Here is a 72089-nt window from a genome sequence, read left to right as displayed (position 1 = left end):
CATGAGCTGAAGTGTGAGCGCAGGTTTCTACTCTTTTCTACATATTTATTAACTATATGAATTCATCCGGTTAATAAAAATAAATATATCAAATGGATTATAATCGCAAATCACATTGTTCTAATTAATTTTACTGAACCTCATCAAAGGACAGTGATGACTTAACATCACACAAGACAGTCAACTTAGCCAGATATAAGCCTTACTGACATTAAGCTTTTTCCTAAAGTCACCCAAATTACATATTAATTCTCCTCACCACCTACAACACCTCAACACACTTAAATGAAAAGAAGAAGGGAAATGAATGTTTATTCATTTCTGAAAAATATTCAAATGAGTTCTAAAATGAAGAGCATCTATGCTTTCATAATTAAGAAAAAAATACTCATTATGGGGTTACATAGAGATACAAAGAAGAGAGAGAGAGAGAGAAACAGACAGACAGAGACACAGACAGAAAGACAGAGAGAGTCAGAGAGAGACAGAGACAGAAAGAGACAGAAGAGGTAATAGATATATATCCTCTCTTCAACCTCACCTGTGTCTGTGTAAGAGAAATGTTGTTACCTCTTGGCTCATCCAGATGTGTTGGCTTGGAGGATCTTGGATGCCTGTATGATCTCAAATAAGAATCTGACTGTGACTCTTTTTCTACTTCTTATAAAGAACCAGCCTCTATTCAAGCAGCAGATGATACATTTTTCAGGTGAAAATAATTATTACTGGAGGATCTCTGAAAAGACTTTCCTATTCCACAGATTAGAGGCTGAAACACTTAGGAAACTAGACAGGAAGAGAAATATAGGAACACAGAGTCCAGGGAAGGGAAGAAGACATGAAGTGTGCTAACAGGGATTAAGATTGAGGCAATGACCAGCATGAAAATTGTAAGACTGAATGGCTTTCTCCTAAGCAAACGGATACAGCATTGCAGTAACATTTCAAGACTATTTTTCACTTGATCCTCTAGGGCAGTGGTTGGCAAGCCGCGGCTTGCTAGCCACATACGGCTCTTTACACATTTTAATGCGGCTCTTCTGTGTGCCGGGCGCCCGCTCCCCTCCCTCCTCTCGGGCATTTCAAAACAAGCGCCCCTTTCCCTTTTTTCTTTTCGACCCACAATGATTAGGGAGGATCCTGAAGTCGGGCGGGGACGAGAAGCGAGGAGGCAGAAAAAGAAACAGAGGCTAAGGAGCTTCCCCCCGGCCCGCTCCCAGCAAAAATCTAACCGGGGAGCCGGGCGGGCAGTAGCAAATTAGCCGATCACATCGGCTAATTTGCTACTGCCCGCCTGGCTCCCCGGTTAGATTTTTACTGGGAGCGGGCGGGGGGGAGCTCCTTAGCCTCCGTTTCTTTTTCTGCCTCCTCACTTCTTGGGGCTCCACCAATGGGGGATCAAGGCCCGCCAGCACCAGGCTTTGGGCTAACACAGAGGTCTGCAAAGTTGGTTGTTTTAAGACTGGTGGACTTCAATTCTCAGAATTCTGGGAGTTGAAGTCCACCAGTCTTAAGAGCCAATTTTGCAGATCCCTGGGCTAATATGATTGATGCCCTTGGTGGACTTCAATTCTCAGAATTCTGGGAGTTGAAGTCCACAAGTCTTCAAGCTGTCAGGTTTGAAGACCCTGGGTTTTTTTTTTTCTAAAGGGTTGGGGGTGCGAGGGTCTTGCAACTTGACAGCTTTAAGACTTGCATGCTTCAATGCCAGAGTTCCTGAGCCAACATGACTGGAGGAGGAATTCTGGGAGTTGAAGTTCACAAGTCTTAAAGCTGTCAGGTTTGAAGACCCCTGGGGGTTTTTTTCCTAAAGGGTTAGGGATGCAAGGATCTTGTAACTTGACAGCTTTAAAACTTGCGTGCTTCAAATGGCAGAGTATATTGAAACTAAAAACAGTGTACCATCCTATGTATTTTCAGTTTTAAAAATGTGGCTCTCAAAATAAATTTCAATCGTGGTTTTGGCGAGATTTGGCTCAGTTGAAAAAAAAGGTTGCCCACCACTGCTCTAGGGAAATAAAGATAAAATCAAAGATTAATGCAGCTTTCTGTTTAAAAAATGGAGAGAAATTATAACGGAGAGAAAGAAATAAGAAAGAAAGGGAACCTTGCAGGTTGAGCATTTGGAGGGCTGAACAGGCAACATCAAAGCAGATGGGCAAAAGAGAAGCTGAAGTCTCCTTCCACCCAACTTCAGCCTCAACTCCATCTCTGATCAGCCCACCTTCTTCAGCCCAGCATCTTAGCTCTTCCAAGTCAGCAGCGCTCCAGAAGATTTAAGGATATCCTACAGGCACACAAGCAATAGGCAACCCGAGAAGGCAAAAATGGATCAGGACAGTAGATTTTATAAGCATTTTCAGTAAGGAGAAAGTGGAGAAATGAAGGCATATTCCTGCCTATTTGTCCCCCTGTGGTGAAAGTTGCTATAGAATAAAGTTGTCATAGATTCTCAGGGCACCAGGACTCAATATGAACAATTAGCACCAAACTAATCATTCCCCTCATGAGTTCAGTAGAGTCCTTGAAACAGTTTGCAAAGGTTCACCCAGGAAGGCTGGAGAGGGGGAGGAGAGGGGTCAGAAAAATGACAGGAGCAACGATTAAGCAGTGGGAGGAAAAGATCTGCAAACGTTTGGATCAGCAAACAAAGGAGTAAATATTAAATGGTGCCAGAAAATAGTATTTGCTATTGCAACTGTATGATGGAACAAATTTCTGTACAGCCTTTTGCAGCACAAGATGCCAGATTAAGGATGGTGGGCAACCCACACACACAAACCCTTCAATTGTTTGCTTCTCTTTTTATTAAAGCTGTACACACACATCTACACTCAATTCTGGATAAAACGTTTTAAATGTTTTTGGCCACCACACCCAACCTAGACCAAACCTGATGGGATTGGGGCATTTTTTGTCCCCTTATGGACTTTCCATCCAGTCTACATTCCATTACCACAAATTGTATTCCAAATATTGGCACTGTCATGTTCTGGCACCACAAATGTCAGCCCTGGGCCATCTGGTGGTCCCCACCCACAAGTCCCCACCCACCGGGATGGGAAGAGGCTCCTGCTTTGGGCCCCCTGTGTGGTTGCTGTTCTCACCGGACATAAAAGGCCACTGTGGCACACTGGGTGGCTCTTACCAAGAAGTGGGGGCACTTTGAGCTCCACTGTAACAGGATTGATAACCCATACAATTGGGGAGGGCCCTAGAAACTTCCTATTGGGTACTTTGAGCCTAAGCTATTTTGTGGATAGGTACGCTTGCTCCCCTATTTTAAATGGGACCTGGCCCTACATTTCTTATCAGCTTGAACTTTATAGGCTTCTGCCGAGTTTTACAAGGCCTCCTTGGTATTCTTCCACACCAGCCACATGCTTTCCATCCAGTCACTCAGGCCTTTGTCTGCAGGGACTTCTCAAGGACACTCAGGTATCAGGACCAATTCAGTTCCGGTCATGATTTGGAAGGGTGTAAACCCAGTACTGCTATGCATTGTGTTGTATTCCATCTCAATGGATTGTCCGTTGGTCTGCTGGTACTTAACATAGCAGCTGTCAGGCCTGCAACCAGGTTCCTTTTGGATCTTTGGCCTGCCTTCCTTATAAGAGCTCTCATATAATCTTGATGCCCTCTTTCTGTTTCCTTATTCAGCTTATCTTTGATTGTCAGCAGTGTTATCAATGTTTTTGCTAATAGAATTTCTCTCTTTCAATCTATAGATTCTTTGGTTTTTTCTTCTTCTGTATCTTGCTCTCTGGAATAAATTCCCTCTCCATTTAATTCCTCTTTCAGTGTTCCATTCTTTCCGTTTTCAGAGACAAACCAATCACCATAAATATCAGCAGGTTTAATCTCTTTATATTTATTTTCCACTTTGATTTTTTGAGTTTTAACCACCCCATTTTGCATTTGATAGACATCTTCAATTTCTTCATCATATTTTGCTGTTATATGCTCTAAATCTTCCACTTTCATCTCTATCCTTTCATATGTATTTGATAATTTCTGTATTTCTGAAAGTATCTTTTGCAAACTTGAGATTTCTGTTTTCTTTTGAAATTGTGTCATTCTAACAAACACAGCTGCTCTAGCTTGGAAAGTTAATAAAATTAAAACATAGATTGACAAAGAACGTTTGTTTTCACTTTTCTCTGATTAAAAATATACTTCAAAGGGGCATCTGTGTGCTTCCCTTCTTATCACTCTCTGTAGCCAAGCAGTGAAACCTTGTAGTGCCAAGTCAAAACAATCAGTGGGAAAAAAAGGTGTTCCATTTTCAATACATGAATTCCAATCCACAAACCCTCCCAGCCTCCAAGCAGCAGTAATACCGTTGCAAATCTAATTTCTTTTGTATCTTTTTTGTATTTCAAGTTAGAAAAAAGAGTCCAATCTTTAAATGAGTTAGAAAAATACCCACAGCAATGAAAGAGGAAAACTTTACTCCATAGGTTACAGAGAACAATAAAAGAAAAAATAGAAGAAGAAAACTTAATCCATCCATTTCAAAAGGCTTGCCTAAATTCCATCCATGAAGATAGCATTTAAAAAGTAAGATAACCACTGTCCAAAACCATTCCAAATTTAATTCTGCCACTTGATTCTTCTATTCTCCAATTTAAATTAATTTTAAGTTTTTATAGGCAGTCTCTTTTTAAAACAGTAAAAGTTCCTCACGAGCTGGAAACGCTTTCTCTTTCCGTATCCTTCCGTTTTGGAGCCGCCCCAACTTGGCTGGATTTTTTGTTGCCGGCTTGAAGGACTTCTCTTGCTTCTTTCAGGGACTTTGCAATGTCCCTGAGGTCAGAAAGATGTATTCTTCCTGTTCACCGTCTCTTCAGGACGGTTTAGGTCTGATTTGACCACCCAGCAGCAAAAGTATTGGCTGCAGTCTCGGAGCATCGAGACAGCACGTCCATATCGTGGCGATGTTGGCTCCTCCTCCTGGCTTGGCCTTCTTAATGGCCCATTGCGAAAGTGGGTGGAGGCAGGAAGCTGCAGGGAGCTATTCTCAATTTAAAACATGTTTCTTCCTTTTCACATCCGGGGAAATATAATATTCTGTCTTTTCAATATTTCCTAGGATATTTTATTTTTCTGGGAGAGGGCTGGGTGATAACTTTGCACATTAGGATTCCTGGAGCTGAGATCCTAATGTATCTGGAGAGTACCACCTTAGAGAAGGCTGCCTGAGAGGTTCTCTGAGGATTACGGTATCTCATTAAAACTTTTTCAGAACACTCCTTAGTTAGACACTGTTTGCAACTCATTTGGGATTCATCAAGAAACTTTCTGCCATTAAAAATTTGAAGATGTTTTTGTGGTTCTATAATTGTCAATAACTCTCAGTGTTAATATAAAATACGGCCCCCTTCAGGTACCGTTTCCCAGCAGAGAAAAACTAATGAGACCCATTGTGCCAGGATAAAACATTTAAAACAATGAGATATAATGATGACTGGGGATCAGACCCCCTTAGATAATACTCCTCTCCTTAGTCATTCAAATTTTCTATGAACACAAATTGCCAAAAAGAAAAAAGAAAAAAGAAACAGCTCAGGGGATTCAACATAGTGTATACCTGAATTTCAAATCTAGTCAACACAAATGGCTGCATATTTAACAGAAGAAACTTTATTTGAGGTGAGGTGAAGTTAGTTCTTCCTCCCTCTGCTGCTTTTTGGAGCTCTTCCTTGAAGTTGCTAGGAGTTTTTCCCACCTCACAGAGGGGTTAATCACAGCTTTAAGAGCTGGCAAATTGAGTAACATCATCCATCTAATTTCCTGAATCAAAATAAGGGGCCGTGTTTTATATTGATAGTTATTGACAATTATAGAACCACCAAAACATCTTCAAAGTTTTAATGGCAGAATGTTATATTTCCCTGGATGTGAAAAGGAAGAAACGTGTTTTTTTTTAATAATAATAATAATTTTATTTGATTAGCCGCAACCCTCTCCCGAAGGACTCGGGGCGGCGTACAATCAAAACAGATAAAATACAGATAAAGACAAACATACATACATAAAGAACAAAGACATATACATGTGCATGGAGGAGGTAGACTCATAAGTGAAAGACAATTAAAAAACACAATTTAAAATCCCATTAAATAAAATTACTGAATTAAAAAACCCATCAGGAGCGTTATGAAGTTATGATTGAGCCAGGCCGGCTATTTGGAATAGGTGGGTCTTGAGCTTTACACGGAAGGAGCGGAGGTCAGTAGTGGTCCTAATATCCGGGGGAGGTCATTCCATTTAAAAGAGAGAATAGCTCCCTGCAACTTCCTGCCCCCAGCCCACTTTGTCAATGGGCCATTAAGAAGGCCAAGCCTCTTTACATAATAAAGAGTTCTCCCCTTCAGCTCCAAGCGGATGGGATTAAGGCAGCATAATATTGGCCCTTTACCCAACTCACCACATGGCATCTGAGAACTCAACCGAACCTGGATTCAAAACACAGCCTAGAGAGTTGCCCCTGCATGGCCCCATGGGAGTCTGGCAACTAATCAGAATACAAGGTCAAGATCAAAGGCCAGAGAGGGCATAAAACCAGGGATTCAGCATCTCAGCCCTTCTTTCTCTTCTTCTCCACCAACATTGAAGCATGTGATCACCTTTTTCTGTTCAGGACTCAAGCCATGTGATCCTGTTCACCATTAAACCATCTTTCCAAGCAGCCGCCATGTCTCCAGTGTCTTTTTCCCCACTTGGAGACGAACCCAGAAGGACATTTCTTTCAACACTACAAAGTACACTAGCTTGGAATTCAATCTAGAGCAGGAGTCCATAACCCTCGGGCCATGGATGTGTACCAGTCCATGGCTTATTAGGAACTAGGCTGCACAGCTGGAGGTGAGTGGCAGGTGAGTGAGTGAAGCTTTATCTGTATTTGCAGCCACTCCACAGCAGTAACATCACCGCCTCAGCTTTACCTCAGATCATCAGGCATTAGAGTCTTGTAGGAGCATGAAACTGCAAATGCGAGGGATTTAGGTTGCACACTCTTCTTCCCCTTCCTTCCAACCCTGGTCCATTGGAAAATTGTCTTCCACGAAACTGGTCCCTGGTATAGAATAGGATAGGATAGAATAGAATAGAATTCTTTATTGGCCAAGTGTGATTGAACACACAAGAAATTTGTCTTCGGTGCATAAGCTCTCAGTGTACATAAAAGATACAAGTGATAAATCATGACCACAGTCTTCATAAATACATTCATTATGAATCATAAGATACTGCACTTAGTGATAGTCATAAGATACTATATAAGCAATCAAAATCATACTAGGAAACTAAATAAAACAATATAAACCATAAAGATACAAGCAACAAGGTTATAGTCATAAGTAGAAAAGGAGATAGATAATAGGAAGGATGAGAAGAAGAATAGTAATACAAAAGACTGGGGCCGCTGATCTAGAGCACCACATATCTGGAGAGCACCAGATTGGGGAATTCCATTCTGAGAATTACCACTCCACACATTTTCTAGCACGACTCCCGTGCAATGTATAGGCTTAAGATGGGCAGAAAATGAACTGGACAGCGAGGCAACGAAGAGGAGAAAACTCACCTAATAAACTGGATATCAATCATGCAATCCTAAAGGTATATAATCATGTGCAAAAGGAAGAAGCTTTGGATAATTCTATCCACCTCAACAATTCTTCAGAAGCTCACGAAGCTTTTGCAAATTTTATCTCCCAGAATTTTACGTAGACCTATGTTGAACTGAGTTTGACCAAACTGCGTTCGGTAGTGTTGACACTAAGAATGTCACTAAGAATCCAACAAAAATAATTATGGACCTGGTAACTTTACAAATAAGGGTTTATGCAGGGGTGAAATGTTACCGGTTTGGGCCAGTTTGCCCAAACTGGTAGTAGAAAATGCTACTAGTTCGCCCAAAACGGTAGTAAAAAAAATGCTTTAAAGAAGTTTTAAAAAAAGGTTCTGACACTCTGGCACAGCTGATTGTTGGAACCTTGTTTTACTTTTTAAAGCATTTTTTAACTAACGGTTTGGGCAAATAGATAGTTTTAAAAATGCTTTTAAACAGTTTTTTCAAAGTTCCAACGATCAGCTGTGCGACAATCAGTTGTGCTGCCCAATTTATATTTGCTAGAAAGCAGGAAATCCTGCTTTCTAGCTAATTTAAATCGTGTGACACAGCTGTTCTGTTCCCCCCCCCGCTGTTCTATTTACCTTTGCAGACTTAGAAAAGGCTTCTCAGCCACTGCTATCAGGGATGTGCAGTCAGGGGAGGCAGGGGAGGCAGAGCCTCACCGCTCTCATCATGAAAATAAAAAAGGGAAAAGGGAAAAGACGCTGAGGAGCCTTCTGCACACATGGTCCGGGAATGGGACCACGTGTGCAGGAGGCTCCTCTAGCCTCAGCCTCCCTCCTGCACACATGGTCCCATTTCCAGCTTCCTGAGTCAACATGAAGGGGACCACGGAGCATGAGCCACAGTCCCACGGAGTGCACTCCGTGGTCCCCTTCATGTTGACTCAGGAGTCAGGAAGGAGGGGAATGGGACCATGTGTGCAGGAGGCTGAGGCAGCTTCAGCCTCCTGCACACGTGGTCCCATTCCGGGCCTTCCTGAGTCAACATGAAGGGGACCACAACTCGCGCTGATGACATCACCAGCCTCACCAGCCATAAACCTCACCGCACGTCACTGACTGCTATTGTGGAAAAAATAGGAGGAGGAAGGTAAGTTAAGACTTTATAAAGAACAAGAGGAAAACTCCGGCTACGTTCAATGTAGGCAAAAAATTAAAATGATAAAAAAGAGAAACAAAATGGGGAGGTGCAAAAGAAGGAAGAATATCCCAAAGTGCCTTTTGTTAGAAAAACAAATTAAGTAAAGTTTTCAAGTCAAACTCGACTCTGGGCAGTTCTTGGACACATTCAAGCTATTTTCTTGGCAATGAGATGGAAGTAGTTTGCCATCACTTTATTTCAGAGGCTTTTCAGTTTCCCAGCCTAGTAGTCTCCAACTGGATTTCCCTACTTGCCTCCCAGGCAGGATCTAATTGAATGCACAAATTCTTTGGTGAGGCTCCAGAATGGATGAAAGGATGGTGCCAAAGACTTCACAGAAAGAGTGAATTCTGAAGAGGACTTGAAAGAAGTGAGAGGCAACATGCCTTTAGGTGGTGTGTTCCTGGCTTCAGCAGCATCAAGAGAAAAAGGCAGAGTCCATTCAGGAATGGTGAGACATAAACAGACATTGTAGGGTGGTGGAGCAGAATAAGCAAAGTATCTCATCCATCCTGGGGAAGGTTATCAAATGTCCAGCAAAAGAAGGACATGCCTGGGGGATTTCCCTGCTGGATGGGGAATTCTGGGAGTTGAGATCCCCACATCTGAAGGCTGTCCAAATTGAGAAAAAATGCACTACACCAAACTGGTGTCAGTGTCCCGACTAACTCATCTGCCAAAAGCAGAACTCCGAGGCAAGTAGATTCCTCAAAGAACATGTTGATTGGATACATCATATTGGCACAGCTGGTGAAAACGAACTCTAACGTTTCCCGTGGTTTTAGTCTAATTAAAAGAGCAAGTGTTTCCCTCCCCAGATGTCACAGGTCACATTGTCCAATTAAAGTAGTTCGTGGGCTTCTTGGTCACTCCTCTCCTCCTTGAACTGAAATCTGTTGGGATGACCTTGGTTCCCACAAGAAAGCTTTTTGTTTTGACTGCTAGCCAGTCTTACTTCTCCCTCCCTTCCCCCCTTCAGAGTTTGTGGCAACTATGAGGGAACAAAAGATGGCTTCAGCCAAGTTTGCTTCAGAGTTGACAACAGGTTTTTGTTCCCTCTCTCACTGTCTCTCTCATTCCCCCCTCCCATCGATCTGTCTCTCTCCCTCTTCTTCTTCCTCTCTCTCTGTCTCTCCCCTCTCTCTTTCATTCTCTTTCTCCATACCCTCTCTCTCCCTCAGAATCCCTATCTCTCTCTCCTCTCCTCTCACTTTCCTGTTTTCTTCCTTGCTGTCTCCCCCAAGTGCACATATAAGCAACAGCGCGCATGCAAAATGCCCTCTCAGCGAAGAAGTAGTAAACTGGTTAGGAACCCACCGCTGGCTTAACTCCTTATTCAGAATACTTAACTCTTTATACGTTTTAGAAAAACACCATTCTCCCAGACAGCAATGTTACTAATTTATGATAAATATTGCTTTGCTTTCTGACTCTAAGTGGATTCTCTAGGTCAGGGGTGTCAAACTCAAGGCCTGAGGGCTGGAACTGGCTTGCGGGGTGTTTAGATCTGGCATGTAGTGCCACCCTGGAAACAGAAAGGACCAGCCTGCGGTGCCTGTGCCAGCAAAAACATGTGTGCCCCACCTCCGAGCTCTGTTTTCCTTGGCAAAGGGTTGTAGGAGGCGGTTGCAGCTGATAATGAAGCTCAGGAACCCGTTATTGCTGGGAGAGCCCTCAGGCCACCACAGACGCCTCCAACACAAGTGACATCGAGCCGGCCATGCCCATCCTGGTCAAACACAACCCTCATGCAGCCCTCAATGAAGTTTGATACCCCTGCTCTAGATAAACAGAAGCCACGATAAATAATTTATGGAATTCCTTTCCCTGTCAGGCACGACTGGCACCAACATTAGCAACATGTTGGCATCAAGTAAAAGATTTTTTCCCCCAGGGTTTTCAATTGCATTCAGTTGTATTCTAATTATATATTAATTCACACTATATTCCAGCTTTGATGGCTGGTTTGTTGCTGCATAGTTTGTATGGCGTCTACATGCTGTATTTTACTTTAAGTCTCTGGCTTACAATCTTGGATTCAGATAAACTGCCAATTTGCTGGCATTTGCCCGACTTTAAGGAGCTTTTATTGGCAGCTTCTGCAACTGGATCCATTCCATAATGCAAACAGTGAGAACAGTTTTGACTTTTTAGTCACATGGCTTATTCAAATACATCTTAGTCGCACTGTACGCTCTCTCTCATAGCTGAGCATACAGCATGGTTTGTTTTCAAAGATGGCAAAACGGCATTCTGGTTAATGATTATTTTTATTTAAAGCATATGCTCGTCTATATTAAAAAAACACACACACAAATGTTTGAGAAAGAAAGGCAGAATATCAGAGTGGCTTTTTTTAAACATCAAATTCCAGAAATTCGAGTTCTTTTTCAATTTGATTTGTATCAGAAAATTCATTTGGCTTTTTCATGTTTGTTTTTTTTACCGACCAAGTAACGGCAAAAAGGTGCTCCCAACTAGGAAGTCAAAAGGAATGTGAGAAGAGCCATCCTAGGGAGTGGTGGGTTCAAATTTTTTTACTACCATTCTGTGGGCATGGCTTGGTGGGCATTACAGGGGAAGGGTACTGCAAAATCCCCATTCCCTCCCCACTCCAAGGGAAGGTTACTGCAAAATCCCCATTTCCTCCCGATCAGCTGGGACTTGGGAGGCAGAGAATAGATGGGGGCAGGCCAGTCAGAGTTGGTATTTACTGGTTCTCCCAACTACTCAAAATTTCTGCTACTGGTTCTCCAGAACTGATCGGTACCTGCTGAATACCACCTCTTATCCTAGGGCAATATTTGCCTGACTCAGCCGACCTTCCAGACCCCGGGGGTGGGACAACAAAGACATACTGGAGTGTTAGGGCCATACCATGCTTCTCTCACATCTTGCTTTACAAAGTCACTTCCTTTGTCTTTAGTTGCCTAATGTTACTATTAACTTTGAAAGGGTGGCAATGACTGAGGCAAGGCAGTGACTCGGATAACAAAGCTTTATTACAACAGCTAACACAACAGCAACTCTAGAACCAACAAGCTTGAACAGTTCCCACTTGACAGCAATTTATATGCAGGCTGTCCCTCGGGTAGCCAATCACTGCGCAGTAACTTTCCTGCTCTTGCCGCGCGCGCACCTCGACCAATGGTGAGACTCGGAGACAGAGCCACATCTCCGAGGCTAAAACGTAACAGTTACGTTTAGTCAATTTTCATGTGATGGAGAAATTGCGTTCACCTTAAGGGACACAACAACCTAATTTTTGACAGTGAAGACATCGAAGTGAGGGATAGCTTCTGCCTTTTAGGATCAATCATCAACAACAAAGGAACAAGCAATGAAGAAACAGACTAGCCACGATAGAACAGCCATGAAAGCTTTGGAAAAGATACCCTAATGTGTATATGGATAGTCCCGAGTGCAAAATTTCTGTTGTTAAGCAAGAGGGTTGTTAACTGAGTTTAGCCCCATTTTACGAGCTGTCTGACCACAGTTGTTAAGTGAATCATTGCAGTTGTTAAGTTAGTAACTCGGTTGTTAAATGAATCTGATTTCCCCGCTAACTTTGCTTGTCGGAAGGTCGCAGAGGTCACTAAAACTGTCGTAAATGCATGCCAGCTTCTAAACATTCACATTTTTTTCACATGACCGTGGGAATGCTCCCATGGTTGTACGTGTGAAAAACAGCCATAAGTCACTTTTCTCAGTGTTGTCCAGAGTGTGCTAAAGTAGTATATAAGTTTAAATGCTATTGCTATAACTTTGAACAGTCACTAAATGAATGGTTGTAAGTCGAGGACTACCTGTATGCCTTCAAAGCTCAGAACTGTGCAAGTGATGGTATTCCTTGGGGCAATGGAAATGAAAGGTAGATAGGCAATATTTACATTTTGAACCTTTGTGTTGTTGGGAAAAAAATCCAGGTCCGGTTACAAGCCAGGAATAAAATGAAGGCTGCTTAAGAAAGAAAGTTCTGTTTATTGGTGGTCAAAACTGACACACACACACACACAGCATAAAGTTCTGGGACAGCTGACCAAATGGAGTTGAGAGTGGGTGGGTTTTTATAACTTCTTGATTCCTATGGGGTCATGGAGGGGTCATTGCTGACTCTATAGGCAAAAGGGGAAATGCAAATCCTAGGTCTTTGCCTGAGCTAATTCTGTCAATCTTTGGCTTGCCTAATTGAGTGGCTCATCGGGAGTCTTTGTCTGACTCAGTCTTTCTGAATGGATTACTAAATCTGCATTTCTAAAAGTTGGCCTCCTCAGTTTCTGCTTGAGGCAGGGAGACTGCCTCCCTTAAGATGTCTCCCCATTTCTCCTTTAGGGGAAATAGTCTATCCTGCCTTTTTAATATTCCCCAAAATATTTCATTCTCTAGGATGGGTGGGTACTGACCAGTGGTGGGTTTCAAATTTTTTTAAAAACTCTTCTGTAGGTGTGGCCTGCTTTGTGGGAGTGGCTTGCCAGCCATGTGACTGGGTGGGCATGGCCAACTTGTAAAATGTGGTGAAACTCACTTAACAACGCTCTTGCTTAGCAACCAAAATGTTGGCTCAGAAACTCTGGCATTTGAAGCACGCAAGCTGTCAAGTTATAAGACCCTTGCACCCCTAAGCCTTTAGAAAAAAAAACCCCCAGGAGTGTTCAAACTTGACAGCTTTAAGACTTGTGAACTTCAACTCCCAGAATTCCTCCTCCAGTCATGTTGGCTTAGGGACTCTGGCATTGAAGCACGGAAGTCTTAAAGTGGTCAAGTTACAAGACCCTTGCACCCCTAAGCCTTTAGAAAAAAACCCCAGGGGTGTTCAAATTTGACAGCTTTAAGACTTGTGGACTTCAACTCCCAGAATTCCTCCTCTCGCTCTTCATCTTGATGATGTGGAGATGGGCAGGGGGAGGGAGCTGGAACTGGTTCTAAACGACACTCTAGATTTGTGGAACCTCTTCTATAGAAGAGGTTAGAACTGGCAGGAACCCACCCCTGATGCTGACTTTCTACAGTATTGGAGAAGAGTCCTCAGAATATCACAGACAGCCAAGAAAACAAGGTGTATGGCTCAATTACAGTGACGGTGGAGGCACCAATGAAAAATCTGAATGACAGCCCATTATGGAGAAAGCTATGTGACAGGTGTCTTCCAACTTTGAAAATTTAAGACCTGTGGACTTCAACTCCCAGAATTCCTTAAGCAGCCATGTTGGCTGAGGAATTCTGGGAGTTGAAGTCCACAAGTCTATAAGTGGCCAAGTTTACAGACTTCTGCTATGTGATCACTAAGAGTCAACAATGATTCGGATAAGTAATCAATCAATTAATTGGGGTATTTTTTTAGACTAGCGAGTTATAAACACTGGACTCATACTCGGTTTTTACTCTGCATTATTTTGAACTTTTGTAGAAGCCAAAAATGGCACCAACTACTTGCCCATTTCCACCTTCAGATAGATTTCGAGAAAGGCTGATCGTTTCCCATTTCTACCCGGGACCGAACGCGACTATTCTCAGCCGCTAGATGGCGCAAGAGACTCACAGACGCCACCGAAGAGCGCAAAATAGTTACAAAAGAGGGCGTGGCCTGAGGGAGACTGCCGGGCGAGGATTGGAGCGCTGGAAGCAGTGAGGCGCGGCTAACGAGCCTAACAGTATATGGCTTTTACGTCATTAGATAAACATTAGTGTTTAGAAATGACGGAGAGGCATCGCTATTAGGAAGGAGACGCTTTGTGGCGCCTACGAGCCCGGAGTGGGCGTGGCCGTTTCCCGTAAAGGAACGAGTTCATCTCCACCGTCCAATCAGAAGAAACAGGGGAGGAGGGAGAGGGTGTGGCTCCTGTGCGCGCACTACGTTCGAAGAAAGGGGCGTGGTTTCAGCGTGAGCAAGGGAGGGCGCGGGGAGGGGGCGCTGGGGTAGAACGGTTGGTTGCCATGGGTTCGCTTCCGGCGCTGCCAGGCGGAAGTGGCTGGAATTCTGGTGCTGCTTGGTGTCTGTCGCCGTCGCCGTCGGTCAGTGTAAGCTAGGCGGGGAGGGGGAAGGGTGAAGACGGAGCAGGCGGGAGCCCCGTTTTTTTCCCCTTGGCCGCTCGCAGGAGGGAGGGCAACAACGGCTCCCAGAAGGAGAGAGCGTGACCGAGGCAGTTTGAGAGAGGAACCTGGAGGGGGCGCGGGGCTCTTGGACCTCGGGAGGACGCCAGCTTTTCTCTCCAGATAACCACCGTCTTATTTCATAAAACCTGTGGCCAGGTGAAGGAAGACCCCCCCCCCCCCCAGCGTTGCTGAGGAGAAGAAGGCCGAGATAACGTTATATTTTCGAAGGGGAACCCATGAGGAAAACTCCTAAAAGATGGGTGCATAAAGCAACCGCGGCATTAATACCGTAAATAGGAGAACATGAGGAGCTGCCTAATATTGGGCCAGAGTATTGGTTTATCTAGGCTGGTATTGGCCTTTCTGATTGGCAGCTGAGATGTCAGTGGAGATCTCTCCCAGACTGGTTTTTGGCAGGGTATGAGGGGATGGGTAACTGGGTGTACACTATAGATACATGGGCATCCCCTATATGAGGAGATGGTGAGGGGGGCTGATTCTTTCTTGCCTTCACCCTGGAGGTGAGGTGGCCGAGCAATTCTGTGGCTTCCATTTTTGGGTCATGAGAAATGTCTTTGCTGAGCCTAACATATTAGATTTTGTTATGGAAAGTAAAAAAGAAAAAAGAAACCTGGATAAAGGGAAAACATTGAAGCCCAAAACTCTACTTCTGGATTTAGCAGTTACTGGTCAAAGCATGTGGCGGTAACTTATCCCAAGATCAGAAATGTTTTCTAATCTGGGTTTACATATTATGCAGGGCATGGTGGCCGAGGCTGGAACAACTGGAAGAAGACCCTGTATGGATAGTTTAAATTCAGAACAACTGTGCTTATTTGTTTTTGCCATTGAAGACTACTCCATGGACAAATTTAAGTTTGAAGACAAGATCTGAGAAGTCAGCCAGGATATGATAATGGGACATTGTGCCTTGTGCACTCAACAGTACACGTACTGTAGAATGGACATCGTACTGTAGAACGGACATCTACGTTATGAGATGGGAAATTCTTTAAGAACCTTAAAGACTTGAAGGGAATTACCTTGGGATCAGGAAACCAAGTCACAAACCCTGAAGTAGTAGCCAAGATTCCACAAATACTTTTTCATATTTCCGGCATAACATCTATCAAGGCAGTTAAAGAAATATCGCTCATTTTGCTTTACCTGTTTGCACTGATCCTTCAAGAAGCATCTTGGAAGGGGGAGGGGGTGCCAAGAGCCCCCCCTCCCCCAAGAGAGGGTTTTTGGCTCTCCATCCTACATCTATGGAACAAGGATGTTTACCAGGTGAGATTTAGTGGAATGGGATTGGGTATAATTCATTTCAGATACTCTATAATGTTGGAAGAGCGTGGTTGCATGTCTGTTCAAATCCATTTTTGGCATGTTTAATACAATTATTTTAAGTTTGTGGTCCCTGGAGCTGAATCTGTTAACAGCCAATTTCTTCTCTTTAGATTTATTTTTGTGTCTTATTTTCTTCTAGTATATAAGGTAAGGTAAGTTGATTGATGTTTGTTTGGCTTTCATTTATTTATTTTTGGGCAGTGTTTCAATTTAGCTTCACAGTTCTTTAAATATTTGAAGTTTCTTGTAAAAAGCAGTTTTTTAAAAAAATGTTGCCAGCACTTGAATATTTGCATATAGAACGTGGGCCTCCAAAAGATAGCAGTAATTAGTGCAAGAACAGGTTTATGGTCCTATGGCATTAGTTTTGTGAAGAAATGTACACCTTCCCACAGTTTCATAAAGGGACTTCAGGGGAATCCAGGAATTGGGGCTATATAGGGCAGACAAAGGCCATATATAAATTTTGCAGGACAAGCCAATAATATATAGGATAGCGCGCTTAACTACAGCATAACTGATGAATTAATATACTAAAGTAATTGATTTGAGTAATCAGACATATGCAGCCTCTGTGTTTAAATACACTATATGTATTGGATAGTACACACTCTACATGTTGACTAACAAATCAGTGATGCTGAATTTGCTTCCATGATAATTGATCAGGCTGGTCCCCCAAAGGAGGTTTTGGCCCACCTTTATCAGGTGCTTGCAGGAAATCCTTGACTTTCAACCATTCATTTAGCGACTGTTTGAAGTTACAGTGGTGCTGAAAAAAGTGACACACAACCAGTTCTTGCACATACAACCACTACAACATTCCCATGTAACTAGAATTCAGGTGCTTGTCAGCCAGTATGTATTTGCAATCCTGAGTCATGTGATTGCCATTTCCAGCCTTCCCAGCTTTGATAACTAAGTCAATTGAGGAAGCCGAATTCACTTCACAATGTGATGATTCATTTAACAACCCTGACAAAAAAGGTTGTCTTCTTTAGCAATGAAAATTCAAGGACTACCTGTATGGTGAATACAGGACTTCCCCTACCCATGACTCTGCTTCTAATTATATAATCAGAGTAAGAATTCTTAGTTATATTGTTCTTTTAAGTTGCTTTTAATATTGATTTTTTTTCACAGAGGGGTGTAAAAGAAATCATGTGATCTTTTAAATTTTTATTAGTATTTTTAAAAGAAACGAGCAAGTAAGCAAAAGGAGAAAAGAAAAAAAATCAGGGAAATATGTGAGTGTACAAATTAATGATTAAGATTGTACAGTTAGTGCTCAGTATATATTTGACTAGAAATCGACCACAAAAAACATTAAGTTGCATTTAAGTACATAACATAACAGAATACATAACAGAAGGAATTTTGATATCGAGTTAAGCCTAAAATCCACTATTTGTTCTTTAAGAATACAAAGAATACCTATTGAAAAAAGTATAGATAAAGCATCAGGTTTTAACTATCTGTCATACTTTGCTTAACATAAAATATTTGTAGACACTTAAAAAAGTTTATTGAAATCAGTTCTTTTTCCTCTTATAATACAATAATACAATAGCAGAGTTGGAAGGGACCTTGGAGGTCTTCTAGTCCAACCCCCTGCCTAGGCAGGAAACCCTATACCATTTCAGACAAATGGCTATCCAACATCTTCTTAAAGACTTCCAGTGTTGGGGCATTCACAACTTCTGGAGGCAAGCTGTTCCACTGATTAATTGTTCTAACTGTCAGGAAGTTTCTCCTAAGTTGCTTCTCTCCTTGATTAGTTTCCACCCATTCCTTCTTGTTCTACACTCAGGTGCCTTGGAAAACAGTTTGACTCCCTCTTCTTTGTGGCAACCCCTGAGATATTGGAACACTGCTATCATGTCTCCCCTAGTCCTTCTTTCTATTAAACTAGACATACTCAGTTCCTGCAACCGTTCTTCATATGTTTTAGTCTCCAGTCCCCTAATCATCTTTGTTGCTCTTCTCTGCACTCTTTCTAGAGTCTCCACATCTTTTCTACATCGTGGTGACCAAAACTGAATGCAGTATTCCAAGTGTGGCCTTACCAAGGCATTATAAAGTGGTATTAACACTTCACGTGATCTTGATTCTATCCCTCTGTTGATGCAGCCTAGAACTGTGATGGCTTTTTTGGCAGCTGCTGCACACTGCTGGCTCATATTTAAATTGTTGTCCACTAGGACTCCAAGATCCCTTTCACAGTTACTACTGTTGAGCAAGGTATCACCTATACTGTACCTGTGCATTTTGTTTTTGTTGCCTAAATGTAGAACCTTACTCTTTTCACCATTGAATTTCATTTTATTAGATAGTGCCCAATGTTCAAGTTTGTCAAGATCCTTCTGTATCTTTAGCCTATCTTCTGCCAGCTTGGTGTCATCTGCAAATTTGATGAGCTCCCCATTTATTCCCTCATCCAAATCATTGATGAAGATGTTGAAGAGTACTGGGCCTAAAACAGAGCCTTGGGTACTCCACTGCATCCCTCCCTCCATGTAGATGCAATTCCATTGAGGACTACACGCTGAGTGCGGTTGGTCAGCCAGTTACGAATCCATCTGGTGGTGATGCTGTCCAACCCACATTTTTCTACTTTATCTAGTAGTAGTTTATGGTCCACCTTATCAAATGCCTTACTGAAGTCCAAGTAAACTATATCGACGGCATTCCTCTGGTCCACTAATTTTGTCACTTTGACAAAGAATGGAATAAGATTAGTCAAGGCATGATCTGTTTTTGACAAACCCATGTTTGTCTTAAAAGATGTACTCTGGATACATATATTTTACTTATTGTGCAGTGCGCAATATGTAATATATATGGGCCCCATTCTTGCTTAAATTTAATTAAACTTCTGTTGTGAATATATGCTGTTACCTTTGCTATTACTGCATATTCTCACAAATTTAAGTTTCCAGTCTGATATTTTAGGTAACACATCTCTTTTTCAATGTTGGGCTAAATTTATCCTTGCTGACGTAAACAGTATCTTGGTGATTGTTTTTGTTAACATTTTGGAATTATGCCTAGTAAGAAGAATTGTGGTTAGATGTCAAATCTGATTTCCAGAATTCTCTGAATAATGCTGTGTGTTTCTTTCCAGTTCTTTGGGGGCTTTTACATGTCTACCACATCTGATAAAATGTTTTTTTCAGGTTGATGACATTTCCAATAATTACTACTCTATGATTTGTCAATGTTGGTAATTATTGACAGAGTTGTATACTATCTATAAAATGTTTTGTATTGGTTTCCTCATAACTTACAACCTAGACTAAATGTTCTATTCCATAATTCTTACCTTTATTGGTTTATGATTGTTTCTTTAAGGTTTAAAACATTTTATGATTCAGTTTTTTATTTATTTAGTTTTTATTTCTTGAGCTTATATATACTGTACATCCTAGTAAATGGCCTTGATTCTGTATGAACATTTCAAGTTCTGTCTTATTTCTTAGAAGCCCTCCCTCATTTTTAAGCCACTTTAATTCTTCCAGAATAAAATGAAGAATTCATGTGTGATCCTAAAGAGTCTCCCTCCACACACACACCCCTCCATGGTGGCTAGTCAATTCAGTATGAGGGTATATAACTACCTCCTTTGCATGAAATTGGGATTAACCATTTTGGCTCAGATAATGAGTCATATGTGGATGGATCCAGGAAAAGCTCATGTGTCAACAATGACTTGTGTTCAAGAAAATCTCTTTTACTGTCAGAGCTGCAGGGGGGAAAGGCTTCTTTGTTTTGCTCAGTCTGCTGAGTTATCCAGTTCTTCCATGGCTGCTAAATAATTATTTGTGTTTTTATAAGAGTGCCTATATTCTATAGCAAAACCACGGCTCCAGGAAGAAATCACTGTGTATTTTAAACAAATAAACAATGATTTAGTAAACTGCCAAAAAAAAAAGCTTAATGACCTTTACAAGAATGATATCAGCTCACTGGGTTGGCTAATGGCCTATTCTCAAACAGAGTCTAGGAAGCAATAGACAAAATATGAAGATATTTTCCCCTGATCAGCAAACGGTCAGTTACACTGCCTTCATATGCGATAACTTCCATTTAGTTATCAGACTAAATGGAAGTAATCACATATCATCTGATCTGTCACCTGATGTGATTTTTGTGGGGAAAATAGGAGGAAGGAGTATTAAGTATGTTTGTCACCTTGACTAATTTATAAAAATAAAAAGGGTGGGATGTAAATAAAATCTAAATTTATAAATTGACTTGACCTTTACTTTTGTGATGAGCCTTCAATTGCTGAGGTTTATTGAACAAGTTTGATATAATCTAGTGGGTGAATAATGACCATTATGTTCTTTGAAGCTCTGAAATTTAGAGTTCAGCATAGGCTAACACGAATTCAGTGTTCTAGGAATATGTACATGTTCTGGAGAAGAATTAATTTTATTGGCATTAAATATTGAAAGCCATTTCAGCGCAGTTGTGTGGCTTGGCAGAATGTATGAATAAACATTGCCAAGCTCAGAGATTTTTGCAAAGCTGAAATTTTTGACTGGTTATGCTCAGGTTTTATGCTCAGTGTTTGATTGCCAGTGTGCTAGATGGGGAATTTTGAAAGTTGAGGTCTACACTGCATAAATAATAATAATAATAATTTATTAGACTTCTAGACCGCCGCCTCCCCCCGAAGGGACTCGGGGCGGTGTATAGGTACAAATTCAAAACCATACAATCAATAATATACATAATTAAAATTGAATTAAATGTCCCCTGTACAAATTTATAAAAATTAAAAACTTAAAACCTTAAAACCGAACCATAAAAACCGAACCATAAAAATTTAAAAATACAAGCTGAGGTGGGAAAGCTGGAATTAGGCCAGGCCGGCTAGATGAAACAGGTGGGTTTTAAGTTTCTGGCGGAAGGAGCGGAGGTCCGTAGTCGTTCTAATTTCAGGGGGAAAGTCATTCCAGAGGGTCGGGCCCATCACAGAGAAGGCCCTTCCCCTGGGCGTCGCCCACTGGCACAGCCTAGTGGACGGCACCCAGAGGAGTCCCTCTCTGTGTGAGCGAATCGGCCGAAGGGATGTATGGGGCAGGATACGATCCCGCAAATAGCTAGGTCCTGTGCCATGGAGCGCTTTGAAGATGATAATCAACACCTTGAAACGCACCCAAAAAGCCACAGGCAGCCAGTGTAGCCCGCGTAGGAGAGGTGTTACGTGGGAGTATCTAAAGACTCCCGAAACTGCCCGCGCGGCCACATTCTGAACCAACTGCAGCCTTCGGGTGCATCTCAAGGGGAGCCCCATGTAGAGAGCGTTGCAGTAGTCTAGCCGGGACGTCACAAGCGCATGAGTGACTGTGCGAAGGGTGCTCCGGTCCAATAGGGGACGCAATTGGCGCACCAGGCGAACCTGGTGAAACGCCCCCCTGGCCACGGCTGTCACATGGTCGTCCATTGACAGCCGGGCATCTAGAAGGACGCCCAAATTGCGTACCCAATCCACGGGGGCCAGATGTTCGCCCCCAATGGCCAGTGATGGAGTAACCTGGTTGAACCGGGGCGCCAGTAGCCACAGCCACTCAGTCTTGGACGGGTTGAGCTTGAGTTTGTTACTTCCCATCCAGATCCGTACGGCTTCCAGACACCGGGACATCACTTCGATGGCATCGTTGGGGTGGTTTGGGGTAGAGATGTACAGCTGAGTGTCATCCACGTACAGATGGTAATCTACCCCAAACCCACGAATGATCTCGCCCAGCGGCTTCATATATGCATTGAACAGGAGAGGTGAGAGGACCGACCCTTGTGGCACCCCACAAGTGAGCGGCTTCGAGGTCGACCTCTGCCCCCCTGCCAATACAAATTGCGCTCAGCCAGAGAGGTAGGAGGAGAACCACCGCAAAACGGTGCCCCTCACCCCTAGCCCCTCCAGTCGACGCAATAAGATACCATGGTCGATGGTATCAAAAGCCGCCGAGAGGTCTAATAGGACCAGGATGGAGGAGCAGCCCCCATCTCTGGCTCTCCAGAGATCATCCACCAACGCAACCAATGCCGTCTCCGTGCTGTGGCCGGGTCGGAAACCGGACTGGCGCGGGTCCAGATAATCAGTTTCCTCCAAGTGGCGTGGAAACTGTTGTGCCACCACACACTCTACAACCTTCGCCAGAAAGCAAAGGTTGGAGACGGGACGGTAGTTGGCTAACAAAGCTGGGTCCAGGGAAGGCTTCTTGAGGAGGGGCCTCACCACCGCCTCTTTCAGGAGGGCCGGCAGGAACCCCTCACTCAAAGAAGCGTTGACTAACTCCTGGAGCCAGCCTCGTGTGACCTCCCAGGATGCCAGTACAAGCCAGGAGGGACACGGGTCCAGTAAACATGTGGTGGCTCGCAGTCGCCTACGCACCCTGTCCATATCGTCGGAAGTAACAGAGTCAAACTCCTCCCAGAATGGAACGTCAAGACCCGCCTCTGACGTCCCCTCCAGACCACTAGCAGGGACCAACTCGCTTCGAATCTGAGCGATTTTGTCCTGTAGATACTCCCCAAATTCCTCTGCTCTACCCTGCTAAGGGGGCTTCCCGTGGCCTCTGTTGAAGGAGGGACCGGGTTACCCCAAACAGGGCGGCAGGGCGGTTATCTGCGGACGCAATAAGTGTGGCACAATACTGACGCTTGGCCACTCTTAACACCACAAGGTAAGTCCGTAAATGGGCTCTCACCTGTGTTCCGTCAGATTCAGAGCGTGACGATCTCCATCTGCTCTCTAGGCGTCTCTTGTGGCGCTTCATCACCCTCAGCTCCTCGGTGAACCAAGGAGCCTGGGTGGTTCGCTGCCGCAAGAGAGGCCGCAAAGGCGCAACCCGGTCCAAGGCCCCAGTGGCCGCACTGTTCCATGCAGCCACTAGGTCCTCCATCCGGGTGCGGGTCGGCTACAGGAAATGGCCCGAGCTCCGTCTGGAACCTATCAGGTTCCATCAGGCGCCTGGGGCGGAACCATCTTGGACATTCCAGTTCCGCCTCCCCGCGGTGGGGAGTAGCGGCTGGAAAGTCGAGCCGGAGAAGTGAGTGATCTGACCATGACAGGGGTATGATGGCTAAATCCCGTACTCCCAGATCACTCCTCCACCGGCCAGAGACAAAGATAAGATCCAGTGTGTGTCCTCCCTCATGTGTGGGGCCCTGAATTATTTGGGTCAGGTCCATGGCTGTCATGGAGGCCATGAACTCCCGAGCTACCTCGGATGTCTCCCCTACCGATGGCAAGTTAAAGTCACCCATGACCAACAGTCTGGGGGTTTCAACTGCCATCTCGGTGATCACCTCGAGGAGCTCGGGCAGGGCTGCTGATGCATAGCGAGGAGCCAGGTATACAATCAGCAAGCCCAGCTGCCTCCCTGGGCCCCACTTCACGCACAGGGACTCACAACCGGTTATCTGTGGCACAGTGATCTCTCTCGTCTCAAGACCTTCCCTCACAATAAAGTTGCCAAGTTGGAAAAACACTTATATAAATGTTTAAACAACTGTGATGCTGTGTAATACAGCTTCAGATTTTGGTTCAGCCAAAACTTTTTTCTAGCTAGTCTCAATGCAAACAGTTTCCCTCAACATGACAAACAGAATTGTAATAAGTAAGGTGGTCCTCAATTTATGATCTCAGTTGGGACCAGTCTTTCTGTTGTTAAGTGAGCCACGCCCAATTTTACAACCTTTTGCCACAGTTGTTAAGTGAATCATTCAGTCAAGTAAATCCAGTTTCACCCATTGACATAGCTCATCAGAAGTTGGCTGGGAAGGTAGCAAATGGTGATCACATGACCCCAGAACACTGCAATAGTCATGAATAAATGCTGCTTGCCAAGTGTCCAAATTTTGTTCATGTTTCGGTGGGAATGCTGCAACAGTTGCAAGTGCGAGTACCGGTTATAAGTCACTTTCTTCATTGTAAAATGGTTGTAAGTCGAGGACTACCTACATAGGAAGAGGAAAAGTCTCTTTTGGGGTGCCTGAAGTTCAGGAGTAATCATAAATAAAAAGTAAATCATAAATACAAAGCCTGCTCCTTACCATAACCTCATTGGCCTATGGTAGCCCTGAGTACTAGGACAGAGTTTTTCAGTCTTAGCAATTTTAAGGTATTTGAACTTCATCTCGGAATTGAAGTCCAAATACATTTTAAAATGCCAAGGTTGAGAAACACTGATCCAGGGCAATGACTTGTGTTAATTTTTCACTTTGAAACGATTGCACAGTATTGGTGACACCAAGAAGATGCAAACTTCCCTTCTCCACTTCTCAAAAGGGATTTTTAAAAAAATAATAAGAAAGTGCAGCATTATGCATACTGAAAAGTGTTTAGTAGGCAGTGATCTGTTTCGCTCTGCCTCCTTAAAACAACAGTAGACATGCAATCTAAAAAAAATTGTGGCACTTTAGCAACTAAGAAATACATTATCTTGGATGCCATGTTTATATGATAATGGCCTGTGTTTTAATCTTTACAGGCTGCCCGGAGTTACTGATGTGAGAAAGGTGGCCACGTAAACAATTTAAATAAAATAAAAGTGAAGATGAGTTACACAAATGTGGAATGTATCCGTTTCATTGGATAGATTGAATTTTAGATTTATTGGGACATAATATACCTCCTATATCTTCTGAGCTAGGGAGTAAATTGAAAACAATTGAGAAATGCAAAAGATGCCGCCCTTACGGATACCTTCTTTATCGCGGTTGACGTTGCACGTAGACACAATAAAAATATCTGCCTGGCCAGCTGGCTTTGCCTCACCACCTCCCTATTGACATTCAACCAGTTTAATAACATTCTGTCTGGTTGGCTTGCTGAAGCTGCACTGCTCTGCTTGGTTGTATATTTTTGCACACTTTGTTCCTAAGACTCTGTTCTTGTCTCTGCTTTGAGTTGCCCGTAGGAAAAGCTAGGTCATATAGCTTAATTGGGGAAAGCAGAAGAAACTTTGAAGAGAGTGGTGTTGGCAATTGGTGACAGGTCTTTCAAAAAGTAGGTCAGAATGAAAGAGTTTTATAGGATGAATGCTGGCTATTCTGTGGTTGAGCCGAGGATAGATCTTGCCATTCTGTGGCCAGTGCTAATAAATGATCCAATCCAGAAAGAATGGCCAATGGGCATATTATATGGAATATTTAACAAAATTTGGAAGATCACAATCAGCAGTGCTAGAAAAGTGGAATCTGGTGAATATTAGCAACTTTGGAAGGTTGTATTTTTTAAGTATCACATCTCTGTGGAAAACGTTTTATGGTCTTCTAATATTCACAAGAAAGGCATAGCAAGTCATTTGTAGTTATAAGTCCTGACTTGTTTTCAACAGTTACAACTGCCTAGAAACTTTTGTAAATGAACTGAAACAGATTTTAAGTACTTTGACATTGTCATTTTTATATGCTTTCATTCTGGATGACATAAACTTTTCTCTGGGGAAAAATAACTCAACTATGTAGCTAGGAAATACTGCTCACAGTTGTGAGCAGACATATGCAAGATGTTGTCCAGCAGTCTTAGAACGGCTGTGTACAAAAATATACAGGTAGTCCTTGGGTTAGAGTGATATTTGGGACCAGGATTGCTGTCGCTAACCAATGAAGTCATAAAGTACAACATTAGTGATGGCAATCCCAGTCCTAATTGCCATTATAACCCAAGGCTACCTGTATACCTATTGTCCATAATCATCCTAAGTTGAATAACACCATTCTTGGTAATGCAATGCTTTACCTTTTAATCATATTTTGGCCCAGAGACCCTTTCAGTCTTACTTTATTCTCCCATTTTGATATGGATCTATTTTTTGCTTCCATTGTTTATATAGGTACTCCTCATTTAATGTCCACTTGTCCAGAGTTATGATGGTACTGAACAAGGTATCCTTGCAACAGGCTCTTGTAATTGTGGCTGTCACAGTGTCTCAGTCATGTGGTCACCATTTACGACTTTCAGCGGTGACTTTCAACAACATGGAGGCAAATTAGCAATCACAAATGGCAATCCTGTGATTACAGGTCACTGCAAAGGCATGGGGTTTGCCTAGCGGCAGCTGGGACTACCAAGAATGTCATAAATCAGTATGATTGCATGACACTGTACCTTATGACAGCATACACTTAATGGCAGAGTTTCCAATCTCAATAACTTTCAGTAAGCAAGGACTCCTTGCATGTCCTAGGAAATAGTCATGTGATGACTTGATTAACGTTAGCCTGCTGTGCTCTCCCTCCTGTAAGCAAAAGTGGAGGAAGAAGATAAATATATGTTCATATTAGTAATTTCCTTTGAATTTGCAGTCATCTTATCACAGCGATGGTGAACCTTTTTTGGCTCGTGTGCCATAAGTGGGGGGGAGCACAGCTGGGTCGTGTGCAGGTGTGCCGCACCCATAATGCAATGTGCAACCCCCGTGCGCATGCGTGCACTACAGGCGCAACTCCCCCATTTTTGCATGCTTTTTTCACCCTCCCCAAGCTCCAGAGGCTTTATAGGAGCATGGGGAGGGTGAAAACAGCCTCCCCCGCCCGCCGGGAAGCCCTTCGGAGGCTTCAGGGACCTTCAGGAGGCTTCCCTGAAGCCTCTGAAGCAGTCAAAACAACCCTCCGAGCAAACAGGAAGTCTGTTCCCAAACTTCCCGTTTGCCCATAGGGCCGTTTTTTTGCGCTCTGGAGGCTTCAGGGAAGCTCATGAATCCTCCGGAGGGCCTCGGGGGGGGGAGGCTCTTTTCGCCCTCCCCAGGCTCCTATAAAGGCTCTGGAGCCTGGGGAGGGCGCAAAATGGCTTTAAAAAAGGGTGAACTTAGGTGGCCAGCGCGCACATGCGCACTGGCCAGCCTACAGGGCAGCACCTCACGTGCCCTGACAAATGGCTCCACGTGCCATAGGTTCGCCATCACTGTCTTATCATCTAGTACCCTGCTTAAGTGTATATGTTAAGTACATGGGGAACTATGATTGGACAAATATACATAGGTTATAGTGGGTAAAAGAGAAAGAAGCAACATACTTATAGGTGCCAGTCATGAGATTCTAATGGGTTAACAAATGGAATTATTCAGACTTCTATTCAAATCAGAAACCTGTATTTCATTACAGACTTATTTTTATGCTTTTCTTATTAGCTCAAAGTAAGTATATAATCAACCTGTTGAGAGGGACAAAAGGAAGTGTGTATAAACACATGTTAAATCTCGGCACAATGAATTAGACTGAAACCTTTTGGAAACCCCACTTTCCAAAAAATAAAAATAAAATGAGGATTCTCATGTTTAAGATGTTGGGCTTTAGGTTTGAACAATAAATATCGCGGCTTCATCCCAAGTTCACTGCAAATATCAAATATATCCTTTTTTTACTTTAAAACATGTAACGTACAAAAAAGCGTTAGACCTACTTTTTTAAAATAATGCTCTTGTGGTACTTTATTTTTCTCCCAGCACAAGGACATGCTGCAGCAAACCAGTGTTGTTTATACACTGCTTAAAAGAACAAAGCATAACCAAATGATACTTATTGTAAACTTACTTGACAGTTCAAGTAGACAGTATTTTCAAGATTGTTGGCAACACGCCTCATATTTTAAAAACTACCTTTAGGGTAGTTTTAATTCTTTTTTCAATACATTAGTGCATCATTAATATTCCTCAACAAGAGATAGCATAAATTAAGGGACCAATTCAAATTTGTTTAGTTTTGCCAAGGTTACCAGCCCATTAATATTTTTACAAGCGTTCTTTTAGGATTGCTTGCTCTTCATGCAAAATCATTGCTTCATCACCTGGAAACAATTCTTATTCATCACTATCAGCTAAACAAATGAATTGCTTACAAAATTTAACAAAGATTTCTTCCAAAGTTTGTTATGTGTGTATCAGTCTGTTAAATACCAAGATGTTTGCTGTGAAGGGGTGGAAAAGATTTTCACTGAAAAAGAGAAATGCTAAATTGGAAATGACAAATCTTTCTGATCTAAAATAAGTCATTGAAATGAGAGTAGAGCTGCTAAAATGAGTGCATTATCTCAACAGGTGTCTGTCCAAAATGACATAACAACTTTCAGATTTGAACAGTTTGAGAGCCAATTATAGTAGTTGGAAACTAAAACAGGCACATTTGCCATGCATAGGAAATGCTTGTATGTTCGGTTTACTATTATCTTTTCATTTTCTAGACTAATGTGCTGCCTTTAAGAGTTTTATAAACAGAAAGATAGCAGACATTTGACATGCTTTATTAATGTATTTTTAGCTACATGTTGTCTATGGTCCCCCAAGTGGCACATATAAACAGAACTTCTGAATGTGTTCCACTCATTCCAATTTTGTTTCATTAGCCTTGGAATTATTAATGGACTAGACGAGGCCATATGCCATGAGGCCACCAACTGTATTTCATGGTGGAAGTATCTAGCACAGAAAAAAATGTTTTTTTAAAAAAAAAAAAATAGATGTGGCCTGAAAGAAAAAGTTCTCACAAATAATCTATTTTATTAAACACTAGCTGGATACCTGTGCTTCGCTACAAAACCATGTGATCGGGCCAGCCAGCAGACCGGATGAGTCACACACTGGCCAAACCTATATAAAGCAACTGGCAGTTGGAACATAGTTCCTTTCAGGTGGGGAGGGGGAGTAGAACATCTAACTCCTTATCGACACGTGTTAAAATAATACTATATAAGAAATACTGATGATCTGATGGTCATTTCGAAAAATCCTTTCTTAGCGAGCACCTAGAAGCCAAGAGAAACATGCATGCCAAATTTCAAGTTTGTAGGCTCTGAAGATTTTGTGATGAGTGAGTATTTGGCTTTTTTATATATATCTATATTTATATCTATCTACCATCCATCCATCCATCTATCTATCTATCTAATGAATTTTGCCTTACGTATGGCTGTAAATCTGTTTCAGATGTTCAATCTCTTCATAGCCAATTATCAAGCATGATGCCCCAGATGGAGCAGATAGGGGGTGAGTACCTTGTATGTGTACTGACATACAAAGTACTTGTTAGTAGAATAGAATGGAATAGAATAGAACAGAATTCTTTATTGGCCAAATGTAATTGGACACAGAACAATTAATCAATGGAACAACTTGCCTCCAGAAGTTGTGAATGCTCCCCCACTGGAAGTTTTTAAGAAGAGATTAGACAACCATTTGTCTCAAAGGTTGGTGAACCTTTTTTGGCTCGCGTGCCATAAGTGGGGGGAGCGCAGGAGGGTCGTGTGCAGGCATGCCGCACCCATAATGCAATGTGCGACACCCCCCCAGTACGCATGCACGCACTACAGGTGCGACACCCCCCCCCCCCATTTTTGCATGCTTTTTTCACCCTCCCCAGGCTCCAGAGGCTTTATAGGAGCATGGGGAGGGCAAAAACAGCCTCCCCCTCCCCTCCCCCCCGGAAGCCCTCCGGAGGCTTCAGGGACCTTCACGAGGCTTCCCTGAAGCCTCCGAAGCAGTCAAAACGACCCTCCGAGGAAAACCAGAAGTCACTTCCAGTTTGCTCAGAGGGTCGTTTTGAGCACTCCGAAGGCTTCAGGGACCTTCAAGAGGCTTCCCTGAAGCCTTTGGAGCGCTCAAAACGACCCTCCGAGCAAACAGGAACTCCGTTCTTGAACCTCTGGTTTGCCCATAGGGCCGTTTTTTTGCGCTCCGGAGGCTTCAGGGAAGCTCATGAAGCCTCCGGAGGGCCTCCGGGGTGGGGGTGGGGGAGGCTCTTTTCACCCTCCCCAGGCTCCTATAAAGCCTCTGGAGCCTGGGGAGGGCGAAAAATGACTTTAAAAAAGGGTGAACTCAACTGGCCAGCGTGCCCTGACAAATGGCTCCGTGTGCCACCTGTGGCACGTGTGCCATAGGTTCGCCATCACTAGTATAGGGTTTCCTGCCTGAGCAGGGGGGTTGGACTAGAAGACCTCCAAGGTCCCTTCCAATTCTGTTACTCGGAATTAGTTTCCAAGTGCATAAGTTCCCAGTGCCCATACAAACAACAAAGTGACAAATCATAAATTGTAAATCATAAGGCACAATCATAAATCATAAGATACAAACAATAAAGTGATAAATCATAAGATAGCAATAGGAGAAAGTAATAGGAACAATGAGAAGGATAATAGCAATACAGCCCTACTACATGGGTAAATATCCTTTGGCGTAAGACAGTGCTGTGGGAATTAGGTGTTTAGCAGAGTAATGGCATGGGGGAAAAACTGTCTTCATGACCAGTTGTTTTGGCATGCAATGCTCTATAGCAGTATCCCGAGGGGAATAGTTGAAACAGTTTATGCCCAAGATGTGAGCATCTGTAGATGCTTTCTCAGCTTTCTTTCCAACCTAAGCCATATACAGGTCCACAATGGAAGGCAGTTTAACAGTTTATTTAAAAGAATGGATATAAACCAAAAGTGAGTGGTATAGCATTATATACCTCAGAACAGAGAGGAGAAATGATCTAGTAGGTGGATTTCATCCATCTAAGAAGACAGCCCAGCAAGTTTTTTTTCTTTTGCCTATTTTTCCCCACTTAGAATTAATCATCTGGGCAACTTAATTGACTACTCTTATAAAACATATCTTCTGAAATCTTAAAGGTTACCACACATTCATTGAGTCATGAGCTAGAACCGGCTTCAGAAGGTGCAAAGGCCATTGTCTCTGTTACAGTAATTACGATTGGGAACAAGGAAGGAAATTGGATGGAAAGGCTTTGAATTTGTTCACTGAAACATTTATGTAGAGCAGTTAAGCATAACAACTGTTCATATTAACAGAATGATTGAAAGAGAACACACATGATTCTAGGTCAGCCTATATTGCAGTCTTCTGTAATAATATTGCTGAAGTAAATTTATGGAGTTGTCATAGATAAATTGTAGAACGTGGCTTAGTTTGTTACTGAGGTCAAGCAACGGCGGTAAAAGGTTAAAGCCTGGATGAAGCTTTTTTTCCTCCTTCCTCACAGCATTCATGCTTCTCCCTATTTGTTTCAGTTCAAAGCTGAATTTGGGACTTGCTAAAAAGGAACAAAGTATGCTTAAAACACACACTGTTCAATGTTCTGAGTACTGATTTCTACAGCCCAAAGCCTGCCACGGAGTTTGCCGTTAAAAACAACAGGTGTACAAACAGAGAAACCAGAAAGTTTCCAGAATGCAAAGTGTAGACTTGAAGTAGCTCTTAACAGCTTTTCTTCTTTAGTGCTAGAAATTCCAGTCCTAGTTACGCTTGATGGTCTTGCTCAACTAAAGATAAATTGAGTCTGTTTTTTTCCTGTTTAACATCTGGTGCCTTCTTGAAAATGCTAAGTGTTTTTTTCCAGAAAAGGCCTGGCTGCTTGAGGAATACAGGATGGTCTGTTCTTTGAGGCCAAGCTCTCACAGCTCTGCTTCCCCAACTCTTCTTCTTTATATAGATTTAAAGGTTATGTAGTAATATTTCACCCTGCATTATCTTATAATTAATTCTCCCGATTCCTTTATGGCTGGGTGCCATAGGTAGGCAAGGGACCCTTTAGATAAGGGAACGTTGTGCAGGAATAAGCTAGACAAGAAGGACTTCCTCCTGAAGTTTCCAGAGAAGGCTGTATTTATACACCTTTGTTCAAGTTTGACTTTATTCTTGACTGCATAGCTCACTGAAATAAGTTGGCCCATTGATCTTTTTATTTCTATCTTTCTGATAAGGAATTTAACAAAGTTGCCGTCCTCAATGTTATTTTTAAACATTTTGGGATTCAAGTAGTCCTTGCTTTCCAATCATTCATTCAGTGAGCATTAAAAATTACAATGCCACAGAATAAGGAGAGTTACAACCAGTTTTCAGAGTCCTGGCTGTTGCAGCAGCCCCGTGGTCACATCATGATTCAGGTACTTGGCAATGGCTGCACATTTGTGATAGCCACAGTGTCACATGATTGCCATCTGCAGCCACCACAGCCAGTTTCCAACCTGCAGTTGGCAGGAAGTTGCAAGTCACGGTCACTTGACGCCACACCCTAACAACCTGGGTGCTTCCCTTAATGGTCACATGATAATCCCCCCCCCCCCCATTTTACTACCATGTCATTTAGCAAAAAAGTTGCCGGTCCCAATTGCAGTGAGTAATTGAGGAATACCTGTAATTGAAGAATATGCTGGCTCTGAATGGTGCACATCTTATTAATTACAGTTTATTATTGTTATTTTCTAGTGATTTAACATTGACTGAGCTGTTCAGCGTCTATAATGCCTTGGTAAGGCCACACTTGGAATACTGCATTCAGTTCTGGTCGCCACGATGTAAAAAAGATGTGGAGACTCTAGAAAGAGTGCAGAGAAGAGCAACAAAGATGATTAGGGGACTGGAGACTAAAACATATGAAGAACGGTTGCAGGAACTGGGTATGTTTAGCTTAAGAGAAAGAAGGACTAGGGGAGACATGATAGCATTATTCCAATATCTCAGAGGTTGCCACAAAGAAGAGGGAGGCAAACTATTCTCCAAAGCACCTGAGGGTAGAACAAGAAGCAATGGGTGGAAACTAATCAAGGAGAGAAGCAACTTAGAACTGAGGAGAAACTTCCTGACAGTTAGAACAATTAATCAGTGGAACAGCTTGCCTCCAGAAGTTGTGAATGCCCCAACACTGGAAGTCTTTAAGAAGATGTTGGATAGCTATTTGTCTGAAACGGTATAGGGTTTCCTGCCTAGGCAGGGGGTTGGACTAGAAGACCTCCAAGGTCCCTTCCAACTCTACTATTGTATTATTGTATTGTATTATAGAAATGAAGCAGCATATAAGCTGAGGTAATAAATAAGAACACCATAAGCAGTAAAAATACAGGAAAAAAACAAGCTGTTATAATTAAGATACAATAGAATAAGCAAAGTTAATCCTAAACAATAATTAATCTGTAAAACATATTTCAGCAAACCTCTTAGAATATTACATGAATAAAAATGTTTTCCTCAGCTACTAAGAGAATGGAGCTAGTTCTGATTTCCTTTTCATGGTCTTCCAGAAATCTAGAGTAATAGCCAAGGTGGCCTACTTTCAGGTCCTTTTAAAAAATGTGCCATAAGTGCTAGCAAGCAAGACAGCCCATCTTCTATTGCAGATTCTTAAAATCTAAGTAAGCTCATGTGACGCACTTGTGGTTTCTCAGTTTGAATTAATAAGAATATCAGGCTTTGTGGGTCATAATTATCACTTTGAATTGTATTGAGAACCTGACTAGTGGTTAATGAAACTGATTAGGATTGAATATACTCTCCGTAATTTAGGAGTCAGTACTGCATGTGCAAAGATTGTGAATTGACTGCAGATTTTGTGGTCAAAACAGCTAAGGCATCGTGTATGTTGTGAAGGCACATCTACATGTGCTGTCCCAAAAAATTATTTTCATGAAGAATTGGACTCATTTGAGCAAATGTCAGTGTGGGATCAAGGGATTCCATTACATTGATAAGTTAGAAGGCAGAGGATTGGAATTTCCTTTTGCCATCAATATGTATGGATCACGTGCATTGGATTTGGGGATTTTAATACAAGTAGTCCTTGTCTTGTGACCACAATTGAGCCAAAATTTGGGTTGCTAAGTGAGACATTTGTTAAGTGAGTTTTGCCCCATTTTATGACCTTTTTTGACACTGTGGTTAAGTGAATTGCTGCAGTAGTTATTGTAGCATACAGTTGTTTAGTGAATCTGGTTTCCTCATTGACTTTACTTGTCAGAAGGTTATAAAAGGCGATCACACGACCCTGGGGATACTGAAACCGTCATAAATATGAGCCAGTTGCCAAGCGTCTGAATTTTAATCCCATGACCATCCAGAATGCTGCATTAATCATAAATGTGAACAATCATAACTCCCCTTTTTAAGGTGCCATTGTAACTTCGAATGGACACTAAATGAACTGTTGAAAGTTGAGGACTACTTGTATTGGTGACTAAGCTGAATTTTTGTCATTACTGTTTATGCTCAGACATTAACATTTATACAATACAATACAATAGCAGAGTTGGAAAGGACCTTGGAGGTCTTCTAGTCCAACCCCCTGCCTAGGCAGGAAACCCTATACCAGTGATGGCGAACCTATGACACGCGTTCCACAAGTGGCACGCGGAGCCATTTGTCAGGGCACGCGAGGCACTGCCCTGTCAGCTGGCCAGCGCGCATGCGCGCGCTGGCCAGCTGAGTTCACCTTTTTAAAAGCTATTTTTCGCCTTCCCCAGGCGCCAGAGGCTTTATAGGAGCCTGGGGAGAGCAAAAAGAGCCTCCTCCCCCCCCCCCCCCCCGGAGGCTTCAGGGACCATCCAGAGGCTTCCCTGAAGCTTTCAGAATGCTTAAAACCACCCTCTGAGCAAACCGGATGTGACTTCCGGGTTGCTCGGAGGGTCGTTTTAAGCATTCCGAAAGCTTCAGGGACCATCCGGAGGCTTCCCTGAAGCCTTTGGAGCGCTTAAAACGACCCTCTGAGCAACACGGAAGTCACTTCCAGTTTGCTTGGAGGGTGGTTTTAAGCGCTCCGAAGGCATCAGGGAAGCCTCCGGATGGTCCCTGAAGCCTCCGGAGGGCCTCGGGGGGGGGGAGGCTCTTTTCGCCCTCCCCAGGCTCCTATAAAGCCTCTGGAGCCTGGGGAGGGCGAAAAAAGCATGTAAAAATAGGGGGGGGCGTTTTGCGCCCATGCGCACTGGGGATCGCGCATTGCATTATGGGTTCGGCACGCCCGCGCACGACCCCCCCACGCTCCCCCCATTTGTGGCACGCGAGCCAAAAAAGGTTCGCCATCGCTGCCCTATACCGTTTCAGACAAATGGCTATCCAACATCTTCTTAAAGACTTCCAGTGTTGGGGCATTCACAACTTCTGGAGGCAAGATGTTCCATTGATTAATTGTTCTAACTGACAGGAAGTTTCTCCTCAGTTCTAAGTTGCTTCTCTCCTTGATTAGTTTCCACCCATTGCTTCTTGTTCTACCTTCATGTGCCTTGGAAAATAGTTTGACTCCCTCTTCTTTGTGGCAACCCCTGAGATATTGGAACACTGCTATCATGTCTCCCCTAGTCCTTCTTTCTATTAAACTAGACATACCCAGTTCCTGCAACCGTTCTTCCTATGTTTTAGACTCCAGTCCCCTAATCATCTTTGTTGCTCTTCTCTGCACTCTTGCCAGAGTCTCCACATCTTTTCTACATCGTGATGACCAGAACTGAATGCAGTATTCCAAGTGTGGCCTTACCAAGGCATTATAAAGTGGTATTAACACTTCACGTGATCTTGATTCTATCCCTCTTGGTGCAGCCTAGAACTGTGTTGGCTTTTTTGGCAGCTGCTGCACACTGCTGGCTCGTATTTAAATGGTCGTCCACTAGGACTCCAAGATCCCTTATGTAGTGCCTTTACCTTCTAGCCCATTGCCTTCTAGCCTTGTGGAGGAGACCCAGTCCAACTGTGAGGAAAGTACTTGACCTAACTGATTAGTCTGTCAGCACTGAGTGGCTGCTTCTTAACAGATGCTGCATTTTGAGTAAAAGAGCTACTGGTGTCACATCTGTGGGAGAACCTGCCTTAGGACTGATCAGGATCTGGACAGATGACTCATACTCTCTCTTTCCAGCTTAAGCAACATAGCCTTTGGAAAAGCTTTGCCGTTACAATGCATCCCAGCTGCACATTCCTTTGTGTGAGCCAAAATGTAAGGAAATGGGAGTGAGCAGCTGGGGCGATGGGAGAGTCCTGCCAAAAAGCCTCTCATACAGTTTGAAGCAAGTAATGGTGGGCAGAAGAAACTTGAAGAGCAGTTTGTTGATGTCTGAATTACATGAAAGAAAGTGGCTTAAGGAGAGAGGGGGGGGGGGTTCCCCTTGAAAGTCAGTATAAAAACACTTTAGGCCAAATTGCACTGCCAATCTTCCGCTTCTCTTTCCTTCTGTCTTTTCAAGAAACCAGTTCTGAAACTATTTGTCCTGTCTGGAATCAATTAATAGCAGTTATCTCTCTCGATATCCTTTCTAGCCTTCAAGTCATTCTTCCTTCCTGCCTCTTCTTGTGGAAAGACATGTTACTCCCATGGTCAGAAGTCACGTGATATAAAAACCATAATATTATAGGAAGAATAAATTAAAAACCCGTGATTCAAATCTTTGTGGGTAGAAGTTTCCATGGTCCTAAGCAGTTCACTAGAACTACAACTCTTTTGGATTCGGATTTTCTGTTTTTTGTTCTTCATCTTAATATTATAGAGAAGATCAAGCATGATGCACTTTTCTCTTTCCCCAGCTGGGCTGTAGATGGAGGTGGAGCAGGAGCTTTTCCTTATTTTATGTCTGGCTTTCTCCTTGTTCTGTTGCAGACAGACGTTTGATTTATTCCAATAAAAGTGAAGTTAATTAGAAAGGCACAAAGAAAGTTAGAGTGTTTTTTTCTAGATTCCAAGCTCCTTGATAACTGGTTTCATGGAATTGCCTGGAAAGCAAAACCAAATGTAATCAGTTTAGAAGTGCTGCTTGTATATAACATGATGTATAAACACTAAAAGATACTGTAACTTCCATTATCTGTGTACAATTAAAACTTGTCCTCTTAAATCAGTTTGATTTCCAATAGATGGAATAAATCAAAACTCTTCTTCCTTCCATTCCATCTACAAACACATTTAATTGGAAAGAATTTAAATTAAGTCTAGGGTTGCTTAAAAGCTCAGGCCTCTGCAGAAGGGTGTGATTTTATATGTGAACATAAGCTTTTTAAGCACATGTAGAGTACAGCCTTATAATCCCAGGGCAAGGCACAGCTGCTTTAAAGAGTTGCAGATGGGTTCTGTTTATTGTCCGAAGCACCTTTGGGGGATTAACTCAAAGCACTGCGTAGCTCTTTGAATTCCTCTGTCACAGAACAGGTAATACAGGTAGTCTTTGACTTGCAGCCAATTGTTTAGTAACTGCTTGAAGTTACAGTGGCACTGGAAAAAAGGGGACTTGTGAACATTTTTTTCACACAACCGTTACAGCATCCCCATGGTCAGATGATCAAAATTCAGACACTTGACAACTGGTTTTGTTTTTTGTTTTGTTTATGATGGTGGCAGTGTCCCAGGGTGATTCCCCTTTTGCGACCTTCTGACGAGCAAAGTCAAAATGGGAAGCCAGATTCACTTAACAGCCATTTTACTCACTTAACAACTGCAATGACTCACCCTAACAACTGTGGGTGAAGAAAGGCCATAAAATGAAGCAAAACTCACTTAGCAACTCTCTTGCTGTTAATAAATAAATCTTGCTTATCCACAGAAATGTTGGGCTCAATAGTGCCCGTAAGTCAAGGACTACCTGTACCTATAAACATTTACTAGATGCGCCTTCCCATTCGGTCAGAGATCATTGTGCTGGTGGGAGAATCAACAAATAGAGCCCAGCAAGAGTGAAAGGCTCGAGCTTCCTCTCTACCTTCCAGCTCCTGTTCCATTACAGGACTTGGGTGGGGTGGCCACAGTCTGGATCTAATGCACGAGAGACCTGTTTGTTTTGACTGGTGGTTCCATACAGTTCTGCTTTCCCCATCCTGTATCCTGTTTATTCCTGAACAGCTTTCCCTTTAGATTGTCCAAAAGAAACAAGCCAACAATTGACTGGGAAGAGAATAGTTAATGGTTAACTCTCTTCTGTGGTGAAACGTGGCAGCAGAAATTAGCTCATTGTGGTCTTTGCTTGCTTTGCTAGCTAATCATCTCCAGGAAAGCTGTTTACCAGAGTTTTTAACAGTCATCTTTTTAACAGTCATCTTCTGCCGGGAATTTGTGTTTATCTTTCCCCTATTACTGCTATTTGAAGTACTGACTCTACTCCATCCCCATCCCACATGCACGGCTAATAAAACAGGACCTCGTTTGATTATTATTTTTTTCCCCAACTGGCTAATTGCACCTTGATAAGGATCCTGTCATATGATGTGAGAGCAAGGAATTAGAATCTGTTTCCTGCTTCAACTTTAGTCGAGTTGCGCCATCGAGTGCGATGCCACTAATGGAAGTAAAAATCCCAGCCTTTGTCTTTTCCCATGTTTGTCAGGGCAGCAGCTGTAGGATCGCAAAGGCCTAACTAAAAGCCCAACCATGTAAGAGTGTGAGAGCTTGTCTTGCCCATCTTCAGCTGCTGTGAATTCAGTTTGTGAGTATTCAAATTATTTATTCTGGTATTTCCCCGTGGCTTTGGGTGTGTGTGAGGTTTCAGCCTCCTCCTCTGCTCAGGTTGGAGGGAAGAAGAGGCCCTGGCTTCCTGACTGAGGGCTGTCCTGGGCAACCTCTGTAACCCTGCCCTCCCTCCCCCTCCAAGGGAGGGGTCACGATTTCGACTTCCCCTTAGGGAAATGAAACCAAGCGTTCAGAGCTTCAGACTTGGCAGGGCTGCTGGCCCAAGCATTGCTTGCCGTTTTACTCTGCATCCCCACACAAGATCTGACAGAGAGCGGGAACTTTGCTGCCAATCGGAATTGGATCCTGGTAGCAAAGATTTTCCAAGCGATTAATGGTGCTTGATGGACAGCAGCTTCATCACAATGGATGGGAATGGAGAGCGGTAGAGGAAAGGGCAGAGAAAAAAACAGGTAAAGGCAGAACTTAACAGCAGAGTGTTCTTGAGCTGGGTTTATTTCTGTGCTGGGACACAGGAGATGTTTCCAAAGTAGGCGCGATAATCTGCTTACTATGTGTTGATTTAAACAGCTTTGTAGGGAGAGGAAAACGCTGGTACCAAGTGTGTGACGAGGGATATGGTGATGATGGTAGCAGCTGAATTTTTTTTTCTCCCCCCCCCCAAAAAAAAATGGCTGTACAGAGAGAAGGATTAAGGAGCACCACAAGCAAAAGTTTAAAGTAGTGAGGGCCTTTGAATATTTCTAAAAGGGATGAATTCCAGCTGTACTCGGTAACTCTGTGGCGCACAGAAGGATCATAAGAAATATGGTGTGTAGGAGCAGTATAAGCAGCCATGTGTGTCTTAGATGTTGAATGTGGCTCTGTCTTAATTGGAACAAGATCACAGGACTCTGCAAAAGTTTGGGAACGCGTGCATAAAAAACTGATTGCAGGAGTTTATATTCAGGTGTGGACTTGGATTGCTACGTAGCATATACAGTACATATATCTCCCCCCCCCCCACGCCTTTTAAAATAATATAATTTCCCAGCAATGCTCTGTAAATTGTGGATGTTGTATCCCTGTTAATTTTGTATGTATTTTCGCTAAAATGAATATTCAGAATCATTGAGAACTTGAATAGTTTCTTTAATGAAATTGTGCTTTTGTCACATCAGTCCTCTCGGTTCCATTGGTGTAGGCTATAGGGCGATGAGAGTTGAAATCCAGTGCAGATAGTCCTTGATGTATGACTACATTTGGGACCAGAATTTTCACTGCTAAGCAAGTTGGTTGTTAAGTGAGTCACATGCAATTTTACAATCTTTTTTTTTGCCATGGTTGTTAAGTGAATCATGCAGTTATTAAGCAAATCCAGCTTCTCCCAGTGATTTTGCTTGTCGGGAGGTTGCAAATGGCGATCACGTGGCACCGGGATGCTGCAACCATGGTAAATACATGCCAGTTGGCAAGCGGGCCAATTTTGATCACATGACCTTGGAGATGCTGCCACTGTTGTAAGTGCAAGTACTGGTCATAAGTCCCTTCGATGTAACTTCAGTCATTCAACAAATGGTTGTAAGCTGAGGACTAGCTGTACCTTCCATTAGGAGAATTAGATAATGTGTTCCTTTCAATAAATCGAGAGAAAAATTTTATTTTCTGAAGGTTTTATTTATAAGAAGAAGAAAAAAGAACAGTTCAAGATACTTATAAGCTGTCTGAAGATAAAACTAAATCATAAATGGTCACTGATTTTTCATTCCAGCTTTGCTTCTCCCTCCTAGTGTGAAGTGCTAAACCAGGGGTGTCAAACTCAAGGCCCACAGGATGCTTACATCTAGCCCGCCAGCGAAAACGAGCTCCCAATCTCCATTTTCAGCTACGACAGCCTCCTACAACCCTATGGCAGCGAAAACAGAGCTTGGGAGCCTGTTTTTGCTGGCAGAGGCACCATGGGCCACCACAGCCCCCCCCCCCCCCCCCGACACGAGTGATGTCAAGCTGGCCACATTCACCCCGGCCCCTCGAGGTCAAGCACAATCCTGATGCAGCCCTCAATGAAATCGAGTTTGACACCCCTGCGCTAAACAGACTTAACGAGCCCTGCTCTCTGCATTGTTAAACGTTATTTATGAGAATTGAAAATGCTTCTTTGGTAAGAGAGAAGCAAGCTAGAGATCCAGTGTGCACATAGCCCAAAATAAGATATGGATACGATTTTGCTTACTTACACTCGTGAGAGACAAGCAGGCAAGATTTGGCAGTATCACATGCTATGTATTTATAATTAATCTTTCCACATTTTGGCCCCACGTAATGTGCACTAAGGGATATATTCTTTGAAGCTGTGCCATAATCGCAACCAATTTGTGGCGCCTTCTGGGCACTGTTCATGGGTGTAGAAATATAACTAGAACTCAAGGTTAAAGGGCGACTCATGTCCATAGGCTGTGTTGCTAATATACCTTGAGATAACTTGCTGATAGTTGCTATTTACTTTTTGCTGTTACAATGTTTGCTGAAGCTGACTGTCCCATTTTGGGGCTACTGAAACTTTGCAAGTTTTGGTGCTTTTTGGTCTTCCTTCCAGATTGAAGAATTGTGGTTAGGGGGAACACATCTGTTTTCTCTCAGTTCCCCCACCCCCACCCCCATTTCTTTCCTGGACAGCAGAGAGCAGGATTGGGTTCCTGTGAATATAAAACAGGACGGAAGCGGGTGTTTCCATCAAATTTAAGCTGAGGCTGCAGCTGCACTGAATTCCTCAATAACCCAAATTAGTTTATTTAGCTCCAGTAGAGTATGAAAACACATTTTATTTTCTCTGGGTAGGACAGTTTGGACTTGATTTAGAATTTGCTGAACAGCATTTTTTTTAATACGTCTGAAGCTCTCCCTACCCAATTTTATTCCTGTCAAAGATATTAATATTATTAATCTATTTGAAAGGTGCTTTCCTCAATTCCTCATATACCTTCAGCTCTCTCTTTACATATGGCCTATATAATCCCAGTCAAGGATAAAGGGAGTGGTTATCTAGGTGGAGCTACAAAATAAACTTAATGGAATTTGAGTTTGATTAACCTTGTGGTTTACAATTTGCTGAATTAGCTGTTTATTTTATTAGTAATTAGATTTAGATCCCTAGAAACATGGAGGAAATATGTTCAGATCCTCCATAAATGTAATGAGAAGATCCAAACCCAGTTCAGAATAGCTCCCTAACTTTCATAGAGTTTAATTCTAATGGAAGAAAAGTGAGATGTTAGAACTGATTGCTTATTTATTTATTAGAACAACATGTCCCTTTCAGATGCCAAGCTACAGTACGTAACATTCAATTTCCTTTCTTTCTTTCCTGCTACAACATTCCTGTGAGGTCTGATGAATTGATAGACAGTGACTAATTGGTCCAAAATTACCCACTGAGTTTTGTGGCTGAGAGTGTGGTTGAGCCCGGTGACCCAACTATAACCAATACCTTGATCAACATAGCCTCTTTTTTCTTAATTACCGTATTTTTCAGAGTATAAGATGCACTATGTTCCCTCAGAAAAGAGGCTGAAAATCTGGGTGTGTCACACACTCAATACAGCATTTTTTTGCCTCCCAAAACCCCGCCCCCTTCACCAAAATGGTCGTGCATAGCCTTTAGGAGACTTGCAGAGTGTTCCTGGGGGTTGGGGAGGGCAGAAATGAGTGAAAAATGGGCCGTTTTTTGCTCAATTTTGCATCTCCCAGCCCCCAGGAGCACTCTAGAAGCTTCCTAAAGGCTATGCTTGCCCTTTTTTTCTGACAAGAAACGGGCCCGTTTTTCGTGAAAAACGGGCCATTTATTTGCTCGTTTTGGGGGGTCCCCACCCCCCAGGAGCACTCTACAACCCTCCTAAAGGCTATTCACGCCCTTTTTTTGAGGGCATGAACAGCCTTTAGGAGGCCATTTAGCAAAAACGGGCCATTTTTGAGAGGTCTGCAGAGTGCAAAAAAAATTTTTTTTAATTTGCCTCTTCAAAATCTTAGTACATCTTATACTCCAGTGCTTCTTATACTCCGAAAAATACAGTATTTGCATTTCATCCCCGCATTCCATAATTGTAAGGGCTGGAATCTTAATTGCTTAGAACTGTGACATCAATCGAAGATAATGTTTCATGAACCTATTTGTTGGAGTACTGATAGTAGTTTTTTTACATATACTGGGAGAAAATTGGAATAATCATAATTCCTCTTCCTAGAACACTGAAAACAACAAATAGGACACCATTTTCTTGCCTGATACTAAGGTGCTCTGTCAGTACAGTTGTTTCTTGGATCTGTGGCCCTCCTGGGTCATTAGGGTTGGCAAGGAGATGACTTTGAATTGGGGCCATGCGGCAGCTTCTCTGAGGGAAACTTGAAGGAGGTGGGAGTCCACCCCCTCCTCAAGAGCCTGTCCCTGCACCCAGGGTTTTTATCTTCATGTTTCCTAAAAAGGGAAGGTTGTCTAGTGGTTAAGGCACCAGGCTAGAAATCTGTGAGCTCTAGTTCCCCCCAAAAAGCATGAAGGCTGGGTGACTTTGGGCCAATCATTCTCTCTCAACCCAGTTCAATTCACAGGGTGATTGTTTTGGGGAAAATAGGAGGAGGAAGGAGTATTAGAAACATTACCACCTTGAGTTATTTATAAAAATAATAAAAGGCAGGATTTTTTAAAAATGCCTAGGATCCTGGAGGGAGTAGATTATCTGCCTGGAAAATCGTTTCAGTTGGGCTTCAGATCAACTTTAGTATGGAGCTAACCAAGATGGAGGAAATGCATCTGTTCTCATGCTCCATGATTTTTTGGTGGTTTTCAGTATTATCAATAACACGACTATCTTGTTCTCTATTTTGGGGCTATGTGGGTTTCTATTTTTCTCGATACTGTACTACTTTTGGCTTGTTTTATGGCGAGCTGAATCGGGGCAGGGCTTAAATTTAAATAAATAAATAAAAGTAAATTGTCGCAATGTTCAGACTAAATCCATCGCAAAGTATGCTTGAGGTTAAAAATACAGTTATCTCAAGGTAGAAGTGCATATGTATGTATACACACACGTTTTCATACATACAATAATAATTATTTGGAATTCTTCTTGTTTTGAAGAATTGAGAGAAGCATGTTTACTTGATGGTTACTGAAGCAAATGCTATATTTAAAACAAAACAATTATGAATCTGAAGGGCAAAGCACTTTAAGAAATTGACCTGGGTGTGCTCTTGGTTTTTTCTCGCTTGAGACCAGATTTTCCTTCCTGAGGCTTCAAGCTGCAACCAGATGAAGCAGGGGGAACCCATGATCCCTTAACCTTCTTTCCTTTTCAGATAAGGTCAAGGTTCGATGGTAGGCAATCAAACTGGTTTAGCTGCCAGAAACTTTCCTCTGACAGTTTGATAAATGCTCCTGATATTCTAGTAGCTATTAGTCCTGCAGCTTTTCTCAACCTTCGCAATTTTAACTAATGTTGACTTCAACTCCCAGAATTAACCAGCCAACATGGTTAAACCAACATCTTAAAGTTGCTGAGGCTGAAAAAACTCTGGCTTGGTGGTAAGACTCAAAACGTGAGTTACTGACTTCTCCTAGATGGATCTGTCTGGCCTTTCATTTCTCATGAATTCACAAAGGCTTGCTTCCTTTATTTAATCATGTTTTAATACCCAGAACCGACCTTTTCCTTAGAGGAAAGAAAACTCCATTTGTTTAAACAGTGCTAAGTCAACCTCTGTGCAACGCACACACTCCACACCCCATCCAGCCTCGAATTATTGCATGTCAGAGGTGAATACCCTAAGACACTCTTCTGCTGTACAGTATTTGTCCTCTGTTGCTTGGGATTGTGGCTTACACGATTGTGGCTAAATGTCTTCATTGTGATCATGTACTCTCTATCTAGTCTGGCTCTGAGGGAAAATGGAATTTTATTTGCCATTGGATTTTAAAAGTCTGATGGAACTCCACAGAGGCATACATGAATTTTTTTTTGTTAAGCCTCACTGAATTGATACTTGCATTTTACAAACTCAGACAATGGGCATTTGGAAAGTTTTTCTCTTAATGGGGGTGGGTGTTGACATGATGCCACATTTAAGTACATGTTTTTCTTCTATTCAATCATGTCAATTTTCAGGACAAGTCCCTGCAGTTTTCTTGGCAAGGATTTTCAGAAACGGTTTGCCATTACCTCCTTCCTAGAGTGACTGACTGCCCCAAATTCGCCCATCTGGTTTTGTGTTCTGTGTTTAAAAGGGACTTTAACTTAAATGGTTTTGTGTATACAAATGGGACTAGAACTCACAATCTCTTGGTTTCTAGCCTGGTTCCTTCACTACTACCCCAAACTGGCTCTCAGTTGCAAAAGGCAGAATCCTGCATGCTGAATAAAGCAATAAAGTTTATTAATTTAGCACCCTAGTTTTCGTAGGGTGGAGTACATAAAACAGATTTATTTTTGCATTTGGGACACATGTGTTTTCACATCTGTTTTTAATTTTTTTTTTAAAAAAATGAAACTTTTTTTTTAAATGGCTTCATAGAAACTTGAAATGTAAAACAGTGTTTTATAGCAGTGTTCTGCTCTGTGCATATTTGAGCAATTCAAGTGATTTTGCTTTGCATTGAAATATAAATCAACCATTGTAACTATCATCCTTGGTTTGCTCCAAAATATAAAAAGATCTTCCTGCCTCTTATTTCTGAAGAACTGATAATAATAATTATAGTGCAATTTTTGGGATGGATGTGCTAATACACTATTAGGGTTCATTGTGAGACAAACAACAGTATCTGCCTGAAATCTGAGTCTGCCTTCAATTAGTAAATAACCTGTCTTGGTTTTAAAACTGTCTTCTTCAAGTTAGAAGTCTTCTACTTAGAAAGTTCTGAAGCTTCCAGGTAGACTAACTAAAGCTATGCTTTGCTCCTTTATATCACCAGGATCTTACTTAATGTACTCTAGAGGACCGGTCTCTAGAGAATCAAACACTATTCTGTTTTGCTCTGAGACTGAGATAATCAGCCTGGTGTCCTCCAGGAATTGCTAATTTCAGCTCTCGTAAGTCGCAGTCAAAATGGCCAGCAGAAACATGTAGTTAGGAGTTCAGAGTCAAAGCACTAGTGAAACAACGTTCTGTTTTCTTTTGTGAACAGAACTGTGTTGTGGTTGGAAAGTACAGGTGATTCCTCACTGACAACTGAGAGAGTGACTGGAATTTCAGTCATAAATCACGACAGTCATAAGTTGAGGCACCCACATAACCAGGCCTGATTTCATTACCATTTTTAAAACTTTATTGAGTGAAACATAATAAGAATTTGAAACCCAAAGGTTCTTTTTCAAGAGACAACTGGACTTTCTGTTTTTTTCTTTGAAGACATTTCGCTTCTCATCCAAGAAGTTTCTTTAGCTCCGACTGGATGGTGGGGAATGGAAGGATTCAGAATCCAGTCAGAGCTGAAGAAGCTTCTTGGATCAGAAGCGAAACGTCTTCAAAGAAAAACAAGAAACTCCAGTTGCTTCTAGAAACAGCACTTTTGGGACCTGGATGACTGAGAATCTCCACAGACAAGAGATTGAAACATAATAAAAGGTTTGGGGTAGACGGAACATTCTGGAAAGTCAATGCTAACACTGAAATACTCTTTGTCAGCACATCCTAATCTTTATTTTGCATGGCAAATACAAAAATCTAGTTTCCTGTTCTGAAAAGGAACTGAACTTTGTTTTTATTAGAGGAAAAAACAACTTTGTTGAGGTTTTTTTTTTAAAAAAAAAGAGTACCCTCAGTTACTTGCTGCTGTTTGGATACATTTCAGTTGATTTAAGAGGAGGAGAAATAAGAGACTGATCCACTTCTTAGACCTTTTCTCCCACTTAGTAAGCTACTATCTAGGAAACAGTTGTTCTGCTTTAAAAGATAAAATAGTAAAACCCTTGGTTAACAACTGCATATGGGTGATCCTGATGGGATTAGCACTCCCCACCCATTCTGACAGAAGAGGCAGGCTATGGGCCCCTTGGTCAAGGAATTTTGGCTATCAGGGTCCAAGAGAAGAACCTTTCATACTGCTGAAAACCACTGGCAAAATTGCTATTTTTTATAACTATAATTGGTTGTTTCTCTTTTTAAAGGTAGAAATGAAAAGAGAGCTGTGGAAGGTGAGCTTTCCATTAGCATCCTTTTAAAAAATGTTTTAATGATTAATTTACTCCAAAACAGCCTGAAGTTGTGCTGCCAGTAGTTTATCTATGAGCTTCCATGGCGTAGAATCTGACTTTACCCATGCCCTTTCCTCTTGCACCCTAAAAAGCTTCAGAGGGCTTGTATCAGAGGTCAGGTGTATTTGGGAAAATGCAGTCAACCTTGGTGAATTTACTACGTCAAGTGCAGAGCTGGCGGTTCTCAGAAAATCTGATTGGAATTAGATAAGTGGGTGGAAGATAGCAGCCAAGGCATTTCTTGAGCCAGGTGAGCAAACCCTCATCCATAACCCTCCCTATGAACTAAAGTTCCTACTAACTTTAGTCAGTGTCACCGTTAGTGAGGAAGTTTGGAATTGTAGCTTCAGTTGCATTTGAGTGACTACATATGCTGGGATAATTAAACTTCTTTTGGTCATGATTTTAAAAAAATGTCAGCACTGTTTCCCTTCATGTTGTGATAGGAAAGCAATGAAAACTAGCATAAGCCTTAAAGTAGTTAATATAACACACACACTTCTAATGACCTCCAAAATTCGATCCCATTCATTCCATCTTCTTGAAGTATGTCTTCTGTTTTCTGTTTTCAAGACTCCTTTGGTGAGAGAGTTGAGTTCCACGTAAGAAATGGATTGCTTCTTATGTAACACTTAATGGGAATCCAAGCTTTTTGATGAGGAAACGTACCTATACTTCTTCATATTATGGAGACAGATGCTGGAATTTAGGCCAGTAACACAAAGCCTAAAAGTACAGAATGTTACCTTTTGAAAAATGCTTAAATCAGACAAGGCAAATCTTTGCAATTGAAAGTATGTATGTATGTCTGTATAGGAATGCACTGTTACATAAAGACAGTACTTTGCTACAAAGTCGTGTGTGTCTATGCTTCAGAATACTGTACATGTTTTGCTCTGCTGTAAACACTTTTCTTTGTGGTATTATCTCAAAAATTTCAATACAATACAATACAATATAATACAATACAATACAATAGTAGAGTTGGAAGGGACCTTGGAGGTCTTCTAGTCCAACCCCCTGCTTAGGCAGGAAACCCTATACTGTTTCAGACAAATAGCTATCCAACATCTTCTTAAAGACTTCCAGTGTTGGGGCATTCACAACCTCTGGAGGCAAGCTGTTCCACTGATTAATTGTTCTAACTGTCCGAAATTTCTCCTCAGTTCTAAGTTGCTTCTCTCCTTGATTAGTTTCCACCCATTGCTTCTTGTTCTGCCCTCAGGTGCCTTGGAAAATAGTTTGACTCCCTCTTCTTTGTGGGAGTTTCAGTGTGTATTAAGAAATAGTGGCATTATGATCCCGGAAAAACAATTGCAAAATGAGCAATAATTCTTCAGCAGAACTGTTGGAAACTTTAAACGTTTAGTAGCCTTATAGAGCTCAATCATATTATAAGAATAAAGGCCATGTTTTGTTAAAAGCAACTTCTGGGAATGTCCCAGAATGTCAGAGAAATCATCTTAGTTCTGTTCCTCTCTCTCCTCCCACTCTGCTGTTTTAAAGTGTAGTCATATTGATACTACTCTTAACAGCTTTTTTGATGTAATGTCATTCAAATTTGTGGATCTAAAGTAACCACAAAGTTGTCAGAGAACCAGTTTTGTTAAAACACTTAACTAGAGACCAAGAATTCTGCACCCACACAAAGCTAGCTGGGTGATTTTGGGCCAGTCCCTCTCTCTCAGCCCTAGGAAGCAGACATTGGCTACTTCTGAAATCTTGCCAGGAAAACTGAAGAGACCTCTCACCTCAATTGGCCTACCCTGCCCCACTCCAGCAGAAGAAGTCTACTACGGACCCCGTCTGCTAAGGAATTCTGGCAGACAGGGTCAAGGGAAAGAGCCTTTTCAACTGTGGCTCCCATTCCTATGGAACACTCTACCACCGGAGGTGAGAACTACTCCCACCATTTTGGACTTCCATAAGAGTGTTAAAACTTGGCTTTGCCAGTTGGCTTGTGGCTTGGGGGAGCGGGAACTACTGGAGTTGGTTGACAAGATAAGAAGACATTTTTTAAAAAAAACCCACCAGAAATCCTGTGCTAGCTGAGATTACCGTAAGGTACTTTGTCTGGAGAAAATTAGATTACAGAAGGCTGCAGTTCAGTTTACACTGCTGTTCATTTTACTTTTTATTTGTTATATGTTGTGCCTTAAGATGTGGCTGCACGCCTGTTCCCAATAGAGTACACCAAATATGGCATTGGTATGGGGCTGTTCTCTTTCCACTCAACACACAAAGAGCTCTAGATAATAGCTGCTTTCTATAGTTCATACCTCATATATCAGGTAGGAATATTGTCTTTTCATTTGTTTTTAAAAAGTGTAGTCAAGTACCAAAGCACCTGCAAACCTGCAATGTTAATTATAGGGAGTCTCCCAAAAGACATAATGCAGTGCTGGAACTTTTGCTGAAGGGGGAATTAAGAAGACGACTGATCCAGCTGCTAAGCAGCAGAGGCCACAGCAGAGTTAAGACGATCAGGGATTTGTTTTGAAGAGACCAACTGAGTCTATAGAGTCAAGCGATTACTCGTTAAGTTTATATCCCATTTTTTTTCGTTACATAACATTCTCTTCAGTTTTTCTTGAAATAATCCTACTTTGATGTAAGTCAGGCAGAGAGAGAGCTTGATTCACTCAAAGTCATAAATTGAAGGTGGACGTGAACCAGATATCACTTGCCGCAGTAAACTTGGCATAAATGATGTCACAGGAAACTGAAATGTCAGGCAAACCATTTTATATTATCTAATTCTTACCCCATGGTTTATCACAATGATCCCAGTCTTACATTTAGGTTTCCATGCTGATATTCTCTGGAACTTCCTTCCATGCATTTCTGCTCAGCACACATTATGTATAAAAGTATGTTAGCTATCTTGCCAACCTTCTCATTAAAAGGGGCGCTTGGTCAGTGAACAGCAGTCCCCATTATTATTGCACCCCCTCCCTAACAGTTTATTCAGTTTGTTTTTATAGCAGAAGATTAAATCTAGACCATGGAATTATCTCGCCTTTGGTTCCTCTCTGCTGACGGAGAAAAGCCAATTCAAAAGCTGAGAGTTGACAGATTCATTATACCAGCTTTTATGATCATGCTCTTCCACAAATGCATAATCATCACTACATCTTTGTGTGTGTGTGTGTGTGTGTGTGTGTGTGTGTGTGTGAGAGAGAGAGAGAGAGAGAGAGAGAGAGAGAGAGAGAGAATATGAGAAAGACATGCTCCACATTTTGGGAGTATAATTTAACAATACTTTGATATTTTTGCTCTTAACTTCTTTCCAAGAATGTAATTCCCCAAAGTAATATCTAGCAAAAAAAAGAAGAAGAAAGAACCACCAGAGAATAAGCACTAACTTTTTGATTACATCTCTAGCATGTACAATAACAATAACCAAACATTCTGGAAACTTCTACTGAGTCCAACAACCCTCCCCCCCCTCCAGTTCCTCTGTTCTAATTGAATTGTGTCCAGATAGGTGATGGTGTCTCTCAGCCTACTAATGCCAGTCAGACATTATATATCATTTCATTTGCATCAGAGCTCAGATTCCTGCCTGGTTAAACTATCAAAGCTATGTCATTTGACTTAAAAACATCGTTTCCAACACTAAAAACGAAACCTTGGCATGTAATTTCAGTAGTATACTTCAGTGTTTTCCTTATAAGCAGGAGAAATAGCTGTTGCAGATATACAACTGAGTCGAAAATTTCAGTTGCTAAACAAGATAGTTTGACGAACTGTCATAAGTCACTTTTTTTCAGTGCCATTGTAACATCAAATGGTCACTAAATGAATTGTTGTAAGTCAAGGACTACCTGTGTGATTTCTAGTTGATAATCAGTTGCTTCTTAACTATTTATCTTCTGAGTTCAATGTCAACCACTTATTATGTTCCTAAATGTAGAAGCTGTTGAAATTAAAGTACAACATTAAATGAGCTATGCATTACAAAGCCATCCTGAATATCTCTTGCTTTGTTCCTTTATGGTGCTGTTACAAAGGAGCCCCAATTGCTTAAGAAAGAAATGTTCCTTAAATACGTAATTGTCCCAGAAACATAGAAAATCGACAGCAGAAAAAGACCTACCGGTACATCGAATCTGCCCTTTGAGGGTTCCCCCCCCCCATTTATTATTTTTATATTTTATTTATTTTTAGGTATTATTGCAACAACAGCCTAACCATCCTCTTTTCTTAAGAAATCAAGTTGAGGGGGTTTTGTGAGTCTGAAATGAGTCACCAAGTTCATACTTGGTTCCTCCAAAAGATGGAATTGTACTTATTTATTTATTTTTTATTTATTTATTTCATCACGCATGTGTTAGACAACATATATATGTATAACCATGGTTTTGAATACATGAAATGGATACAAATAAAAAGAAACATTAGGACAGAGAAGGTAGGCACGTTGGTGAGCTTATGCACGTCCCTTACAGACCTCTTAGGAATGGGGTGAGGTCGACAGTAGACAGTCTAAAGTTAAAGTTTTAGGGGTCTGGGGAAGAAATCAGGGTCAAGTAGTGCATTCCAGGCATTGACTACCCTGTTGCAGAAATCATATTTTCTGCAGTTGAGTTTGGAGCAGTTTACCTTAAGTTTGTTATCTATTATGTGCTCGTGTATTGTTGTGGTTGAAGTTGAAGTAGCCATTGACAGATGGGACATTGTAGCGGATAATTTTAAGGTTTTGTGGAGGTAAAAAACATGGTGAAAATGATATGTTAAGATGAGTAAAAGATTCTGGTGATAAAATTCAGAAAAAGATATGTGAGGATCTGTCATCCCTATGCATACTACTACTTCCTGTCCCCACTAATATAAAAGACAGTACTGTTATTATTTACTCAGGGCAGAAAAAAGTTCATTTAATCTAATGAAGTTAGGATTAGGCCGTCTTCCTCTCCAGACCTACCTGTTTGGAAGGCCTATCAGAATTGGGGAAAAGAGATACGGTATTTTAGGAAGGCATTTATCTCACCCTGCACTACTGAAATGAAGGATCTCTTTGTCTTCTTATCATTGGTTTGAGCCTGGCTTGGCACATAAGGAAGTGGATTTCCCTGCCTGCCAATACAAGAAATGATAAACTTTTGTTCATTTTCTTCTTCTAAGTTTAATGGAGTTATGGCATCTATATGTATAGTCATATCAGGGAAACTTGAACCTTATTATGTGAGAAAGAAAGAGAGATAGAGCGAAGGAAAGAAAGAAAGAAAAAGAAAGAAAGAAAGAAAGAAAGAAAGAAAGAAAGAAAGAAAGTAAGTTTTTTAATATAGGAATTTTAAACTCTTCAATACAATTTTTAAAAGAGTGGATAGGTTAGTGCAATACAATTAATATTTTCTGAAGGCCTAATTTTATACGTTAGAATTAAAACGGATGTGTTTTGTTTAGTTGGTTTTATTATTTGCATGCCACCTCTATCCAATATTCAAAGAAATACTGGGTGATTCATAGCATAATAAAAGATGAAAGGACAATGGAGCAATAACAAATAAATTACAGGAATTACAAAAAGCATCACATTATAAAAACATATATAGGCTGTTACACAGCAATGAGCCAGCATGGAAATCAGAAGTTGCCTCAAATCACACTTCCCCCACCCTCCACACACACACAAACATTCTACAAAGGAGTTGATGTCAGTTTGCAAGAGGACATTGTCTAAAAAGGCTTGTTTTCAAATCCTTCCTCACTGATATCCTGGGAAGGGGCTATCTACAACATGCCCCTTTGTCCTGCTCCTACTTCATGAGAAGATTCTAAATTACTTACTTTTTAAATAATACATTTAGAAACAATCTGACCCCAAACAGTTCTGGGCGTTTAGAGCAGAGAGTCTTGAATATAACCTGGACACCAGTAATAAACCAGCTTCTTGAATTCACAAACCAGGAGGCAGTGCAGGTACTGAAAGCATTGGAATTACCATAGCTTTCATCTGTCAGCAGGTGGGCAGCAATATTTTGCACCAGGTATATCCAGGAGCAGCCCTATATAGACAACTGTAGTAGTCTAGGTCAGTGGTTGTCAAACATTTTAGTCGCAGGATCCCTTTACATTCTTAAAATTGTTTGAGGACTCCAAAGAATGTTGATTCCTGTGGGGTTACATCTATCAATATTTGCTGTGCTGGAAATTTAAAGAGAGAAATGTGTAAATATTTCTTTATTTGACATTGCAGATCCCTTAAAAAAGGATCCCCAGACCACCCTTTGAGAACTGCTTATTGAGAAGATAAGGGCTTGAGTCTCTATTCGGTTTAGTTGCTTATCCTGTAGTCTATTTTGTTATGTTCCTTGTTCAACAACAGCCATTTAAACTTGATGATGTTATATATTGGGATAAAAAATGCTGGTTTTTCTATTTTTTTTTTCCATTTCTTTTTGCATATAATTTTTAATTCAACCAGAATATTAAAAAAAAAACTAGCCCAAACATAAAGGAAGGAACAAAAAAAGAAAAGAAATCAGAGAAAAAGCAGAAAGTGCAAGAAAAGAAAAAAATAGAAAATAAACCAAAACGATCTTAAGTCACTTCTGATATTCTTCAGAGCAGTTACAAGTACAAATGCATTTTAACCACTCTCTCCCCAAGTTGCATCAGATTCTTCTTTCTACAATCTGCCCTGTCTATAATTGTCAAAACCATAAATCACAAATTCATTTTTTTTATTCTGCGATGAGATTTCCTGTTCCACTTTATGTAAGAGCTGTTTAAAGTGAATGGAGGCATACAACCACTTCCTTGTTAACTTGCTTATGTGTGCTTTTAATACAGTGCACAAAGGTATGTTCTCTCTACTGGCAAAAACTTACATTTAACAAAAGAGAAACGTGATTGGAGAGTAACATTAACCATAATTAATTGAATTGAATTGAAATAAATGAAATGTTATTCTCATTCTAGACTGATTCCACATCATTTAGTGGGCAATTGTGGCCGTTAGTCAAGAAAATGTTGTATATCCTGATCTAGGCGGATTGCTTTTGCCTTCATAATATAATTTTTGGTTTGTTTGTTTTGTACCTCTGATCTAGTAATCAACGGTGGTGCCTGCTTACATACAGTTCGACAGTGAAAGGGAATTGCAGGTTCTTATATGCCTTTGATTAAATTAAGAAGCAAGTCCAAAAAGCATTTGGGAACCCTTTAGAGAGCAGCTAATATAACTCAGAGCAAAAATGCTTCTTTCCAAAAGACTCTTTACCAAAATCTAATTTTATCTGATATTTAAAAACAGATCATGATAGATAGATAAACTTTTATTGACACTTTTTGTGTATACAATGGCACACATTAAAATGAAATTCAGATGCCTTCTCTCCCTCCCTCTCTCTCTCTCTCTCTCTCTCTCTCTCTCTCTCACACACACACACACACACACACACACAGATGTGATGATTATGCATTCTCTCACTCTCTCATCTATCTATCTATCTATCTATCTATCTATCTATCTATCTATATATCATCTATATCTATCTATCTATCTATCTATCTATCTATCATATATATATATATATATATATATATATATATATATATATATATATATATATATATATATATATATATATATATATATATATATATAAAATCAGTCCATTTTGAATACATGTGCTCAAAAGATGTGTTAGAAATATTAGTCCCACATTCTGGGGTGTATCAATGTGAAAATCCAATTGCACAAAGGAGTAGTAACCCTAAAAGGCTTGTGTACAGTTTGTGTACTAAACGCTATGGGGTGATTGTATTCAAAGCCAAACTAAAATCGACAAATGGCATTCACACATGAGAATTTCTTTCCTCTTAAGTGCGCCAAGCTCAGATGGGGAACAGCAGAGGGAATAGCATCCTCTGTGGAGCAATTCACCCGATAAGCAAAGTGAAGCGAGTCAAACGCTGGAGAGAGGCTGGATTGATTAAAATACTTTTATCAGCCTTTCGAAATGTTTCACTGTGATGGATGTAAGTGCAGCCAGACGACAATCAGGGTGGTGAAGGAGGGGAAAGACAGATGAATCAATAATACTGTTTTTTCCCTCGTTTTTCAGGTTGATGGTGGCAATTTGAAGCTCATCCGAGGAGTGGACATAAGAGGACAGGGTGCGGCCTATGCCTGTGAAGGATGCTGAAGAAAAGTAGCCTGGTTGCCTGGGGCCTGGTGCTTTTTGTGGCCTGGAACGCCCTGATCCTTTTCTTCCTGTGGACTCGGCCGCAGTATCTATCGGACCATAGCCGCTTAACTGAAGAGGTGATCCGACTGGCCCAGGATGCCGAGGTAGAATTAGAGCACCAAAAGGAGCTTCTACATCAGATCTACCGCTATAGTTCACTCTGGAACAAACGGAAGGCCAAGAACCTCCACCTGTCAGGTGCAGTGTCGGTGCAGCCTCCCACAGCTGCGCTCTTGCCCCATCGCAATCAGATATCACCCGATGCCGTTTTGCCTGTGGTGGTGATTGCCTGTGACCGCAGCACAGTCCGCCGTTGTCTAGATAAACTATTGCATTACCGCCCCTCAAAGGAGCGATTCCCCATCATTGTAAGCCAGGACTGTGGGCATGAGGAAACCGCTAGAGTCATTGCCTCCTATGGAGATTCTATCATGCACATCAAGCAGCCCAATTTAAGTGACATCCCCGTGCCTACCGACCATCGCAAGTTTCAAGGATACTACAAAATTGCCCGACACTATCGCTGGGCCTTGAGCCAGGTTTTCCGGACTTTCAAATACCAAGCAGCCATTGTAGTGGAAGACGACTTGGAAGTCGCTCCTGATTTCTTTGAATATTTTCAAGCGAGTTTCCCGCTTCTACTGGCTGACCCAACTCTTTGGTGTATCTCTGCCTGGAACGATAACGGCAAGGAACAGATGGTAGACGTTGCCCATCCCGAACTTCTCTATCGTACTGATTTTTTCCCTGGTCTGGGCTGGCTTCTGCTCTCCGACTTGTGGGACGAGCTGGAACCCAAGTGGCCCAAGGCTTTCTGGGACGATTGGATGCGACAGCCTGAACAGCGGCAGGGCCGTTCGTGCATCAGGCCTGAAGTGTCACGCACAATGACCTTTGGCCGTAAGGGCGTGAGCCACGGTCAGTTCTTTGACCAATATCTGAAGTTCATCAAGCTCAATGACCGTTTTGTGCCTTTCACCCAGATGGACCTTTCTTACCTCAAGAAGAATAACTATGAACACTCATTCTTGGCCCAGGTATACGATGCCCCTCAGCTGCGTGTCGAAGAATTACAGGGGAACCAGCGCCGGGAGTTGGGTACTGTCCGAGTGCAGTACACCACTCGTGACTCTTTCAAGGCCTTTGCGAAAGCCTTGGGTGTTATGGACGACCTCAAATCAGGAGTGCCCCGTGCTGGGTATCAGGGCATTGTCAGCTTCCTTTACCGAGGCCGCCGTGTTTTCCTGGCTCCTCCTCCTGGCTGGACAGGCTACGACCCCAGCTGGAGTTAGCAGCTGATGAGTTTTGAGCATGTTGGACCCCATGGGGGAAAGGGGTGCTTGGGTGGGGGGTGGGGGCAAAACTCTGTATTTTCTTCTCCTGTGTGGCATTCAAGGTGCATTCCAGGAATGATTGTTTTGTGCACTTAATTTGGGGGAGGCGTTCATGGCAGGAGGGATAGGTTACCGGGGGTGGGGGGTGGGGTATTTCAACGCCCCAACGTCGTAGGAGCATTCTGGGTTCTCTGTTCTCTCCCCAGTGCCTGCCTTCCTTCTTGACAATGCTGCCCGTCCACTGATTAGATCCTTGGTAGCTTGTCCAAATTGGTGCATTTTGAGGTCAAAGTGATTGCTAAACCAAAGCAGTGACCCACTGAAGTTTTCCCAGTTTTGTTGAGATATGCAGCAGGCCAGAGCAACTTGTGATCTCATGAGGCAGACGTAACTCCTCAATCAAATATAGTGTGTTTGGCCACAGACTTCATGCATATCTTTAAATTCTAGCCGAGCAAAATGGGGAGGCTTGTTAAGTGGCCAAGAAATTATGATTCAAAACCGGCACTCTGCGTCCAACGTGATAGGCCACAGGTAAAGCTGTAGGGAGAACATCAAAGGTTTTTTTCCTCAGCTCTTGGCGGCTGCTTTCACCTCTCACCTGGGCACCTGTAAGGTTTGGAAAGCAGGAAGCTCTTTTGGATGATCATTGAACCCTCAAAAGGACCATCTTTATTGACCATATTGGCCATTTTTATGTTGATCTCTTAGATATCCTAATCCTTTAACCCTATTGAATGGGACAGTGGAGATACAATGTGCACAACGACAAACTTAATATGATTGTCACTCAGATGAGATGGAAAGGAAGAGCCTCTTTTTATTGCTTTTATTTGGGCAGTGGGATAGAGTAGTCAGAGAGCATGAAGGCATGCTACCCTTTTTATAGCTCCATGCTGGCACCTGTTAACTTTAGCTTAAATAAAGTTTTGGGTGGAGGCGGGCATTTTCTTCTCATCCTCTTACCTGGTGTTGAGATACATGAAAGCCTTGACTCTGCAGCCTTCTAGCCAGTGCCTGCTGTCAAATGGTCCTTTTTCTCTAAGCTACAACGGGAAACGATGGGCTGCAAGTGGGACCATGAAATTTGAAAGTGGTGCTGGGGGAGGAAGGCCTAAGGCAAGCTCTTTATGACGCATGAGGGAGCGGTCAGACCTTTCAGCTTGTCACCTGAAATGATAAAGAAGCTTCCGGTATATCTGTTTAAGGGAAGCTGACCGATGGCTTGACATCAGTGCCATGTCTTCTTCCCAGGTTTATGAGGAGAACTTGCCCAAGGCTGCCTTAATTTGCCTGGTGTAAGAACTCCATCCAGATCTACGGCAGGGTGTGCTGGTGACTCTGTTGCATTTTTTTTTTAATTGCTGTGGTGTTTTTTCTGAATGGCCGTATTGGAATTGGTCACTGCTACACATTTACTAACGTAGAGTGGAGGGAGGAGACTCCTTGAGGCTTTGGAGCATCTCATGAAAGGACTTCTCCAAGCAAGGAGTCCAGCCTTATTCCGTGGGGCACAGTCCAGTCTCCCCCATTCTTGCCTTTGGGAGTTGCCGCTGAGCTGCTCCAGATGCCACTTTATGAGGCAGGCATGAGGAAGTGACTTCAGACCTCCTTTGGCCAAAATTTAGACCACACCAAAGGGTATATTGTGTTGTTTGAATGCTTATTACTCTCTCTCTCTCTCTCTCTCTCTCTCTCTCTCTCTCTCTCTCTCTCTCTCTCTCTCTCTTCTCTCCCTCCCTCCCTCCCTCTCTCTCTCTCTCTTTTAAAAAACATGCGTAAGGCCACCTCCATGGTGAATGGAGGAGGGAAGATTGTGTTTTGGCATTTCACTTCCGCGAGGGGAGGTTTTCCCTTCGTGTATCTGCTCCTCTGGTTGGTGCAAGTGGGCAGAAAGGAGGAGATGGTGCCTTGGGGAGACTGCTTTGAATGGTTTGCTGCATCTGCTTACGTCCTGAGATTTTTCTTTTGGGGGAAAAAAAAAAAAGAAACTAATGCTGCAGAGGAAGAGGCTCTCTAAAAAAATAATTTTAAAAAAAAGACTGTGATCTGCACCTGGGATGTTGATAATTTGGACATGTTCATACCTTGATTTCGCTTTAATTCTCTGCAAGAGATTACCGTTTAACGATTTTCTAGGTCAGGCTTCCATTTGAAAAGAGATGTATAAAGTAGGGCAGAAATGTGTATAGACCATGAGTGGAAATGTCTCTGTGGAGAGCAAAGATCTTTCGGCATGATGCTACTCACCTTTAATAACGGCCTGAATATACATGCAGAAATGATCACTCAAGTCATCCATTTGCAATCTGGTCCCCATCGGAACCGTTATACTCTTACCTTATCTGGACGCGGAGGGTGTGTGAGGAGGAGGAGAGGGTTGTAGTGGAAAATCAGATTATTATTTTTTTGCTGATTATTTTAATCCCTACTTTCAAGATTTGCTAAATCCTGGGTGAAGAATTGCCATTTTTAAAACTAGAAACAGCAAGAGAGCTGTTCTTACGTTTAGTATTATGTTCTGGGACTCGGCCTGGATGTCTCAGTTTGCAAGTTATATTGCCATCTCCTTTCAGTAGAAGGCAGCTACTGAACTTACAGCGGAAGGGAGGGGAAAATGGAAGTTTCTTTTCGGGTTCCCTCCTCCTTTCATTTCTGTCCTCTGGTGCTCAGTCAGCCAATCAATCAATCAGGGAAATGAAAATTGGAGGATAGAGATACTATATCATGGGTTCCCCCCCCCCCCTTGAATCCTCAGTTCTGTGTAACTTAATCCACACCGTCTGTAGCCCAAACTCTCTCCTTTGGCCTACTGTCCGTCTTCGTGTTTTGTCCTGGGTCACAGTGAAATGATCATATTTCCCATTCCAGTTTGTGATTTTGGTGAAACAATTGGAAGAGACTCAGCAGAGATCCCAGCAGAAGGGAAAACCCACCAGCAGCCACACCGTTTTTCTCCCTTTCTGTCCTGTGCTGCCTTCTGTTCCTGAAAATATCTCTGCTGAAAAATAACTGTCATCACATCTGGATGTTTGAATCAAGGTTGCTTGATGGAGAGACGCTAATTTTATGTTGACAATTGGTGAGAAGAGCTTAAAAAAGCAAAAAAAAAAGTTATTTTCCACAATAAAATAAAAACCGTTCCTTTTCAGACAGCCTGTGTGATTGATCTCATGCAGCAATTTATTGCGTTGGTAATGCTTTAAGTGGAACTCGACAAAGGAAACGGCCGGGGGCGGGGGGGGGCATAACACTGTCTCTTTAGAGGCTTACACAACCATTTGTTACCCTCCACTTGAACCAGGAAAAACTCCTGGCATCCAAAGTGGCATTTCTAGGCATGTCAGCTATATCTTTACATCAAATGGAAGGGCACCTTACCATACCAATGACTTCTTGTTGCAGCCCATGTTGCTTTGTGAAGCAAAAAAAGATACCTTCTATCAAAACCTAGATTTCCTCCCACTTTTTAATGGATGGGGGACAGGCAGTTTGAGAAACAGCAAATTGAGAAATTACTGCTTTCTGAAATCCCAGAATTCTGAACTGCTCAGGTTCTACGTACGTACTTTAATGAGCATTTGTTTAGCATGAATGCTGCTATTTATATTGGTAACGCAAACGCAACAGAATTCCACTCCGTTAGCTTTTTATGGGATTCTTTATTATTCCGTTTCAAATTGAACAATCCAGGCACTGCATTTGTTTTGCTTCTGATACTTTTTCTCCAGCAATTTCATTTTTTTCTTTTTAATTATTTGCAGAATCCTGTGGAGCAGCAACTGGTAAGAAGCTACTAGTGCAAGTACTAGTGGAGTGTTGCCATTCTCCCTTCCTTATAGATTTTTTTTAGGAAAAGCACCTCCGTGGCACTGCTTTCAAAGCTCTTGAAAAGTACCCGAACCTTATATAAATACGGATGCGGGCATTAAAATATTTGGCAGTAGGCTAATGGGGATCTGCTCTTGTGCGTCAGAATATGTACTCTGGGAAGAACATCAAAAGAATAAATAGTTGTGCAATGCTGATTGATTTTTTTTTACACTCAGGCAATTTTACTCTGCCAGGTGGCAGGTTCAGACACCGGATTAGCAATTAAACAGAAGAATAGTTTACAAATCCTGTGCCAGCCAACCGTTTGCAAAAGAGAGAAAAATATGTTACTTTCTGGCAGTACTGAGAAAAAGAGACAGAATCATATGCCTGAGAAATTTTCTGATTGCAGAAAATACGACTTCAGCAACAGAATGGTCCAGGCCTGGAATGCATTACCTGACTCTCTTGTTACATCTTCAAATCCCCAAAACTTTAACCTTAAACTGTCTACCATGGACCTCACCCCATTCCTAAGAGGTCTGTAAGGGGGCGTGCACAAGCGCACCATCGTGCCTACTGTCCCTGTCCTACTGTCCCCATTTATTCTTACCCATTTCATTCATTCTCATATCTATTCTTTTACCTATCATCTTGTAAACAATATCAAATAAATAAAATAAAAATGAAGAAAAAGAGAGCTAAGGTGAACCTCTCTTTTTCCATGTTCACTGTCTCAAACTAAGCCCCAGAGAGAAGTTCTCCACGCAGATGTTAACGATACTTTTTTTTGCTGACAACTAACAATATTTTTGAGAGCAAGAAAGTCTAGTTTTGTTTTGCTTGTTTCCTTTTAAATAAGGAGCCTGGATTTCATTTGGAGGGTTGGGTGAATCCCATGCCTAGATACTAGATTGTGAACTAACTGGGATATGTTATAAAGCAATGGCAAGATTAGATGTTCACTAGAACCCTAACCCTCACTAAACCCAAAACAGCTGCATTTCAGAAGATTGCTTATTTATTTATTTATTTATTTATATTTGGTGCTTCTAGACCGCCCCCTCTCCCAGAAGGGACTCGGGGCGGTGTACAGTCCATAGAGAATATCACAAAATACAATAAAAAATTAAATATGTACAGTTTGGAGGAGGTTAAAATGCAATTAAAAGAACTGTACAAAGCTAATATAAATATATATTTTTTTTTAAATCCCTAAAACAGACACAACAGATTAAAAAACCCCTAAGATAACCAGATAATAATACATTTGCCAGGAGGGACAGTTGTAATTATGCCAGGCCTGCTAATCGGAACAGGTGAGTCTTCAATTTTTGCCGGAAGGAGCGGAGGTCAGAAGTGGTTCTAATGTCGGGGGGGAGGTCATTCCAGAGGGTTGGGCCCATCACAGAGAAGGCCCTACTCCTTGGTGTCGCCCGTTGGCATTGCCTAGTGGACGGCACCAGGAGAAGTCCCTCCCTGTGTGAGCGAATTGGCCGCAGGGATGTATGTGGGAGGATGCGATCCCGCAAGTAACTAGGTCCCGTGCCATGGAGCGCTTTAAAGATGGTAATCAGCACCTTGAAACGCACCCGAAAAACCACAGGCAGCCAGTGCAGCTCGCGCAGGAGAGGTGTTACGTGGGAGTACCTCGTACTCCCCATCACAGCCCGCGCGGCTGCGTTCTGAACTAACTGCAGTCTCCGGGCGCATCCCAAGGGCAGCCCCATGTAGAGAGTGTTGCAGTAATCCAGGCGGGACGTCACCAGCGCATGAGTGACCGTGCGTAGGGCATCCCGGTCCAGTAGGGGGCGCAATTGGCGCACCAGGCGAACCTGGTGGAACGCCCCCCTCGCCACGGCTGCCACATGGTCATCCATTGACAGCCGGGCATCAAGGAGGATGCCCAAATTGCGCGCCCGTTCCACAGGGGGCAATTGTTCGCCCCCTATGGCCAGCGATGGAATCAGCTGGCTGAACCGAGGTGCCGGTAGCCACAGCCACTCGGTCTTGGAGGGGTTGAGTTTAAGTCTGTTGTCCCCCATCCAGGCCCCAACGGCTTCCAAGCACCGGGACATCACTTCGACAGCCTCGTTGGGGTGGTTTGGGGTTGAAATATACAGCTGAGTATCATCAGCGTAGAGGTGATACTCAACCCCAAAACCACGGATGATCTCACCCAGCGGCTTCACATATGTGTTGAACAGGAGAGGCGAGAGGACCGACCCCTGTGGCACTCCACAAGTGAGTGGCCTCGGGGTCGACCTCTGTCCCCCTGTCAACACACATTTCCTCCGGTCAGAGAGGTAGGAGCCGAACCACCGCAAAACGGTACCTCCGACTCCTATCCCCTCCAACCGGCGCAATAGGATACCATGGTCGATGGTATCAAAAGCCGCCGAGAGGTCTAATAGGACCAGGATAGAGGAACAACCTCTATCTCTGGCCCTCCAGAGATCATCAACCAACGCGACCAAGGCTGTCTCTGTGCTGTGCCCGGGTCGGAAGCCGGACTGGCGTGAGTCTAGATACTCGGATTCGTCAAGGTGTTGTGGAAACTGCTGCGCCACCACATTCTCGACAACCTTCGCTAAAAACGGAAGGTTGGAGACTGGACGATAGTTAGCTAGCTCCATTGGGTCGAGTGTAGGCCTCTTAAGTAAGGGCCTCACCACCGCCTCCTTCAAGGCGGTTGGTAAGGATCCCTCACCCAATGAGGCATTCACCAGGCCCAGAAGCCAGCCTCGGGTCACCTCCCAAGATGCCAGTACCAACCAGGAGGGACACGGGTCCATTAAACATGTGGTGGGTCGCAGCCGTCCACGCAACCTATCCAAATCCTCGGGGGCAACAGAATCAAACTCCTCCCAGGATGGTCTCACAAGACTCGCTGTTGGCGGCCCGTCCGGTCCACTGAGGGGGGCCCATCCGCTCCGGATCTCAGCCTTCCTCCCATATGGGACCCTATCTATTCCCAACCCTTCAGTTGCTGAAGAGCAATACGACATGGGAACATGCTGCCATAGGCTTGGTCTCTAGGCTCTCTATGGGCAAGTGATTGTCCCCTGAAGAATGCATAATGCTGGGCCAATAATGGATCACTGCTGTCACCTGAAAGAGACAGGCTCTGAAAATATATTAAGGAGACCAAGACGTTTCTCATTTCCCTTTTTTGAGTACCATTACTTGTAAAACAAGGATGGTTCAGTGACTAAGACGCTGAGTTTGTCAATCAGAAAGATCGGCGGTTCAAATCCCTAGCGCCGCATAACAGAGTGAGCCCTGGTTACTTGTCCCAGCTTCTGCCAACCAAGCAGTTCGAATGCATGTAAAAATGCAAGTAGAAAAATAGGAACCACCTTTGGTGGGAAGGTAACAGCGTTCCGTGCACCTCGGCGTTTAGTCCTGCCAGTCACATGACCACAGAGACATCTTCGGACAGCGCTGGCTCTTTGGCTTTGAAACGGAGATGAGCACCGCCCCCTAGAGTCAGGAACGATGAGCACATACAGTACGTGTGAGGGGAACCTTTTACCTTTACCTTACCTTGTAGAACATCCTCGTGGTGGCTTCTTACCCTCCTAGCCTTCCATATCCTTTCAAAGGTAGGCCACTTGATGTCCTCTGGGTTTTTGTTTTTACACTTAACCATTAACAGTACTTGTTGAAGTTGATGGAGTGAAACATTTAGATCAGCCTTCCTTAACTGGTGGTGCCGTTCAGATGTGCAGACTTTGACTCCCAGAATCACTAGCCAGCATGACCATTGCCAGATTGAGGCTATATACATATGTGGAAGCTGCCAGATTGGAGAAAACGAATCTGGACTACAAAAGGAAGACTGGTAATTCTCCAAATAAAGATGTCCAACTCTTTGGTTGCCACAATTATCGGTAATCACTAATAAGGACTGCAGTCCACAACATCAGGAGAGCCACAGAGATCTCTCCCTTCATCCTAGAAGGTACCAGTTGACCTACATACAGTATAGTCCTCAGTTAACAACTACCCAGTTTAGCAACTATTCAAATTTACAACTGTGCTGAAAGACTAGCTTTACGGCTACTCTTCCAATTTAATGACTGTCTCGGCATCCACAATCACATGATCATCATTGAGGCACTTCAAAACTGGTACACATTTATGATGGTGGCAGAGTCCCAGAGTCATTTGTGACTGTCTGATAACCTTATTTCCGTTTGGCTGACTGGAAATCTTGATTTTAGAGCAATTGTCCATTCATATACAGGTGAAACTCAAAAAATTAGAATATCGTGCAAATGTTCATTTATTTCAGTAATGCAACTTAAAAGGTGAAACTAATATATGAGATAAGACTCATTACATGCAAAGCAAGATAGTTCAAGCCGGGATTTGTCATAATTGTATTGATTATGGCTTACAGCTCATGAAAACCCCAAATCCACCATCAGAAAATTAGAATATTACATGCAATCAATAAAACAAGGATTGTACATAGAACAATATCGGACCTCTGAAAAGTATAAGCATGAATATGTACTCAGTACTTGGTTTGGGCCCCTTTTGCAGCAATTACTGCCTCAATGCGGTGTGGCATGGAAGCTATCAGCCTGTGGCACTGCTGAGGTGTTATGGAAGACCAGTATGCTTCAATAGTGGCCTTCAGCTCTTCTGCATTGTTCGGACTCATGTCTCTCATCTTTCTCTTGGCAATGCCCCATAGATTCTCTATGGGGTTCAGGTCAGGCGAGTTTGCTGGCCAATCAAGCACAGTAATCCCACGGTCATCAAACCAGGTTTTGGTGCTTTTGGCAGTGTGGGCAGCTGGAAAATGAAGTCAGCATCCCCATAAAGCTCGTCTGCGGAAGGAAACATGAAGTGCTCCAAAATCTCCTGGTAGACGGCTGCATTGACCCTGGTCTTAATGAAGCACAGTGGTCCAAAGTCCTGTTGCTCCTTGGTCCAAAGTCCTCTTTTCTGATGAGAGCAGCGTTTGCCAAAAGCACCAAAAACTGGTTCAATGACCGTGGGATTACTGTGCTTGATTGGCCTCTCCATTCTTCCTCCATACTCTGGGTCCTTGGTTTCCAAATGAGATGCAAAAGTTGCTCTCATCAGAAAAGAGGACTTTGGACCAAGGAGCAACAGGACTTTGGACCACTGTGCTTCATTAAGACCAAGGTCAATGCAGCCGTCTACCAGGATATTTTGGAGCACTTCATGCTTCCTTCCGCAGACGAGATTTATGGAGATGCTGACTTCATTTTCCAGCTGCCCACACTGCCAAAAGCACCAACATCTGGTTCAATGATTGTTGGATTACTGTGCTTGATTGGCCTCTCCATTCTTCCTCCGTACTCTGGGTCCAAATGAAAAGCAAAAGTTGCTCTCATCAGAAAAGAGGACTTTGGACCACTGTGGGGTCCTTAGTGTATTCTGAGCTTGGTGTTCTTGCAGACATTTCATTATCCAACTAGGTAATATAATCAGTGCGAGTAGAGAGTGGGATTTGCTATCATTTTATAAACTAGTGACTTGCTCTGCCAGTTTAACAACGAAATGTCTGCAAGCAAACAATCAAGCTTGGAGAGGAACAAGGACCCTTAAAAAGCAGAGGATATCCACCCCTGATACACAGACACACCTAAATATTTAATACTGGACTAAAAGACCTCCAAGGTCTCTTCCAACTCTGTTATTCTGTTAATATCTTCATTGTCAATTCTAAGAGCGATTGCTGTTGTAATCCTTTATTTGGTCGTCTTTATATTGAAAGAAAATGAATGTGTTTATACTTGTTTCTTTTTCATTGAGCTACTTGATTCTCCTCACTAGTATTTGCAGATCATTTGTATTTCCAGCTATTGAGGGGAGTGTCATTAGCATAAAACAGGTTCCTCCAGTTTGAAAACCTCATTCATTTTCTAATTCATCTTTTGTCAATGTATACCGATATTTAGCATAAAGTTTGAATAAATAAGGAGAGAATACACAGCCTCCTCTCACAACCTTTGGTGACAAAGAACCAGCCTGCTTTGCCACAGACTCTAGCATTCTGTCCTAAGTATACGTTTCTCACGAGAATAGAATAGAAAAACAGAGTTGGAAGGCACCTTGGAGGTCATCTAGTCCAACCCCACCACCCAAGCAGGAGACCCTACACCATTTATACAATACAATACAATAGTAGAGTTGGAAGGGACCTTGGAGGTCTTCTAGTCCAACCCCCTGCCTAGGCAGGAAACCCTATACCATTTCAGACAAATGGCTATCCAACATCTTCTTAAAGACTTCCAGTGTTGGGGCATTCACAACTTCTGGAGGCAACTTCTGTTCCACTGATTAATTGTTCTAACTGTCAGGAAGTTTCTCCTCAATTCTAAGTTGCTTCTCTCCTTGATTAGTTTCCACCCATTGCTTCTTGTTCTACCCTCAGGTGCCTTGGGAAATAGTTTGACTCCCTCTTCTTTGTGGCAACCCCTGAGATATTGGAACACTGCTATCATGTCTCCCCTAGTCCTTCTTTCTATTAAACTAGACATACCCAGTTCCTGCAACCGTTCTTCATATGTTTTAGCCTCCAGTCCCCTAATCATCGCAATGAGAACAATGAGATCTTCTAGGTGTGTGATGGCGAACCTATAGCACGTGTGCCAGAGGTGGCACGCAGAGCCCTCTCTGTGGGCACGTGCACCATTGCCAGCTGCTCTTCGTGGGCGCTGAAGTGCTGGAAAATGGCGCGAAAAACAGCTTGAAAATGGCCTAAAAAGCAGCCTGAAAACAGCGCAAAACTGCCAAAAAACCTGACATGCCCGTGCCGGCCAGCTGGTCTTTGGGTTTCTGGCGCTCCGGCAGGTACATATGGACATACGTTCCAGTTCGGGCACTTGGTGCTGAAAAGATTTGCCATCACTGTACTAGGATTTCCATTTTCCTAAGGACGTTCCAACTAACGGACACAAGGAAAGGCCTTTGTGTAATCAGTGAAGCATATATGGGCCTTTCTCCCCCTTTTTATTCTTTGACTTTCTCAGTTATCCGGCATGCATCAGCGATAATGTCTCTTGTTCTTTGGCTTTATATAAAACCAGATTGAACATGTCTCCTTCAATTACAGCTCTAATCTGTGTTGAATTTTCATAAGCATTGTTTTGCTAGTATTTGAAATTAAGGCTATTGTACGATGTTCATACACTATGTTCAATCTTCTTTTTGTGGAATTCCTATGTAGGCTGAACTCTTCTAATCTGTTGGCCACTGTGTCATTCTTTGGATTCCCTAGTTTGGTTTTTTTTCCTGTGGTTTGCAGGGGTGGGTTCCTGCCAGTTCTAACCTCTTCTATAGAAGAGGTTCCACAAATCTACAGTGCCGTTTAGAACCGGTTCCCTCCCCCCGCCCATCCGCACATCATCAAGATGAAGAGCGAGAGGAGGAATTCTGGGAGTTGAAGTCCACAAGTCTTAAAGCTGTCAAGTTTGAACACCGCTGGAGGTTTTTTTCTAAAGGTTTAGGGGTGCAAGGGTCTTGTAACTTGACAGCTTTAAAACTTGCGTGCTTCAAATGCCAGAGTTTCTGAGCCAACATTTTGGTTGCTAAGCAAGAGCGTTGTTAAGTGAGTTTCACCACATTTTACAAGTTGGCCAGGCCCACCCGGTCACATGGCCGACAAGCCACTCCCACCCAGTCACATGGCTGGCAAACCACTCTCACAAAGCAGGCCACACCTACAGAAGAGGTTTTAAAAAAATTTGAAACCCACCAGTGGTGGTTTGCCATATTTCTGTAGAGCATTCTGAATTCGTAATGTCCAGAATGCTGACATTAGAGGTTAGTGTAAATAGTGTAAGCAAACTCTGATCTGGATCTTGGCAATGAGACTCAGAACTTCAAAGTGATTCCTGTGGTTTTTTTTCTCCTGAAAATGATGGGTCATATGCTCAAGATAGTATCATGAAAAATGATTAGCTGGTTTTTTCCCCTTGCATCAGCTTGATTTTTATCAGTTCAAGATCTGTTGCACAATCAACTCTTAGTCATGTCTTTGCTGTTATAGCTGAATCATCTTCTCGTGGTAATAATCAACTTGACTATATGCCATCTGGTGATATCCATGTATATAGGCGTCATTTGGATTGTTTGAAAACTATTAGTAATAAATTGGATTGGCAGAAAGTGGTAAGTCACTCTCTGGTTTCATTTTGGGTACCTCGGCCATATAGTCCAACTATTTTCCTCCTAAATATTTCCAACTTTGGTATTCTGGTACCAAAGCATAAACTGGAGTACTTACTTATATGTTTTGTTGGTTTCAGATTGAACTTGATAAACTAATCAGCCTCGTTTCTCTTCTTCTACAGCAGTGGTTGGAGCATAAACTTGGAAAAAGATAACATTAAAGGATTAGCCACAAAGTCTAATTGATTATCACTGACTGAGTTGTAGCCAAGTGCTACCTTTGCTAAGTAGAAGTGTGTGTGTGTGTGTGTCGGAATGTATTATTCCTGGATGTTAAAAATTATGTTACACAATTTCATAATCCATCATACCCATCAACATCTAGAACTGTGCAGATATTTAAATGTTCCCTTTCTGTGCAAATCTTATTTAGCACAAAACTCAAGGCAACATAGGAAGATATAAAGACACATATTCTGAGCCCTGATGATAATTCATCTCTTTCTGTCCAAATTAGATTTTTTTTAAAGGTTGCTAGTGGTTTCTTTTTTTAAAAAAATTGTGTTCTTTCTCTTTTGGCACATGGCTACTCCAGTTTGAATCCTGGGAAAGCAACACACACACAAACACACACACAGAGTTGATTTGTCATTGCAAGGAACAACAGGTTATCTCTACAGGGTTTGCAAAAAGTGGGTGTCAACCAGCAAGCCTAGCAATCACTCTGGCTGAATTGTGCTTCCAACACCTCACAATTCACATTCAGGAGTTCAATAGCAAGTGGCAGTCTCCTACAATAAGATGTTGCAAAGACACTTCTTTAAGTTATGAGAAATGCTCAAAGGGGAGATGGGCAGAGGAAAATGTCCGTCTGTCTTGTCTTCTGATGGTCCAAGCAACAAAAAGGCCAGGGCCAATTTTAAGACATACTTCTTGTCAATCATGCTCCTGCAAACATATACTACTTTTTCTCTCAGTTTATCAGATATAAACCACATGGATCCCTGCCATTTTACAGCCAATCACCAATTCAAACTAAGAATTCAGTCAATGACCAATTCACACCAATGTTGGGAAGAACCAATTGAGGAGCCAGCACTTGGATCCGATGTCAGCTGGGAAGTATGAAAATCAATAGACTATCTTCCAGTACAAGATCCAGAGACACTCTAAAATTAACAAATAAGGCTATCTGGTGGCTTCTGTTCGTTGTGATTATAGTGACATGCAGACAATACATACCCCTGTCCTTTGTGTCCTGATCAGTGTATGCTTGGGGACTTCATGGCAGTGCGACAGAACAAAATGCTGCTAGTTTCTGGGCAAGATCTGTTTAATGTGTGCATATTTTAATCTTGTGTTTTTAATTTTATGTCATAGAGTATGCCTTATTTTAACTGTGAGGCTTCTGGCACAAATAAATAAACAAACCAATTCAGAACAAGCTGCCTTCAGAAACGTCCCAAAGGTGCTTTTTCAGGAGGCAACTGCACTTTCCTGTTCCTTCTTTGAAGGCATTTCGTTTCTCATCCAAGAAGCTTCTTCAGCTTTGACAGGATAGTGGGGAATGGAAGGATTTATACTCCTTGCAAACAGTTGGTCACTTGCATCCTTTTTGAAGCACTTCTCAGGTGCTTCCAAGCGCTTCGAAAAGGATGCAAATGACCAGCTGTCTGCAAGGAGTATAAATCCTTCCATTCCCCACTATCCTGTCAGAGCTGAAGAAGCTTCTTGGATGAGAAACGAAATGTCTTCAAAGAACAAAAAAAAACAAGAAAGTCCAGTTGACTCTTGAAAAAAGCACCTTTGGGACAACTATGACCTGGATGACTGAGAATCTCTACACTTTCTGCCTTCAGAAAGTATAAAGAAATGGGACCATTGGGGAGGAGGGGGGGGGGTATTTTTGATTCTTCTTAAAGCCAGGTGACGGGCAGCGCCCCCCCCTCCCCCAGAGCTCGAGGATCTTTGCACTGGAGCAGGTGGGAGGCGCGGAGCCTTCCTTGCTTTGTTGACGCCACGCCCTCTGCTGGAGGAAGGCTGGAATGGCAACCGGTGAAGTGGCTAGATGAGCGGAGTTACCGTTTGGCTGTTCGGCTATTATAAAGTTTGTTCCCGGGAATCTGGGTGGGTCATTCACTTGGATCTCTTCAATGATACTTGTTTCGTTTAGTCCACAGGCACACACATAGATGTGTTTCTTGCTGCCACCTAATATGGTCTTGGGCACATTTCGTCCTTTCCCGACTTGTGGTTCCCAAAATGTGCTCGCCCGCAGGTCCTCTGCCATTGACAGCCACTGCTCATTGTCTCCCGGATCCTGTATTTATTCATGGCATTTAAAAATACAAACCCTCGCAAATGAACCGGAGTGAAATTCTGTGCTTAACCGTAAACTTCTTGTTTATATTTTCTCAAATGCTTTGCGTCAAGCTTATCAAGCCATGATCGGCCTGTGAGTTGGCGTTAGAATTAGAAAATATGTACTATATTCACTGCAGGAATAGGCTCGAATTTTTTAAAAAAAGAAATGAAATGAGAAAAAGGGGGGGTGATATATCCCTGCATTTCCTACCAATGCAATATATAGGAAACGAGCCGAAGCAGCTGCCGTGTTCCTTCGATAGCTCAGCTGGTAGAGCGGAGGACTGTAGAGGCTTTCCCAGAGTCATCCTTAGGTCGCTGGTTCGATTCCGGCTCGAAGGAGATTTTTTTTTAAGTCTTCTTTTAATTCCTTGCTCGAGCAAAGCAGAAGCCGAACGTTTTGAATACATTTCGCTTTCTTATCCTTTGCCCGTTTGCAACTTTTTAAAATTAAAGAGTAGGATATGCTAGATTAGGCGCCACGTATTCCTCGAAGGATGCGCATTTATAAAATGAGTCTTTTGTTTTTATGTGTTCTTAGCCTGATCTTCGCGCGTTGTGATCTGGGTTTCTGCTTATTTTGAATAAAAAAAAACACTTTTAACTCCCACTTGAGAACGGAGAAAACGAATAGCCGCAATTGAGAAAAATAAACTGCAAACCAGTTTGTTTTTTTTTAAAAAAAGTTGCGGCTCTGGCTGGAAACGAGCTTCCTGATTGGCTCCTACAGACCGGCATGAGCCCTCCTATTGGTTGCTTAGAGGATAGAACGCCGAGGTTGAACCTGGCCCAAGGAGGTTCGTCCAGTCACCTGCAGGCGGAACTCAGTTGCAACCTGAAATCTCTGACTCGCAATCTGTTCACGCGTCCTTTGTAAAATGCACACAACTACGGCGTCCACATCACAGTAGTCCTCCAGAGTTTGAAAGCTTGCAGGCGCTTCTGGGGCCTTGGCTTGACCAAATGAAGTTGTTGCCTACATGTAGTTTTTGACACGGATTTTGCTTTTGAGTGAGGATTTGTTTCTCTTCAGTCTTAAGGTTTTCCCAGTTGCAATGTATGGCTGTGAAAGTTGGACCATTAGAAAGGCTGAGCGCCAAAGAATGGAGGCCTCTGAACTACGGTGCTGGAGAAGACTCCTGCGAGTCCCTTGGACTGCAAGGCGATCAAACCGGTCAGTCCTAGAAGAGATCAACCCTGACTGCTCTTTAGAAGGCCAGATCCTGAAAATGAAACTCAAATACTTTGGCCACCTAATGAGAAGGAAGGACTCACTGGAGAAGAGCCTAATGCTGGGAATGACTGAGGGCAAAAGAAGAAGGGGGCGGCATGGCAGAGAATGAGGTGGCTGGATGGAGTCACCGAAGCAGTAGGCATGAGCTTAAATGGATTCCAGAGGATGGTAAAGACAGGAAGGCCTGGAGGAACGTTGTATATGGGGTCACGATGGGTTGGACACGACTTCGCAACTAACAACAAGTCTTAAGTCAGAAATCTGGTGGCACGGTTTCCGACTCACAAAATTTATTCAAAAGCGTGAACTTGCACCCAACCTCATCAGATGCATTTCAATTCAAATGTGCCCCCATGGAGTAACATGACTCTCCACCTACAATGT

The 72089-nt window shown here is 42.5% G+C and overlaps 1 protein-coding gene across 7 annotated transcripts; it reads left to right on the top strand.

The window, feature by feature from the left end:
• The first annotated feature begins 14673 nt into the window (after positions 1–14673).
• Positions 14674–57832, top strand: MGAT1 (alpha-1,3-mannosyl-glycoprotein 2-beta-N-acetylglucosaminyltransferase). 7 transcript variants are annotated; one of them, XM_081935992.1, is made up of 3 exons: positions 14674–14794; positions 15636–16165; positions 54681–57832. In XM_081935992.1, exon 3 carries the CDS (start codon positions 54755–54757, stop codon positions 56093–56095), a length of 1341 nt encoding a protein of 446 aa, XP_081792118.1. In that variant the 5' UTR covers positions 14674–14794; positions 15636–16165; positions 54681–54754; the 3' UTR covers positions 56096–57832. The 7 variants fall into 7 exon arrangements, with proteins under 7 accessions (XP_081792118.1, XP_081792120.1, XP_081792119.1 ...); XM_081935994.1 differs by lacking the exon at positions 14674–14794 and adding an exon at positions 28973–29044 and having other exon boundaries at positions 14832–16165; XM_081935993.1 differs by lacking the exon at positions 14674–14794 and adding an exon at positions 14833–15031.
• Positions 57833–72089: the final 14257 nt, after the last annotated feature.

The sequence above is a fragment of the Natrix helvetica genome (genome assembly GCF_964273705.1).
Source record: "Natrix helvetica genome assembly, chromosome: 1".
NCBI lineage: Eukaryota > Metazoa > Chordata > Lepidosauria > Squamata > Natricidae > Natrix > Natrix helvetica.
This window is presented reverse-complemented; position numbering and strand designations above follow the sequence as displayed.

Coding starts and splice junctions, on each gene's coding strand:
- MGAT1 (XM_081935992.1), top strand. CDS start 54,755: ATGCTGAAGAAAAGTAGCCTGGTTGCCTGGGGCCTGGTGCTTTTTGTG.